The sequence below is a fragment of the Callospermophilus lateralis genome, unplaced genomic scaffold, assembly GCF_048772815.1.
Source record: "Callospermophilus lateralis isolate mCalLat2 unplaced genomic scaffold, mCalLat2.hap1 Scaffold_45, whole genome shotgun sequence".
Classification (NCBI taxonomy): Eukaryota; Metazoa; Chordata; class Mammalia; order Rodentia; family Sciuridae; genus Callospermophilus; species Callospermophilus lateralis.
Window position 1 is genome coordinate 6,680,412 of NW_027514398.1, and position 71,397 is coordinate 6,751,808.

A 71,397-nucleotide genomic window follows, 5' to 3' on the forward strand; every position below is an offset into this window, starting at 1 on the left:
GATGGCTGTCATCGTGAGTGACCCAACATGGAATAACCCAGCGTAAGGCAGAGCAGAGGCTGCACTGTAAATGGGGAAGTCAGGCAGCCTGAGTGACAGGTGGACAGGGTGCAGGCAGGCCCCAGGGAGCACTGCAGCCTGGCACAGCAGGGCCTCCAGGGAGCTAGGTTGGGGATTAGTGGGGAGCATGGGAGGAGCTGGGCAGCTGGACAGTGCTGATTGCACTGGAGGCCACAGCAAGCAAGGAGAGCAAAGACATGTGCCTGGTGCTCTCCAAGGTCACTGGTACTGTGCTGCCAGGGAGCTCCAGGTGAAGCAGAAGCAAGGGACCAGTAGGCCACGCAGGCTCAGTCCAGGACAAGCAACCGGAGGGCAGAAGCCCACCTTAGTATACTGTGACCCTCACCTGCAGAGTCTATGGGATAGCAGGTCCTATTCACACTCACCTTCCAGAGATTCACTGTCACCATCTGACGCCTCATCCTCCCCGTCCTGCGCATCCATTTCATGCATCAGGTCCTCAATGGCAAATGGGGCCTGCTCCACGATGGTCTCAAAGATGCCCCGAGCAATGTTATGCAAAACCAGGGAGCTGAGAGGGTGAAATGGAAGCCAGAAAGCCTGCTGGACTCGGCTCTCCACAAGCAGGGCCAAGCATCCTCCTACCTCACCCCATGGCCAAAAGCTTCCAGAGCCCAAACATAGTCAAAAGGGGCAGCAAACCCCAAGGCAGTCTCACCCAGAAGCAAGTGAGGAAGGATCAGGTCCCAGCCACCTGCCACTTACTCCTTAGTGCAGGCAGTGGTCTTGCAGAAGGGGTCAATGAACTGCAGGTTCTGATCTGCGGTGAGCTGCGGGAAAGCAAGGGGAGCTGGTCAGTCCCCGGCACGCGCCACACTGAGCTCCATCACCCAACCGACACTGGCCTCACCTCTTTAGCTCCCACTTTGGTCAGCTCCTCCAGGAAGATCTCGATGAAGTGGCTCTTCACTCCGTTGGGGGCCTGGCTGCTGGGGTGCAGGATCTCAGTGATCAGCAGCTCCAGAAGCTGCTCAACCTGCCTGAATAAGAGGGCAAATACAGCAGCAGCCATAAGGGCCACACGCCACTGGTGCCCCGTCCCCTCTAAAAGCTCCAGCAAGAATGCACACAGGTGGGCACCTCCACCGGAAACACATCACTCTCTGCACCCACAGGTGGTCTGTGCAGCAAGGAGGGTGGCAATCAAGGGTGTCGTGGCCATGGCCAGCACCGGAACAGTGTGCATGTGGGCCCCAGCAACCTCTGAAACAATCAAGATGCAAGTGGGAAAGGCCAGGCTGAGGCAGGACACTATGCCACCTTGGCCAGATGGTCCTCTCTGTTGTCCCTGCAGGGTACAGCTCAGGAATATGCATCAAGACAGAGCAGAGGTGGAGAGAAAGGCAGAGGCCAGGAAGGGCTGTGGGCTGCAAGCCACCTGCTGGCCTCCCAGCCTTGCCACATGGAGTGCAGGCTGAGAACACATGCAAGTAGTAGCTCTTCCTGAAATGTGAGCCCGATGATCTCAGGGAGGCCCTGGACCCTCAGATCAGAGATCCCCAGGGAGCAAACAGTGTTTAGCAGTCTAGACACACCCAAAACCCCAGGGGCGCTAACAGTGCAGAGCCCCAAGCCCAGAGCCCCTAGGCAATTCCAACACAGAACAACTGGCTAAGGAAGGAAAAGTGACACTCTACCAGGCTCACAGGAAAGGAGGTGAGACCCGTGTTAACCAAGAGAAAGACACCATGGCAGGAGGCCATTGCTGAGCTCCTGCTGACACCTCATGCACTAGAAACAAAGACCTGTCTGCCTGTGGGGACTGGGACGGGATGTGGTGAGGCCCAAGCCATCACTCTGCCTGCCCAGGGAAGAGGTTACCAGTGCTCCCCAGGATACCCTCTGCAACCAGTGGCTGTTACCACAAGGATGGAGCTACTTTTCTAACTTGTGAACCCAAAAAAGGTGATCACAACAAAGTCACCCCGAGGCCCTGGGCCCCTTCAGGATGATCCACACTACTGAGTCCTAAAATGAGCTGGAGTCACCAGCTCTCAGAGTCCTCACTGGGAATTCAAGGATGAAAATCACCCTCAGAAATTCACACCTCGAGGCACTCAGTGAACTAGTCCAACTCCTGCTGAATCTCCTTCATGAAGAGAGAAAGTGGGCTGGGGCCAGGGCCTGTTCACTGTGTGACTCTAAAGACAAGGAGCTAGGGCAGCCTGGGCCTCCAGCTGCATCTGTCCCAACAGCCCTCTGACAGCTGGGAAATGGCAGGTTCATGGATTCAGAGCAGCTCCTTTGGGCACACTTTCTAATTACAAGTCAACTCCAAATACACTTCCAATCCACTCTCCCCACTCACCCAAAAAAAATTTAAAAAGGAGAATAAAGACAAAACCTTGCAGCAGCAGAAGGCAGACAGAGGCCAACACTCAGTAAGACATGGAGTGCTCCGCAGAGAGATGCCTGCAGCACTGTGTTTTGTTGGATACTGAAGACAGAGCTCAGGGATGCTCTACCACTGGGCTCCCTCCCCAGGCCTTTTTGAGACAGGGTCTTGCTAAATTGCTGAGGGTAGCCTCAGCTTCCCAAGTCACAGACCACAGGCAGACACCATCACTCCAGTTGCATTTATAAGCAACCATAACAAGTGAAAGTGACTTTTCAGGGATGGGAAGTAGTTCAGCAGTAGAGCATATACTTTGCATGTATAAGGCCCTAGGTCTAATCCCAAGTACCTAAAAAAACCTAAAAAATATTTTTAATATTTCATAGTAGTTCTCTGAGTTCTTTAAATTGTGCATGTGTCATTTATACTTACAAAAAAATTGTAGGTAATTTTTTTTTAAAGAGAGAGTGAGAGAGGGGGGGGAGAGAGAATTTTTAATATTTACTTTTTAGTTATCAGCGGACATGACATCTTTTTTTTTTTTTTAATCTTTTAATATTTATTTTTTAGTTATCGGCAGACACAACATCTTTGTTTGAATGTGGTGCTGAGGATCAAACCCGGGCCGCACGCATGCCAGGCAAGTGCGCTACCACTTGAGCCACATCCCTAGCCTGACATCTTTTTTTTGTATGTGGTGCTGAGGATCGAACCTGGGCCGCACGCATGCCAGGCGAGCGCGCTACCACTTGAGCCACATCCCCGGCCCAGGTAATTTTTATTAATTTATAAAACTTGGGCTGGGGTTGTGGCTCAGTGGTAGAGCGCTTGCTTAGCATGTGTGAAACCCAGGATTCGATCCTCAGCACCACATAAAAGTAAGTAAATAAGTAAAATGAAGATATTATGTCCAACTATAACTAAAAAATAAATATTAAAAAACAAAACAAAACAAAAAAACTTTAAACTGTTAAATATTCAGAAACTCACTTTACACCGGCTGCCAATGAAGGCTTGAAAACCCAACTCCCCAGCTTGGAGGCAGAGCCCTGGGTAGCCCCAAATGGCACCTGGCATCAGATCTTTAAGCCTGGGGTCTCTCAAACAGCAGGTGGAGCTGAACCCAGGCAGAGCACAGGACTCCTGGGCGGAAGCCCAATGCTACCCAAGGAAGCCAGAGACTAGAGAAGACAGCTCACAGTGGGGAAGGAAAGGCTAACTGACCCCAGGTACTGCTGCTGAAGGTAAGACGCAGGGAGGGGTAGGACACATTTAGAACAGGGAGCAGTGACCACTAACAGAGCTGAACATGTCTCTTTTTTATCAAAAAGGGCGTCTTTAGCTGCTGGTCCAGTGTGCCCAGTAGACTCCATTCTAACTCTCAGGACTGACCGCCCTGGCTCAGAGCAATGGCACTTCCATGGGCACTAGGACTACTTGTAACTTCCAGCTCTGGGGGCCTCCTTCAACACAAACTCCAGAACCTCTTTATGACAAAGAATTACACGAGGAACTCGGGACTCCCTCCCCCAGCCTTAGTGGCCCCAGGACTCAGGTTCGGCGTGAGGACTCACTTTTCTTCCCATCCTTGTGTTCTCACGGCCTTCAAGGACTCATTTAGAACCATCGGCATGAGCTTTGGTACAAAAGGAAACTCGTGTTAGGGGAACACAAGCCAGACTTCACTGCAGGCCTCCCCTCCATGCACCAGGCGCTCCCAAGTGGAGGGCTGCAGCAAGTGGCCAGCTGGAGAGCAGCTGATGGGATGAGTGCTGGGGACATCTCATCTTTTTTTTTTTTTTTGGGTACCGGGGACTGAATTCAGGGGCACCCAATCACTAAGCCACATCCCCAGCCTTATTTTGTATTTTATTTAGACAGGGTCTCACTGAGTTGCTTAGCACCTCACTGTCACTGAGGCTGGCTTTGAACTGGTGATCCTCCTGCCTCAGCCTCCCCAGCTGCTGGGGTTACAGGCGTGCACCACCACACCCTGAGAGAACGCAGCTCTGCATACAGCTGAGATGTCACGCTAAGACAGAGCTAAGTCGGGTCCCCAGACCAGGGCTGACCTAACGGCTACTTCAGAAGCGAGAATGGAGTGAGAAGTGGAGCTCCTTTGCTAGGGAGGCAAAGCCAGGTCTGAAGCAAGCACTCTTCCCCAAGCCCTCCAAGGCTCCAAACCCCACAGAGAGCAGGGATACAGGTACATCCTGTCTGCTCTGAGAGAAGCCCAGGCTCAGCATCTGCCTCCCACAGCTCAATATTTTTGTCATTCTCCCACCTTAGAATGCCCATAAGGTGCCAGGGCATGTTAAAAAGTAACTAAGGACGCTAAGACTGCCTTTGTGCACAGCACACCCCAGCAGCTGGGATGCTATTCCTGGGACACTATGGCAGGTGCCTCCCTACAGTGCCTCCGAGTCAGCCCTGAGCTGCTAACTTGGTCACATGAGGACCCAGGAAATGGGTCTTGAAAACAACAGCATTCATCATGTGAAAGAACTGCATTTCAGTGTGGAAGCTTCACACAGGGTGAAGGACACAGCTGTGTCCTGCAGAGGCAGTGCTGGCCCAGGCCCACCTGCGCCACAGAGCTCACCCTCCTGCCCTCCTGAGCTCTGCATGTGTCTCACTGTGAGGAACCAATGCGTGTGCTGTCGATAGAAGGCCAGCCCAGGCTGCAGCTGGCCACTGAGCTACCTTTGGCGAGCCCCAGACACTGCCCTGCTGGGCATCCCCATTAGGTTCACTGGCTTCAACACAATGACAAGGTCCCTTCATCTGGGGACTACTCCCACGTCACAGTGCAAAGCTGTGGTTCCATGGGGGAGGGAGGCCAGAGCAACACGTGTGTCAACAACACCCAGCTCCTTGGTGACCCCGATGGGAGCGTAACATGAAGGGAAAGGGGGAGGGGACTGTGCCATCGGTGTCACCCTGCCAGAAACCACCGCATGGCCTCTCCTTCTCGGAACCCAGAGTCTGTGCAGGGTTTTTAGAATCCAGTTCTTCACCCACTTAATAACCTCCCAAATGGGGACAAACACTGCAAAATTCTAAGCCAGTATACTCCCAGCCCATGGGGCTCAGGGCCACCCTGCCTAAGGTCCTTAGCACACAGCCAGGGACAGGAAGGTTGACTGCCCCCTCCTCACCATGTAGAACTTGTCCAGGCGCAGTCTGTCGATGCCGGCCCACTCGCGGTTCATGGTCTGCCAGAACGTCTGCAGGAACAGGTGCTCTGGGGGAAGAGCCATGTCAACACTGAGTCACAGAGGGACACAGACACTCTGGGAGGGCAGGGGAGAACAGAAAGCCCCCACTCAGAAAGCCACCCATGGGCAGCCTCTGGGGTTTCTCAGTCCCAGCCGGTTGAGTGGAAAAGTAACACTAGATAAGTTGGCTGAACAGACAGGGAACTCGGGCACAGAGACCAGAGGTCAGCCCAAACCACAGCCACATCCTCCAAGAAAGGCATATGGAGGGAGCAAGGCGGCTGGCATGAGAAGCAACCCTCGGGCCTTGTCCTCCCAGCTCCTCTGCTGCCACATTGGCTCAGGCTGCACACCTCCTGACACCCAAAGACAGTGTCACCAAGGCAGTGTCAACTGCACACAGGTTTCTCAGTATTCAATCCATGAACCCAAAAAAATGCATGACCCTACATTATACATGATAACAGTGTGTCGGACACAGGACACTATGGGTTGAACTACGTTCTCTTAAACTAACATGCAGAAGTCCTAACCCCCAGTACTTCAGAATGTGATTGTGAAGGCAAAGACACAGAGTCTTCTTCACAGACTAAAATTAAGGTGAAATAGGGTCACTAGTGTGGATCCTATTCTAATCTGACTGGTGCCTATATGTGCGCACGCACAGACAACACCATGAAGACACAGGGAGAAGACACTGTATGTAAGCCAAGGAGAGGGTCCCCAGGGACCATTCCTGCCCATGCAGTCCAAAGACTTAACACACAAGGAGGGCAACTATCTCCCACCACAAAATCCCTGCAAGAGCAAAGGGCTGGTGATACCACCCAGGCACAGGCAGGCCTAGGTTTACTAAATCATGGGAGGTAGGCCAGGCGGACAACTTGGGCTATGCTGAACACAGCAACTGTTCTGCAAGAGCTTAGGAAGAAACAATCAGGGAGCATGATCTACTCCACCAGTTACTCAACGCAATGAAAGTGTCTCCCAAACCTAGATGCCAGGTGGGCACCCTTAGTGTAGGTGGCTTCAACTCAAGGGAACTAAAACCCACTGTGCATGCAACTAGCACCAGGAGTACCACTCCAGCTGCCATCAGGGACACTCTCAAAGCTGGCTGCCCTCAGTGCAGTGTGGGGAGGCCTAAGATGCTAATGCCCAGGCTGTGCCCCAGGAGCTGGGGTGAACAAGGACTGGAGGTCAGGATTTTCACAGGCTGCCCAAATGGTTCTGATGGGCAGGCAAGATGAAAACTACTCATCATGGACAGAATGAAGAGCTAGAGAAATACACTGCAGGAATATCAAAACAACAGGTAGAACTCAGTCAATTCATTTTAATTTTAAAATGCAGGACCTCAAGCCTCATTTGCTCTTGAGTCTATTTGGGTAAGTGGATGGTGCAGCCTTAGTACTCAGAGCCATGTTTCACACATGACAAGCACCCAGATGCTGGCTTATTCTCACTCTAGACTTCAGACCACACACTTCAATGTCTGATGGCTTAAATCTCAGTGACTCTGGCATCTACATGTGGGCTTAACTACAGCAGTGTACTCACGTGTCTCTGTGGTCTAAAAAGCATGGACGAGCTGGGAGATTGTCCTTCCTAGTTCTTCCTGTGCAAAAAATAAGAAACACACCCTCAGTCCCTGAAGCACTGTGTTCTTACAATAACAAGTAAACACAAAGATCCACTGACTCATTATAGACAGCCAGGAGCAGTGGGTCTCAGCGTAGCAGACTTGAGTTGTGTAATTTCCCCCAGCTAAAAAAGAACCCCCACCACAGACAGTGGCAGTCACTACCCTCCTGCCCAAGGCTAAGCACAAGAAGGGGATGGTTAAAAGGAAAAAGAGAGAGCAGGGAACCTCTTATCAGCAGGAGATGAGGTCAAGACCTAGAAGTCACTATCTGCCTGCCTCTGTGTCAGGCATCACCCAGTGTCCATGCTAAGACAGCAGAGCCCACAGCCTGAGAGAAGGCTGCTTACTAAGTACAGAATATGAGCTAAGACTCAGCATTTAAATAAGCTCCTTCACACCCAAGTTACTTTAAAGAGCAAAGAACACTTTGAAAACCACTGTTCTAAAAGGTCAGTAAGAGAAATCCTTATCTCAGAAGACCTAGTTCTATTCCCTGAACTTCATTATTTCAGCACTCAGTTTTTAACCCAATGGGACATTTCACCCATGTCCTGGCCATCACTGCCACTGTCAGTGGCACAGTGGGACTTGACTCAGCAAACCATGCCTGTCCTTAGTACAAGCCAGAGCCACTCTAATCAAAGACCCTGCCCTCCTGCCAGATAGAACACAGCACTGAGGGCACACAACTTCACCCAGCATCCCTGGCCATGCTCAATGGCCGCCTGCCCTCCCACACTCTGTGGCTTCCTGCCCATGCACTCACCTGCAGGAGTGGTTTGTCTTGCATCCACATGCAGTAAAACAGCCCTTTCCATACCTTCAGCAGCTCGTCATGTGTGAAACTACCCTGTGCCAGAATGGTGACATTCAGACTAAACGAACCTCCACCCCAACCTCTTAGTGCCAGTCACCCAGTGTTTGGATTAGTCCAAAGTCCTATCTGCTATAAAGGTAACTGGAGTAGTCTGTCCCCTCCCCAAGCAATCCTTCCAGTTCAGTCCCTGTGGGACCCTCCTCAGGTAACTTCCTGTACTCACTAAACATTGAGGCACAACAGGCAGAAACCAGGTACCCTGGAATTCCTGAGATTCAAAATTCAGAATTTAACCCCTTCCTGAATGGATGGTGGCCCTAAAGTGAGTTTACTGGTGGTCATTCACCCAGTGTTACATGGAGTTTTGTGCTTCTCTGTGTGATGCCTCAAACGTTCAAAGAGAATTCACTCGGTCACTAGGGAGGGCAAACGAGGTTGACAAAGGCTGCAGTGTGTGGACCAGGGTCCCCTGTGGAGCTTCCTAAAGCCAGGTCGCTGAATCTGCGCTGAGACCCTAGAATCTGCATTTCTAAGGATGCAGAGGCGTGGTGCTGAAGTTGTGACAGGGGTGGGGCAGGCCTGGAGAACCGCGGTACGATGAAGGGTTCAGCAAGAAGCGTGTGCTGGCCCTCGTGGAGGCTAACAAGGGAAAGGTGGACACGCCACCAGCTACACAAACCGACAAGGATGAGCCGCGTGGCACACGGCAGGAGGGAGCAGCAGGAGCGCACGTTCTGCTGGGGGTTACCCACAGGAGAAGGCCCGACGGGGCCTGGAGAGTGGGCCGTGGAGCCTCGTGTCACCGTCCCACTACACCCGGCGGCCGGGGGGGGGCGGGAGCCCGACGCGGTGGGGACGCGCCGCCGGCCCCGTGAAGGCCCCACGCGGTCCCAGCTCTAGTCTCCGCCGCCCCTCGGTGTCCCGCCGGCACCCCCGCCCACCTGTGGCCCGCTGGGTCCTGGCGACGATGTACTTCCGGAGTTTCCGCACCGCCCGGTCTCGGGTCACCTGCTCGTTCCCCGCCAGGCGCTGAGCCAGCTGGATCTCAGGCGGGAGCTGCGTCTGCGAGACCATGGCGACTGCGGCGGACACGCAGGAGGGACCAAGCCCAGATCCGAATCCACACCGTAGTTGCGGCGCTCCCGTGACGTATGCCACGTCACCCTCCCGCGACGGCGCGCGTCCTGCGTCATCCTCCCGCGACATCTCTCGTCATCCTCTCGCCACGCTACGCGCCTGCGTCAGCCCCCTAGGATGCACTCCGTCGCCCCAAAGGGCTGGGTAAGTGGGCGACCGGAGCGGTCAGGGAGCAGGTGGCGCGCCGCCCTCCCCGCGGCCCAGGAGGGCGCCCTCGGAGGAGCCCTCGGAGGCTATCGCGTGCTCTGCCAGGCCCGGCGCCTCAGCGCTGAGCGGAGAGCGGGAAGGGCCGTCGCCGCTCCAGGCCACGGGTCGGGCTCTTCAGCTCCTCAACCTGGCGCCTGAGTGGCGGGCCCTGAGCTGGGCCGGACGCGCCTACGAAGCTTGAGCGGAGCCGGGCCACGGAACGGGCTGTGAGCGCCGTCTGGGGAGGTTGGGAAGACGTGCGTGCAGACGCGATGCTGGTGGACGCAGAAAGGCTCTTGGGTGTGACACTGTGTTTGTAAAAGGGGACCCAGCTGACCTCGAAAGGGCCCTGTGTCAGGGGACCCCGAGTGTCCAGAGCCAAGGACCATGCCGGGCTCCACGATTTGCTAGGAGGACTCACAAGACCAGCAGACACTTGGACTCAGGTTAGGGACCTAAATCTGGCCGCTCAGCACATCACAGGTCAGTCAACAGACAGGAAGGTGGGTCTGTTTGAGAAGCTGACTGCCCGAAGTCCCTCTTGCCAGGAGGCCGGTTTAGGGGTGGTTTATGTGGGAGGTGAGTAACGGAGCTTTGAGGCTCAGGGCCTGTCATATCCTAATCACCTAGTCACAAGATGCTCTTCACTTCTGCAGATCTCAAGATCAAAGATCAGCATTTCCTGGGGCCATCTTGTTACTCGCTCATTGAGTAGTTTTCAGTTCCTGACATTACACTATGGACAGGCTGGGGAGCTGATCACTAAATTCACCAGAATGCAAGAAAACTGCCAGGCATGGTGGTTCTCACCTGTAGTCCCAGCGACGTGGGAGGGCTAAGGCAGGAGAATCACAAGTTTGAGACCAGCCTCAGCAATTTAGCAAGGTCCTCATAACTTAGGGAGACCCTCTCTCAAAATAAAAAAAATAAGGGCTGGGGATGTGGCTCAGTGATAGAGTGCCTTTGGGTTTAATCCCTTGTATGCCCCCCACCACCAAAATAAAGAAGTCAAACAGCTTGCCTGACTATTGTAGAAGAGGAGGGCCAAGCCAGGTCAGGTAGGGAAGTGGACAAGTGCTCAAGTTCATGTGATTTATCACAGAAGGATGAAAAGCAAAATCTGCAAAGGGAAAAAAAGGTGCTTGGGGTGGGGGGCGGCCAGGTGGGAGCCCACTTGAGACCTCTGGGTGGAATCACATGAGATGCTCCTGATCTCCCAGAAGTGAGTTGTGACAACTTGTGTGAAATGTTGCCAACTAGGGAATCTTGTTCGAGATCAGTGCCTAGGGTTTTATTAAGATTTAGTCACGGGCTGGGGGTGTGGCTCAAGCGGTAACGCGCTCACCTGGCAAGCGTGCGGCCCGGGTTCAATCCTCAGCACCATATACAAACAAAGATGTTGTGTCCGCCGAGAACTAAAAAATAAATATTAAAAAATTTCTCTCTTTCTCCCTCCCCCACTCTCTCTCTTAAAAAAAAAATTTAGTCACGTAGCAACTTCTTGGCACATACCAAAATGTCAGACTCCCAACAGGAAAGTAGGTGTTCATCATAAGCCATATTGTTTGTATGGATTAGGCAATGATACCCTCTTCTCAGAATGTGAGAACTCTCCTGAATTCCAGGCTCCCCAAAAGCAGGCCTTTCAAAGAGCAGCAGTCAGATAAAATATTTTCAGTTTTGTATGCTGAATAATTTTGTATTATAGCAAAAAAAAGCCATTAATTCTGTGCAAATGAATATAGCTTGTGTTCAATTACAGTTTTACTTATTTAATTTTTAGTACTGGGGATTGAACCCAGGAGCACTTAACTATGGAACCATATTCCCAGCCCTTTTTGAGACAGGATGCCAAGGCTGGCCTCCAACTTGTGATCCTTCTGCTTCAGCCTCCTGAGGCACATGCCTATAATCCCAGCAACTCAGGAGGCTGAAGCAGGAGTATTGCAAGTTCCAGGTCAGCCTTGGCAACTTAGTGAAACCCTATCTCACAGCAGAATATAAAAAGGGCTTGGGCCAATGCTGTGGCACACACCTGTAATCCCAGTGGCTCAGGAAGCTGAGGCAGGAGGATTGCAAGTTCAAAGCCAAACTCGGCAAAAGTGAGGTACTAAGCAACTCAGTGAGACCTTGTCTCTAAATGAAATACAAAATAGGGCTGGGGATGTGACTCAGTGGCTGAGCGCCCCTGGCTTCAATCCCTGGTACCAATTTTAAAAAAAAAAAGGTATAATGAATGCACAATGATTCCTCTTCAGGAAACTGTTGGGTAGTATTAATGAGCAGTGAAATGCAAATTAATAACATAAGTAGGGTCACCAGTGTTCTTCAAATTGCTTTTAAGACTAATGAATAATTGAGTTACTTACAGAAAAACAACAGGTGTTCTAAAACTGAGAGTAAACAGGTGGACACAAAGGAGCCAACTGAGAAATGTGGAAAGGAAAGAAGGAAAGATCAGTGGGGCTGACTCCTGCTGGGCTAACTGGGATCACTGCATAGTTAGGATTGATGGCTTTAGGTTCCTCGGTGTACATCAGAGGAGACGGTTCTTCAGTAACACCAGTGAGCTAAGATAAAGTCGGTCTGGTCACTGACCACAGCAACTACATTAACAGGATTGACTTGTAGATGAATCCCCACCATAATCACCATGGCAGTTCCTGAAAGAGCCAACTAGGCAATAACCCACCCCCACCGTGTGGAGGGGGAGGTAAGCATATGCTGGGTAAAGACTAGAAGGTGATGTCAGTTCCTAGGGCAAACATAGAACTGTAATAAATTGTTCTCTGCTCGGAGATGACCCACTTTCTCTCTCTTGAGGGTGTTCTTTGTTTGAGCCCTATTTTACTTTCACTTCTTGCTCAGCCTTTCATGTGTGCCGTTAAATTTCCTTTTGTGGGAACACAAGAACTGAGGCTTGGGGCATCAGCTTGCCACTTGACTGTGACAGAACCATCCAGTATGGGTATTGAAATTAGTGGGGTGGAGTGCTTGCCTAGCATGCATGCAGCCCTGGGTTCCATCCTCAGCACCGCAAAAAATAAATACATGAAATTAGTGGGTAAAAGTATGAAAACGTGTGCCAGGTTTCCAAGGACTTACAACAAAGGGAAAGAAATATCTTTCCAATAAAGAGATCAGAAGACATCCCCCTCATGAAGTGACCAAGGCATGGCCAGAGCTAAGACATCAATGTTCTTAGGATGCCCTAAGAAATATTCCTCAAAATGACTGAAACTTTCCCAGTTCCTCTCAAACAGAATGCTGTGTGGGAGAAGCCTTGACCAGAAAAAGGGCCTCTGGTGGGGTGCTGGGAGAAGGCGAGGGGTCACAGACCACTCACTGGCACAGTACCACTGTGCTGGTTTCCTGCTTTGGGTTACTGTACCATTGTGTAAGATGTAAGCCTTTGGGGACACAGGAAGAGCTGGCAGGAGCTCTGTGTTTTTTCCCAGTACTTAGGATGAAACCCAAGACCTCTACTACCAAACTACATCCCTGATCCTTTTTATTTTATTTTGAGTCAGGTTCTTGTTGAGTCTAAGCCCTTGTCCTGAAGTGGTGGGAAAACAGAATTGGGGCCAGATCTGAAAGAAGGTTATCAGGAAGCTCAGAATCAAGGGTTAACCAATAGCATTGGTACTTTTCCAAGCACTGATGGGCATAATTTAGACCACCAGCATTGACCCAAGAGCTATATAAGTCCCTAGACTAGCACACTCGGAAGACAATTTGTAATAGGGTCCCTTCTCACCCTCTTTTATTTTCATGTGAATAAATCCTAGTTCTTTTACTCCTGCCTTCCATTACTGTCTGTGGATTTCATTCTTTGAATTTGCAAGACCCGTAAAGAAACTGTCAGTGAGCTGCTGGGGTCTACTGTGACACCAAGGCATATCACTAAGAGCTGCCACACACTACTGGATAGTGGTGGGAGGAATCCAGCTGCACCCTCTGAGCTGACTGTGATTCACTGCTAACACTAAAACGGGCTTTCTCCGTTGCAGAGGCCTGCAGGTGATGCACACCCCACCCAGAAGGGTGCAGAAGCAGAGAATCTAGTTTCACCTCAAACTCCAGTTTCATCTCTGTGTTGCCCAGACTGGCCTGGAACTTGGAATCCTCCTGCCCCAGCTTCCTGAGTCACTCGGATTCCATGTTGAACCACTGCACCTGGCTTCTGCACATATTTTTAAAAATTGTTTCAGAATAAAAGATTTGAAGATTGTAAAAAGGAGATAATCTGACAAGAATTTGATTAAGGCAATAATTTTACAAATTCATAGACACTACAGGCTGTTGGGAGAACTTCCCCAGCACAGGACCTCAGGGTGGTGAGCTCTGACCCCACCTACCCAATTCTGCCACCAGGGGGCGCCCCTTGGCCAGCTGTTCCAAACTGACTTCTAGGATGGCGGTGGCTCCTGGCCAGGGTGAGCACCCCATGGCCTCATGAAGGCATCTCCTTGCCCCAAAAGGTGTCATTTGCAGAAGGATCAGAGTCTTCCCTGCAGTGGTCTGGGGGAAGGGAAGAGGAGAGACTCGGGTCAGGAGCACTGTTCACCATCAGGGGTCATCCTCAGGCAGCAGATCAGAGATGGTGACCACAGCTTCCTGCTACCTGGCTCCCAAGTGCAGACACTTTTTATTCTTAAATAAAGGGCCCAGGAGTGCTTAACCACTGAGCCACACCCCAGTCCTTTTTATCTTTTGAGACGGGATCTTGCTAAGTTCCTAAGGCTGGCCTTGAACTTGGGATCCTCCTGCCTCAGTCTCCTGAGTAGCCGGGATCACAAGTGTGCACTACCATGCCTAACTAGGGATGCTTTTTAAACCCATGTTTATTCTGCCACCATGAAAGCAAGAAAACCTCCAGGAATAACTTTCTATTAATATGAAGTCTTAAAATGCAGTCAGCTCTGAAATCGCTGATTCATCTCTTCCAAGCAAATAAGCACACTGGGTTGAGTTGCCAGGCGGAATGTTTTTAATCAGTCTGCACCCAGAACACACTGCAGAACAGGAGACACACACCCTACGAAGGCCCGCGTTTAGCCGCCCCAGCCCTCCTGCTGTGCGGCAGGGCTGCAGCCTGGCTCCCATCTCCAACAAGGAAGATTTACATGGGAAGGAAACAAATTCCCCAGAAAAGCGGCTGATGTCTGATCTACCAGGGGCTGGGCCAGGTACCCACCTCCACCTCTGCCTCTGCCCACCCAGCCCTTCTGTGCCCCCTGCTGGCTGAGGCTGGAAGTGCATGGTGGGCAGGCAGGAGCCCACACCCTTCCACCTGCAGGTGGCCAGCTGTTCCTCCACTGCTGCAGCTGCAGCCAAGGGGCCTGCCTGCCTGTGACATATGAGCGCCTGGCCCAGCTCTGCTGAAACCCAGGCCCTCCATTGTGCTGGGGCCCTGTGGGTAGCATTCACTCAGACCCCAGGACCCAGCTCAAGGCTGCCCTGGCTCAGGACTCATGAAGGACCTTTGGGCAGTGAATCTGGCCCCCTAGAACCATGCTCTCCAGGCCAGGGGTTCTTCTGAGTGCCCACTTAGTCGGCTATGGGGTCACTTTCTGTGTGGCATGCTCCTCTGAAGGACCCAGCTTCCTGGAGATCCGGTGCAAGAGGCCATGTGGGAAGCCCCCTTGGGCCCGCAGGGAGGGGCGAGGGGTAGAAACACCCAGGAGCCACACTTTGAGGGCAGAGTGGTCTGGGCCACGTGAGGGCCACCACCAGAGTTGTCCCCCTCTGTCCACACAAACCCCAGTGCCCTCTCCCTGGGCAAAACCAGGAGCTTGGGAAGGATCCTGAGGGACCCTGCCCCATAAGGAGGAGGTGCATGAAGGAGGTGCTTGGGAGCTGCTGGGCAGCAGGAGAGACGAGGGGCTCTCTGGGCAGCATGAACATGGACCCAGGGCCTCCAAGAAGTGGGCCCCTAAAGGGCTGCAAGGACCAAGAGTTCAGAGCCCAGAACACTCTCACCTGCTTTTTTCTGTAGTTTTCAACTTAAGAGAGATATGAGGCTTGAAGCAACAGGACATGGACACTGTGGTCAGGAGTTTTCTGGAAGCCAGTGACCAAGGACACCGCCTGCTGGCCCTGAGTGACCTGCCTCCTCCCAGGGCCTGACGGCCCGAGGCCCACTCAGGGGGCGTCTCCTTACTGTGGGTGATGGTGGAGGTGACCCACCACTGGGGGTGGGGGCAGCCCCTCCCTGGCAGGCAGTGTTCCTGCTTTGAGGTGACCCCGGGAGCAGCTCAGCCAAGCCCGGCTCAGCCCGTTGTAAAGGTAGACGTCCCAAAATAGTCTCTGACAAGTTTAAGGACAGGACGTGAAACAAAGCATCGTTTTTACAATTACTGGTATATATTGCAAAATCAACACAGAGGCACACAATTACCTTGGCAGGACTAGGCGATGATTGAAAATTGATTAAAAAAGGATCACATTTTGTAATTCCTTCTTGCAGTCTCCAGAAGGCTTGAAAAGCTGGATTAAGAAAGTTTTAAAATCCTACCCGCTAGGATCAAGCGAGCAACACTGGGCTAACACAGCGTTCACCTCGGATTGTTACGATTATGATTCTGATGTCATTAAAACTATGGAAAGTAAAAATAAGCCTGGATTCTAACTTGGACCCGAGCTGTATCAACAATCACTACCAAAGCCCACGGTCACTTTGGACAACAGGCTGTGGATCTGGACCCGAGGCAGCACCTGTGGTGTGGAAACGAGGCCAGGAGCACCGGGACGGTGGCAGCGCCACTTTGAAGACCTGCACTCACAGGTGGGCTGGCCAGACCCTTCCTTGCGAGGAAGCTAACGTTTTCTCTTCTTTTACCAGGGGTGGTGTGTGGCTGGGGATCCCACCTAGGGCCTCGCACAGGCTAGACAAGGTCTGCCACGGAGCCACACCCGGCCTTCTTAACGTTTTTTCAGCATGGGTCCCACACCTAGAGCCCCACTTGGAACATGGCTCCAGCCAGGGCCCCTCCTGTCCCCAGGGCCAGGTTCATGATGCTACAGGCAGCTCCACAGGGCACTGGGGGAAGGAGAGGGGCTCACCCTCACCTGGACTAAGCCCCAAGGTGTCGCTCAGGAGCAGAGCGTCCACGTGCCTGCAGAGTGCGGCCCCTCGGGTCCTCAGCACACACAGCTGGGTCTATGCCCCAGGCTCCCAGCAGCCTGAGTCTCCCCACGGTGTGGACGGGACACACAGGTAGGTCCCTCCTCCAGCTGGACACTTGCTCTCATGTTAAGAAAGGAAATAAAGGGAAAAAAAAGATGGGGACAGGAGAAAGAAAGGGATACTAATCAGCTGTCCTCATTGCCGGCACTGGGTCCCTGGTTCCACCTGGCAGTGACAGCTTTCCTGAGAGGCCATGCAAAGGCCCCTGGTCACTTTGGCTGGTCTTCCCTGCCTGGCTCTGGCCACAGCCTTCCTTCTCCTGCGGGTCCAGTGGGTCTTGTGCTGGGAGAAGTCTGCCATTGGGACCAGGAATCATGGCACCAAACACATCCGGATTGGTGGCCTGGCAGAGAGCCAGTCAACAGTGGCCAGGGAGTGGTGACCTCAGAATGGGAGCTGCATGGGGTCAGAGAGGTGTGAGGGGGCTGAAGTCCCATGGGGCCCGGCGCCCTTGGTTCTGGGGCATTTTCCAACAAGGTGAAGAATGCAGACCTGGAGGAGGGTCTTCCCGGAAGACACTGGACTGCACTGAGCGGGGGTGGGCTCTGGGAAAGGGGCCACCATGGGCATGGAGCCGGGTGCCCTGGAGGAGGTACCCCACTCCCCAGGGTGCAAGTGCCAGGAAAGGCAAACCTTGGCACCCCCAAGAACTGGGGTGCAGGAAGGAAGGGTGGGAGGACAAGGTGGAACCAGGGAGGTCGCCTTGAGCAGCAGACAGCTGGCCTGGTGCTGGGCCGCTGGCCTCCACCACTGCAGCCCGCCGGGTCTGAGCCGATCTCCCGCATCGTGCTCCAGCGCCTGTCTCCAGCAAGCAGCCGGCATAGACAGAGAAGGGGAATGAAACGGCAAGAGGGGACAGCGGACACCACCTTGTCCTGCACCCCACACACGTGGCCCCATGCAGCGTCACCACGGTGGGCAGCAGACCCACGGCCTAAGTGGCACACGACAGACGGAGGATGCTCCCAAGGAACCCACAGGGCACCTTTCTCCAACTCCACCAGCTGCCTTGGCCGGGGGCGGCCCTGCCGCACCAGCACGTCCCTCCCGACACATGGCAGATCCCCAGAAGTTGTTCCCGAGTCACAGGAGGTCCCACTGATACCCGTGAGGACTGCAGACTGACTGGAATTCACTGGGCCCTGGAGAGGTCCCTGTGCGGTGACCACACGCCAGTGTGTCTGAGTGTGCGGACATGAGCAGCTGTACAGCTGCGTGAGGCCAGACCCCAGGGACCCGGCACGCAGCAGACTAGGACAGTTCCAGCGCAGGAACCGAGAGGGGAAAACCAGGACAATACAGGAATTTGGCGTGATTCTCCCAGATGCTCACGGTTGAGACCCAACGCACTCCAAGACACGGACAGGGGCCTTCATGGGCCCAGCCCACGCGGGACAGGGGTTCCGTGGGGCAGTGGCAGCCAGCGGCCCACCGAGGGCAGTCAGGAGTCCCGAAGCCTTGGGGGAGGGCCGGGTTTCCAGATCACAAATTCCCGTGATCTTGTTACTTTTGAAAAGCACACTGGCAGGTTTCTCCATCAGGACCCACGAGGCCCGACACTCACAGATGGAAGGCAAGTCAGTCATGGCACTAAGGCAGACGTCACACTGTCACAAGGATGAAAACAGGGACATGCTGTGCGCTGGGGCGAGTGGGTGACCTCAGAGCACCGTGGCCTGGACGACGATCTCTGGGTCCTCGATATCCTTCTTGCTCTGCACCATCCTCAACTCCAGCTGTGCTGGGCTGGGCTTCTGTCCCTCCCCAGCCTGGGCTGCAGACCAACAAGGGCCAGTGAGGGTGGCCCGGGAGCTGCTTGCCCTGGTTCCCGCGCCCGCCCATGTCTAAGCCAGTGGAATTGAGAAAGGTGCCCTGTGGGTTTCTTGGGATCTTCCCCCATCTCTGTCTAAGCCCCAAGCCTCCGAGCTCCAAGTTCAGGACAGGGCTACCCACCAGGGCCCCCGCCCCCGGCTGCTACGTGCAGCTGCTGGGGGACTGTGCCCTCCCAACAGGGCCTCCCTCTGTGGGCAGCTACCTTGTGCACATTGGATGGTCCTCTGCAGAACGTGGTGCATGGCCGACACGGTCTTCTCGCAAGCCACCTGCAGGGAGGGAGAGACACTGTGGCCCAGCCCCTGGCTGCGTCCCGGAGCTGACCACTGCCGCCTGGAGGGGTGTTCACATGCACTCCTGCTGCAGCACCACCACACAGGCCCCAGACATGGGAGCCCCCAGGGCTGACCACAGGACTGTCCCAGGAGGCCATGTGTTAGGGCTCAGGCCCATCCTGGGGGGCAACTCGGGATGGTGGAAGCCTGAGAGGCGGGCCCAGCAGGGGCCTGAGATCACGGCGTGTGTCCTTCAAAGGCGGGTGGAATGCCCACCTCTTCCTCTCCTGTGCTTCCTGCCAGTGGGTGGCTTCTTCCCCCACACTCCCACCGTGATCGGCCACCAAGACCCGAGAGCACGGGGCCAACCCACCATGGACTGAAACTGACCCCAAATAAACCTTTTCTCTTTGTCCTCTCAGACATCTTGTCACAGTGACAGAAGGTAGCACCCGGGAGGTGGCAAGTGAATCTTGCATATTAAATGACCAGACAGCAGTGAGAAGGGGCTGTCTCAGGAACTCAGTCAGTGCTGCCTGGTGTGCAGCAGGTGCTTAGCTAGAATCCCTGAAGCTGAATCATTCCTGGAGTTAACCATCAAGGCCATCGGGGAGGACGCTTGTCCCTAAGGCAGCCAAAGTCATCATCACTGCTGCCTGGGGGTCAAAGGCTAGGGGGATCCAGCGGGTGTGGGGGCGTGAGACTCATTCCCTGAGTGTATCTGGGTGGGTGAACCCAGGGCCTGGCCCCCAGAGCCCCGAGCCCTGGAAATGAGGCCTCCTCCAGGTGCCAGCTGGGTGTCTCTGCTACCCTGCACCATAGGATGCAGGTGCCACAGCCAGGTACTGGTGGCAGGTCCTGCTTACACTCTACCCTTGAAGGAGGCAGGAGGGGGCCAAACAGTGAGGGCACCGCACGTTCCAGCCTGAGCTCAGGGTTCGCAGTGGTTTGCAACTCGAAGGCCACAGTGGACTTCATTTTATAAACACGGAGCCAGACACCTGGCGGTACTGACCTACTGGAGAAGTGCGCCCAGCCCCAGGGGACCTGCAGCCCTTGGGTGCCCAGCAGAGGGCATCAGGGAGCCACAACCAGAGCTGACTCCAGGAGCCTTTCCCAGAGAACACCACCACGGTGGCAGGGCTGTCCCTTCTGGCCCTCACGGTGTTCTACAGGATGGCGGGCCCCACCCCAAAGGGATCTGGGCGGGTCTGCAGGGAGTTTTCCAACTCTGCTATCCTTCCCCTGCCCTCTCCTCCCCACAGTCCCTCCAACTCTGCTCCCAACAGCACGAAGGACACTGGCGTCAGGGGACAGGGTGTCAGACAGGAGTGACCCAATAAGCACCCATGATGCAATTTCTTGCACACAGCGCAGGAGGAGCCCCCATTGAGCTCTGCGCTCAATCGAGTTTTCCATGAAAAAGGCCCTGACATGTCACCCTGTGCACTAGGTCAGTGGCAACTGACCCACTGTACCCAGCAGTGCCTGAGCAAGGCCGCCCATCTCAACTGCACAGAGCAGGTGGGACAGACCTCCATGCCAAGGCCTGCAGCAACCTACTGCCGGGGCCTCTGTCCTCAGCTCTGGCTCGGTCCCTGGGGTGGGGGGCTGGCTGCAGCCTCTCAGACCTTCAAGTCACAGCAGGGCCCCACACAGTGGCCCCAGGGTGCACCTAGCAGGCTGCTTGGACTCAAGGCTTCCCCTGGCGGACCTGGCTGACCCAGGAGGGACCCAGCCTTCTTGTTTTTGCCATGCTGGGGACGGAGCCCAGAGCCTGGCACATGCCCTGCAAGGGACATACCACGGAGCCCCACACCAGCCCAGCCGGGGTCCTGAGTGCTCTCCTCCTGACCCACAGCACTGTGACCCCTACTTCCCAAGCGGGGGAGAGGGCAGATTCACTGTGGGAGGGGGGTCCTGAGCCCACAGCCCAGCAGCCCCTCCCCCTACTCGGGCTGCTGCTCAGGCCAGGCCCCTCCCACCCCTGGGCCTGCTGAAAGGCCCTGCGCAGGGCACACGGCTGACCTTGAAGTTGTTAGGATGCTTGTGTGTCCACGCCAGGAGCATGGCAGCAAAGAGGTCCCCGGTGCCAACGAAGACAGCATCCACCCTGCGCATCTCCATCCGGATGCGCTCGGTCACTGTGGTGCCATCAGGCCTCTCTGCAGGAGAAGACAAGCCAAATAGCTGACCCAAGACTCCCTGGCCAGAGGAGGATCAACCCTGCAACAGGGGGCAGCCAGCGCTGCCCGTCCTTGGGGTGTTCACACAGAGCGCAGGTGGCCTCCTGGTGCCCTGGGGCTCTAAGAGCATGTTGTGCTGCCTCCCGTCCCCAGTGCCACCCCCGTCCCTAAAGAGAAAGTGGAAGACAGAAGCCACAGTGAGGATGGCCTCAGGGACAAGGTGCAGCTGACCAAGCACAGGAACTGCCGGATGTCCTCAGCTGTGGGCCCACACACCGTACCCAGAGGCAGAGGTGCCAAGGAGGCGGCCACCTGGGAACGCTCCCTGGGGCTGTGGGTGTGACCCCTCCCCTCACTGTCCCAGTAGGGGACCCGGCCTTCTGTCACCCTAATGTTGTTCAGAGAAAATTGGCACAGGTGGTATTCACATCGCCACTCGACACAGCCCAGCAGAAGGCGCTCCCGCAGAGATCGAGGCCCGGCCCAGCTCCAGGTAGCCACTTGATAAAAGCTGTGCTGTCCAGGTCTGCTCACCTGCCCTGAGCCTCCTGCAGCTGACCCTCCTCAGCAATGAGAAGTGCTCAGGAAATCTACCACCAGCTGAGGACAGTGTTCCTTCTACTGAGCACATGACACTCCCTGATGGCCAAATGTCCCCTGAGCTGTGAAGACAGAAGACGCACTCAGGTCAGATCACTTACTCATCCTCTGGCTGCCCAGTGTGATCAGGTAGTCACTGCCCCGCGAGGAAGGCAGGTCGGAGCTGGTGATGACCACTGTGTTGGGGCCCATGGCATGCAGCACGTCCATCACCTGCGGTGGCACAGGGAGCATGTCAGCCCAGTGGACACGCCACATGCCCACTCCAACCAGCACGTCCCAGTCACAGAGAAGGCTCCTGGGTGTGCACACCCACCCCCTTGGCCCAGCCAGGGCAGAGCCAGGAGCCTGCCCAGGTCAGCAGCTGAGGCCCAGGTCAGCAGCTGAGGCCCTGGGAAGTGCTGGCTTGGAGCCAGGCCTGAGTGGGAGGGGTCTGCCCTGGGTCAGACCCTGACTGTAGTGGCCCTGCGTGACAGGGACAGATGGCAGCTGTGAGGGTCAGGGGGACCTGCATCTGGACCCCGCCCATGTTTACTGGACTGTAACAGAGCTCAGAGCTGAGGCCTGGGTTTGAATGTGTCCCCTGGGGCCGTGAGGTGGGGCCTTTGGGAGTGAGGGCCTAGTGACAGGGCAACCGGGGCCAGCTCAGGTCCCCTGCTCTGCCACTCTGCCGGGAGGACACCGCCCCTGCACAGAGCCCTCCCCAGGCGCCTTGACCTGGGACTTGTGGCTCCAGAGCTTGAGCTGCCTGCTGTTTACCCGCCACCTAGGGTCTGTCTTTTGCTTTGAAAGCAAAGGATGGAGGTGACTACAGTGGCAGCTCGAGGGTGGAGACCATCCCCCAGGGCTGTGCTGGCCTGAGGGCAAGTGGCAAGTCCCAGAGGGGTGCCCACGGGAACAGCAGTCTGCCCTGGGCCGCACCCGCTCCTGCCTGAGCCCCGCTGCACCAGGCAGCCTGCCAGTGGGCTGACCTGGGAACAGCCTGTCCTGGAAGCCCCTGTCCACACATGCACCCTGCTGGTCTCTGGAGCCCAGGGCAGGTGGCCTTGTGAAAGGACCCCAGGGGGCACAGCTCACAGCCCAGGCGCCACTGCCACCGGCTTCCTGACCACTCCTCTCGGTGTGGAGGAAGGTGTGGGCCTGAGGTCACTGTTGGGGGCCTGCAGGCCTCGGGGGTGACTGCCGAGCTCATAGGACCCTAGCCTGCAGCACCACTGGGGGCAGGCGGCCATCTGGGCTGTGCTCTGAATGTGTATGCTGTGGTCCTGACCCCAATGCCTCAGAAAAAGGTCACAGCAGGGTGGGACATCTCAAGGACAGGCTGCGGCCCTCTAAGGAGTGCACACAGGCTGCACAGGCCGTGGTGAGGCCTGCTGCCTCCCAGCCCAGCAGGCCCTCCGGCACCCTCAGAGGGAGCCCTTCAGCACCTGAGCCCCAGGGTGCTGGGGGTGTGCTGCTTTCCGCCCACTGTGCGTTGGCACTTTGTCCCAGCAGCCGCAGGGCTCGCAGGACTGCTGTGACGGGCAGGGCAGATCAGCCTGGGCCCTGCCACCTGCGGCCCTGCCAGCGCCGGCTGAGGAGGAGGGGACAAGGGCCAGCTGGCTGATCAGAGGGCTGGGTGCAGCCACATCTGAGGCCAGAGCCAGCCCAGCTGGGTGCCCATCTCCCGTCCCCAGATGTGTGCTGCACCCTCCGGCCGTGAACAGTGTGACTGGCCACACGCACGGCCCCCCAGGTCTCCTCACCGCTAGCGCTTCTTCCTGGCTGTGGATCTTCCTGCCGCTCAGCAACCTGGAAGACAGGTGGGCTGGGGTCAGGGGTGGTGTCTGGTCCTAAGGGGACTCTTGTCCACTGCACTGCTGTGAGGTTCCAGCTGTGCTGAGTGTCGACGGTTCACAGTGGAGAGGAACAGCCCCACAGGGCCCCAGTGACCCACGCCACAGTACACAGCCCCTGTGAAGGGCCCAGTGTCCAGACCCTCCATGGACTCACACGGTCATCGCTGTACCAACAGCTCAGGGTCAAGGTGAGATATCACCTCCCAGATTAGACAGGGCTAGGTCAGGGATCCCTGGCCACCAAGAGTCCAGGGGCCACACCTGTGGATGACAGGCCTCAGGGACGGAGGGACCAGCTCATGGCCAAGAAGGAGCAGCCTCAGCTCCGCAGCCTGGTGACTGGCTTTCCCAGGTGTCTGCTCCTTCAATTAGTCGGGCAGGAGGCCCACCGCCCCTCTGAACTCCACAGAGAGACCCCGCGGCCTGCCTGCCTGTGGCACCACCGTGGCTCCCCACCTGGAGGCATGTCCAGCCTCCAGCGCCCTCCGCTGGACAGAGCGTCCCCCTCCTATACCTGGCTATTCGGGTAGACACAGGCCAGCAGGTGGGGCCTGAGCGAGTCTGCCACTGTGACTCAGGTGCAAGTGGCAACCTCGGGGTGACCTGACCCCTGTGGGGAACTTCTGGGGACACTTCAGGGGCAGGCACAGGATCCTGAGGCCCGCCCTGTGGGTTACTTACTCGGCCTCAAACTGGTTGGGGGTTATGATGTCCGCCACGGGCACCACCTTCTCTCTGTACACCGGGAGGAGGTCCTCGGGAACGTACTGAGCAGCACAGGAGACAAGGGGGACTCACTCACGCTGCAGAGGCTCGCGCCACTGGGCAGCGGGCAAGGCCGACACAAGGGCAAGGGGTCCTGCAGGAGGCTGGGGTGGGCAGAGGAAGGGCAATTCCAGGGACAGGGGTCTGGGATGGGAGGTGGGCGAAGGTCTCAGCCAGGGGACAGTGGGCCAGAGCACAGAGGAGGAGAGAGGCCGCGGAGAAACAGGAGAACCCAGAGGATGGGGAGAGGGGTCCTGAGGCCAGGGTTGGCCAGAGTGGCCCAGGGTGCATCTGGGTCTGGGAGCTGACCCGCACATCTTCTGGTATCTACGGAAGCCACGGCCGTGAGCCACACCCACGATCAACTCATTTTTGTCTTAAATTGTCCAACAAAAAGTTTGACCTAACAGCATTCTTTAGCTTCCACATTTCTTTAAGAAGGACCCCAAAGCCAAAGTCCAACATGAGGGTGTGAAATGACTCTGCTTGCTTTATGGGTACTTCCCAGCTGCCGCGGAACAGCTGGTTTCTAATCCTTCCCCTTCATGTAGCTTGGGGACCTCCCTGGAGAGCCAAGGCCCCTACAGATATACCTGTGCCTTGGTGATCAGAGAGCCCCCAGATGCCACTGCTCCAGCCACAAGCTGGGAGGTGCTGAGAATGGGTGGGGCGCAGCCAGCCCACCCAGGCCCTAGCTCTTGCCTCAAGTTGGACCATGATACCAACGGAAGGTTCTTCAAAACCTGGTTTTCAGCTGGTGCCACAGTGCACACCTATGAGCTCCCACGACGTGGGAGGCTGAGGCAGGAGGATGGCAAGTTTGAGGCCAGCCTCAGCAACTCATCAAGGCCCTTAGCAACTTAGCAGGACCCTCTCCCAAAATAAAATAAAAAGGACTGCAAAATGCAGTTAATGGTTCAATCCTTAGTACCAACACACACACAAACAAAAAACCTGATTTATTCAGCCAGGCACAATGACACACGCTTGTAATCCCAGCTACTCAGAAGCAGAGGCAGGAGGATCTCAAAGTAGGCCAAGGCCAGCCTGGGAAACTTAGCAAGATCTTATCTCAAAAAGTAAAAAGGGTTGGGAGGTCACTCAGAGGTAGTGTGTTTGCCTAGCATGAGTGGGGAACTGGGTCTGACCCCGTCGGATTCCTCCTTTAAATCCATGTAGGAACCTGAGATTGTGGGTTCTCTCCACCTCTGAACCTAACACGTCACCTCACGCTTAGGCTGCACTCAGATCACAAGGAAAAATCAACCTGATCAAAACAAGGACAGGTCCTAGTCAACGAACTGGACGGGCCTTGGGTCTTTAGGGCCCAAACTCCAGCATCCTGAGCCCAGCACAGGGAGCAGCACCAGGAACAGGCAAGGCCTGGAGCCGGGTTCCAGAAAACAGGCCCCGGGGAAGGTGCCCGAGAGAACACTGAGCAAACCAGAAGCCCACGAGCCACCGACCAAGTGGGGCAGGGAGGGCAGCTGCCAGGCGTCCCCTGTGCCAGTGGACACCATGCTCAGCTTCTGCGCCCGGTGATCTCCCAGCACACAAGAGAGACCAGGCCCACAGGCGGGCAGAAGGCAAGACGGTGCAGGTGCTAAACTGCCGACCTTGAAACCCACGGGCAGGATGGCCTGAGTTCCTCTGTGTCCCCACCTCTGTGAGGGCCACAGGATGGACTTAACCTGGTCCAGTTTGTCCTGTGGAGGGGCATTGCACCATGCATGTCTCGCCGCCTACTTTTGAACAGCTCGTGAGCTAAGAATGATTTTAATTTTTAAATGTTTAGGGGCAAAGGTAAGCAAAACCCACTTTTCAACACAGGAAATCAACTTCAGTGTCTGTGTGTGACCTCCTCCGGGAGGTGGTGCCCTGCTTGCTTGCTGACTCTGCGGCTGCCCTGGGGCTACAGGAACAGGGTGCCGCAGAGCCCAAGGGCTTATCCACAGCCTGACTGGCCCCCGAGCCTCCCCCACAGGCCCTGAGGTGTGGGCCTGTCTCTGGGTGTCACGGGGCCAGGCCAGGACCTCACGGCAGCACCGAGACTTACCATGAAGCCTTCGCTGTTCCACTTGTCACCCATCACGGGATCGCACACTGCGGAGACACAGGCTGCCGGTCAGCCTGGTGGTGCCGGCACCCCCGACCCCTTCATGCCACCCCCCTGCCAGATGTCTGTAAGGGCCGGTGGGCTCAGCAGCAGAGTGCTGGCCGTGTGAGTGAGGTCCAGCTTCAGCCCCCAGCCCCACGATTCGTGGTGGTAAAACGTCAGTAAGGCGGTGAGTGGGCGGACGGAGGAGGGCCGTAAGGGCATCCACGAGGGGAACCGCCACCTTCCCCTTCTTCCCGACTCACACTGCCTCCATCACACACGGACTCCCCACTCCCAGGCCACCCTCAGGCTCTGACTTTCCCAATCCCCACAGCTCATCTATGTGGAATCCAATCTGCCCTCTGGAGACTGGCTGCTTACTGGGTCATAGAGTTTCCTTTCTTCTTTCTTTCTCTCTCTTTTTGGTACCAGGGATTGAACCCAGGGGTGCTTCATCACTGAGCCACATCCCCAGCCCTAGTTCTTGAGGCAGGGTCCCAGTAAGTTGCTGAGGCTGGCCTTGAACTTGTGATCCTCGTGTCTCAGCTCCCAAGCTGCGGGGATCACGGGCATGACCACCCCAACAGCCATTTCCTTCCTTTTAAGGCTGACTCGGGCTCTGCCTTCCACACCACCCTGTGCCTGTCCACTTTACCATCAGTGGACCCTGGTGGTTTCCACCTTTGTTAACACGGTGCACAATTGGTGGAGGGTCTGCCTCCATTATTCTGGACCCACGGCAGGGAGGGAGCTGGGTGGTGAGGTGACTCCACGTGACTTTATGAGCGACTGGCAGACTGTTCTCCGTGGTGGCTGTGCCATTGCATATTCCACCAGCAGCGGCCAGTGCTTGCTGTTACGACCACGCGTGGGTGTGAAGCGGGGTGGGCCAGTCCAGGCACCCCCACCAGCTCCCTGCTGTCCCCGGCTACCTGGCTCCTGTGTTTCCTTGTCTAAGACGACTGGTTAACTCTGACCTAACTGAGGAGCATCTGCACCATTTCTCAAGTGACATGGAAGAGCATCGAGGGGCTCCTGAGCCAGTACAGCAGTCCCTCCCCTCCCTGGCCATGGACAGGCCAACCCAGGTCTCCCGGCACTGGCCTGTACAGCAGCATGGACAAAGCAACAAGCTGAGGCAGACCCGCCACTGACCGGGGGGACAGGGTCACCATGCCCCTGAAAAAGGTCCTCAGTCTGCAAGTCTGACGACACTGGCCCTATTCCAGGTGGCAGGATGGGCCCAGGGCTGCCTGGCCACGAAGGAGGGCTGCTCTATGCAGACACACCCAGACGTGGCCAGTCCCTTCACCCCCTTGCAGCCTGGCCCTGCCTGCGTGATACCCCACGCCCATGCCCTTAGGGTCACGTGCCGGCACATCTTGGGGACCCCAACTTTTAGCACATTAACTCTTCTCTCTCACACGCCCGAAAGACCCAGGAAACGTTTCCCACTCCTTTGCACAGCCACAAGGTTCTCCTGGACACCAGTGGTCAAAGCTGACTGGCCAGGAGCAGAGCGGGAGGGGTGGCCAGGAGGAGGCAGCTGGGCCTCCCTTCCTGTGCTCCAGGCCAACCCCACTCAGCGTGACAGGTGCACCCTGGCCACTCAGGCCAAGAGCAGGCTGGTCCAGCACCCACCGTACACGAGCCTGGAGTTCTGCTGCTTCAGCTCCCGCACGATGTCCACCACCATGGCCAGGAAGGACTTGTCCCGGGTGTAACCTTCAGGGGGAAGAAGCCAGATTACCTTCTTAGTACAGCTGCTTGGCAACCACGGGGGCCTGGGCAGCACAGCAAGGCTTGTACCCAGGCAGCGTGGGACCAGTCCAGGGTCATGGAGGGAGACCAGGCCTTTTTCTTTTTCCCCAAAGAAATGCAACATTTGAAATGAATGGACCCCTGGGTGACCAGCAGACGACTGTTCTTCCTTTCTTTTATTTTCTACCTTCGATAGTGAGCACGTATCACTTTTAACCAGGTATTTTTTAAAAGTCCCTTCTGGCCCCCTTCCAGCCCAGCAGCACCCCCAACACCCACCTGTGCTGCCCGCCATGGCCCCAGGACACCCAGGACCCAAGCCAGGCCCAGAGTGGCAGGCCCAAGGCCACCAAGGATGTGACATGCCTAGGGCACTGAGAATCTCCCTGAAGAAAGCAGGGACTAGGTGCAAGCCTGGGGAGGGGGCTCTGGCCCTCGGCGGCCACTCACCCTGGGCACGCACCCGTGAGCACATAGTCGTACTTGTTCATGCTGTTCAGCTTCAGGCCTTCATATAGCTCCTGCAGTTCATGGGCATTCAGAACCTGACCCTTCCAGTGGGCGTAGCCTGCAGGGGCGGCAGATCACACGGGCCTGAGGCACGGGGGCCAAGGGCGTAGTGGCACAGGCCTCTCTGGTGGCCATCTTAGCCCAGGGACAACAGCCCACCCTCCCTGGGGATGCCCAGTGGGCAGCCCTCCCCTGGAGCTGCACAAGGCCTAGTGAGGCAGCCCAGGCACAGTGCCCCAGCAGGCCCCCAACATGTGTCCAGCGCCCCTGAGAGCCCCAGGTCCTGCACCCTTGTCTGCACACTCTGCTGGCCAGTTCCTACTGCAATTGTGTCCGGTAGAACTGGGGTCCTGAGTGGGAAGGGCAGCCAGGCTGCCTGACCTCTCCCCAGGTTCTGCAGGAGTGGCTCAGTGCCCTCCCCCCATCTCCAGATCCGGTACCCACTGTGTTCCTGGGCATCAAGCGGGGCTGCTTCACCCAGCACTGGGCACCCTGTCCCAACACCTCCACCACAAGGTTACTGAGTGACAAGGAAAGCCTTAGACCAAGCCGGACAAGAAACAGACCCAAGTGCCCAGCCTGCCCTTGACCAACAGGAGTCCAAGCAAGGTGTCCACTCCAGGACTGCCCGCAACCTGGGGTACACCTGAGGTGCAGGACGCTGCAGCACTGCTGGGGGGCACCTGTGCATGCCAGGGGAAGCCAAGTGTGGAAACCCCACCTCTCACCACTCCCCCCACCCAGGGGCCTGGCGTCCCCGACTCACTCCCCCGAACACCCGATCACACAGCCTTTCGGTTCTGATTCTTGGAACAGCAGAGTCCAGGGGTGGGAGGCGTCAGACCATCCGACTCCCTGCATGAGGGCCCTGTGACACACCTCCCCGAGTGTCTGGCCTGTGTGGTGACAGCTGTTCCCATGGCAAAGGACCCTGGCTTTCCCAGGCACCATCCTAAGGTGTCTGGAACAAATGCCATTCTCCAGAACAGCCCCAGGGACACGCGAGGGTTCGGCTGCCCCACCTGGCAGAGGCACCCTCAGGTTCTGACTGAAGAAGGAAGTGCAGGACCCCAGGTACGCAGTGGACCGGCCAGAAAGAAACAGACTGACCCCCGGCTACCAGCTCAGCTGGTCAGGAGCCTGCCCCTCCAGGCTCCAGCTGCCCACTATCTGGGATGCCCCTGGGCCCTGGGATAGCTTTCCTAAGGAGACCTGAGGCTGCCACCAAAATTTCACAGGCCTAGTGGTGCGGGGTGCAAGACAAAAAGGTCCTTCCTGACCCTTGGTCTCAAACATCCTTCCAACTGCACACCTGTGTCCTGGTGTGCTCAGGCACCTGTGACAAGGTACACAGACCCCGCTGAGACCTCAGGTGCTCATTCTCTCACATTCTGGAAGTGGAAGTCTGGGATCAAGGTGTCTCAGAGCTGGTCTCTCCCAAGCCCCCTCCTTAGTTCAGATGCCATCTTCCCCTGTGCGTCTGGGTCCTACGGCTTCTTCTTCTTCTTTTGTTTTTGGCAGTAGAAATTTAACCCAGGGATACGTTTTGGTATCAGGGACTGAGTCAAGGGTTGCTTAACCACTGAGCCACACCCCAGCCCTTTTTAGTTGTTGAGAGTCTTGCTGAGTTGCTTAAGGCCTTGCTAAGTTACTGCTGAGGCTGGCCTTGAACTGGCAGCCCTCCTGTCTCAGCCTCCTGAGCCACTGGGGTTTCAGGTGCGTACCACCAGGCCCAACTCTGATGTGTTCTTCTTATGAGGACAGTTGTGTCAGGGCCACCCCATGACCTCATGAACTTTAATTAGTGCCTCTAAAGGCCTCATCCACATAAAGTCACATTCTAAGGTCCCGGGGATTAGGGCTGCAACCCAGGAATCTAGAGTGCGGACACAGTTCATCCCCTGGCTCACTAGGAGGAAGGTGAGCCGCCAGCACCCAGCCAGGTCCCAAGCACAGGCCCCACAGCAGAGCACAGGATTCCTAGAGAGGTGGCTTCTGGGCTGATGGATTTTGGATCTGCAATGTCCTCAAAGGTCCATGTGCAGCATGGTGCTGTCGGGGGGCAGGGGGGCTAGTAAGGTTTTTAGGTCGCTGGTGCATGCCCTCAGAAGAACGGTGGGCCCCCAGTCTCCACCTTTTATGCTTCCTGGACAGAAGGTGAATGGTTTCACTCCCCCCGGGCTCCCCTGTGATGTGCCACCCCACCACAGGCCCCAAAGCGCCAGAGCCAACCAGCCTGGGGTCTGAGCTGAGCCAAAGCAAACCTTCCTCTAGCCAATGAGTCTGAGAGAGAGACCAGACAAACACAAAAGGCTGGTCCCGGGGGCCTCCTGCACCTCTCTTGTGACTCAGATGGGTCCAGAGCCTGCGAGAACCTTCTAGAAGGGACACTCGGATCCTTTAGTCAACCCACAGCAGCAGAGAAGTGGGGGGCAGGTTTCCCACTGCAGTCCCACCCCCGGGTAGTCCCAAGACTCCTGCCGCCAGCCCTCTCCAGTCCTCAGGCTCCCTGAGTCCACTCTGGCAGCCCCTGGCCAGCTGCCTCACTCTCCAAACTCGAGGTGACAAGACAGTGTCCCAGTCCCAACCACCAAGCCTCAGCCCCGCCAGCTCCATGCTGTCCGCTGGAGATGGGGACCTTGGGAACAGGAAGCTCTGGCAAGGCCTGTTAAGGAGCAGCAGGAATGCGGGGTACAGGGCTCTTCCAGCTCAGCCACTCTGCAGCTGGGGACAGCAGGACACAGGGAGGCTGAGGCCACCAGGCCCAGAGAGGTCCTTTCACAGGGCTGTCCCTGTGGCATCAGGCCCCGACTCCCCAGGGCTCCCCTCGGCCAAGCAGAGGAGTGATCAACCCCAAGCGCTCAGTCTCCACTGAGCTCCCAGCAGATAACACATCACATGTTGTCACGGCTCCTTGCTGGGGGTCAGGTGCAGCCTGAGCCCCATCACCTTTCACCCCTGGGTGATGTGTACACTGCAGAGCATGGAAGTGTCCCACGGCCTGATTCAAAACAGCCCAAAGCTGGACGCAACCAGAAGGTGCGACTGATGGCTGGACAACAAAATGTGGCCACCCCGGGGGACCCCGCTCACCCGGGAAGGACAGGGAGCACCCCAGGCTGGGACGCGGACAGCTGCTTCAGTGAGAAACGCCACATGTGGAGACCTTGTGTCCCTGACCCCATTCACAGCAACGTCCAGCAGCCATTCAGATGGAAAGTAGGCCTGTGGAGGCTGGGAGAAGCAGCTGACAATCTTCCTTCATTCCTGTATTTACTTTTAAGCTACCAGAGTTGAACCTAGGGGTGCTTAACCACTGAGCAACACCCCAGTCCTGTTTATTTTTATTTCAAGACAGGGTCTTGCAAACTTGCTGAGGCCGGCTTTGAACTTGGGATCCTCCTGCCTCAGTCTCCTGAGCTGCTGAGACCACAGCTGTGCGCCACTGTGTGCTGCTCTGATGATAGCAACATTCTAGAACACTGACTGTGAAGATGGCTGCACAATTCTGTGGATACACCAAACCCATAGACTGCTGGGCACAGTGGCACACACCTGTAATCCCAGCAGCTCAGGAGGCTAGGCAGGAGGATGGCGAGTTCAAAGCCAGCCTCAGCAAAAGTGAGGCACTAAGCAACTCAGTGAGACCCTGTCTCTAAATAAAATACAAAATAGGGCTGGAAATGGGGCTCAGTAGTTGAGTGCCTGAGTTTAATCCCTGGTACCCCCACCCTCCAAAAACCCCAATGACTGTACACTTTGATGGGTGAATTAATCACATGATACATGAATATCATAATAGAATTGTTTTAAAAAGGGGAGGGCAATAAATATGTTTAAGTCAAGAAGTTTCTTCTGGGGGCTGGGGACATAGCTCAGCTGGTAGAGTGCTCGCCTCGCATGCACAAGGCCCTGGGTTCAATCCCCAGCACCACCATCACCCCCCGCCCAAAAAAAAAAAGTTTCTTCTCGTCCAATTAAAGGAAGATTATACAAAAAATAATAATTAGCATTTAGAAGTGTGTTTTTGATTACATTGATTTAATGTAACAATTGATTTTCAAAAATAAATGAATAAAAATAACAAGGGGGAGGGGGCTTCTAGCCTGGAGGAGAGGGCAGACCCTGGAGTAGGGTTCAGAGCTGCTCGGGCACTGCCCACCCAGGAAGTGCACAGCAGGCAGCAGAGCAGGGGAGCCTCAGTGGACCCTGGCTGGCTCAAGTATCCTGGCTCAGGGCCATGGGGCTTTGTGGCCCAGGGCAGAGACAGCACGTGGCTGAGCCTGCGTGGCCAGTCCCACGTGGGACCACACGACAGATCCTCGCTGGGCTGAGGCAGCACAGTGCTGGCCACGATGCTGGCCGTCACTGACATGGCGGTACGCCTCTCCTGCACGAGGGGCCTTGGCGGCTGCTTCTGGGAGGTAGGGAGCAGGTGAGAAGCCCCACACTCCAGGAATGAAGGTAATTCAGTCAAGGACCTGCAGGTCCGCCACCCAGGACACAGCCTACGCAGCCTGTGACGCGAGGACAGAGATGGCAGCATGAGGTGCTCCACCGGCCCCAGGGCTGCAAGGTAGGGGCTGTCACTCATCCACCAGCTCCATGGCTGCCCAGGGGCTGTACACCTTGGGGGCAGGTGAGAGGCGCCAGCCTTGCTTCTGAGCAACGGTGTGGTGGGGCGAAGGGTGGGAACAGGTAAGGAGCCCATGAGGCAGGGGTGAAGTGAGGCCTCCCCTACAGGCTCACCCCTCAGTCGGTGGCCCTGAGACAGAGGCACCATGAAGCCCCAGTGAGGCTGCACAGCCAGCCAAGCCCAAAGACCACATGTAGGGTGCTGGCAGCCAGCCCCAAGTGGGCCACCTGGGGCCCCCGGGGCCAGCCCAGCCCCCGTGGTGTCTGGAGGTGGGAGCTGGGGCACAGGCACTTGTCCACTCAGGGTATCCCCCAAGCCATGGGGTGGGCCCCAGTGAAAAGAAGCCCCAGCGCCCTTGCCCTCACCCTGCACCCGGAGGGTTGCCCAGCACCCAGGGGTCTGGTCTTCATCTTACCTCCTCTGGGTCAAGCCCAAGGCCTTTCTGTCTCAGATTCCCAGGGTGCCACCCAACCAAAAACGGAGGAAGCTGCAGGACCTGGAGGGCAGCTGGCCACATCTGCAGCCTGAGGCCCTGCCCTGCTGGAATCGGCAGGGGGCAGCAGGGGCTCATGGGCAGACGTGCCCATCTCCAATGGTGCTGAGGGGCTCCTTGCAGTCCTCAAGCGCAAATGCAGCCGCTCAGTGTGCAAGCCGGTTTTGCTCTCTTACTTAAACCATGGGAATGGTAAAAACAGCAGTCAGAGCCCATCAGTTTCTGGACATCTCTGGACTTAGAGCCCTTACTGACAAGTAGAGGCTCCATCTGACGCTGGCACCCACCCCAGGTTATAAGGTTAATACCCCATCCAGGTATTAACCTCCCCGGAGCCCTCCGGCACCCCTTCCTGGAGCACCCTGGAGCCTTCCCACACCCCTCCTGGGAGCACACCGGAGCCCTCCTGCACACAGGGCTGCAGCCCACCCTGCGCGTCCTGCTGGGCTCATAACAATGTCAGGGGCATGTCACCCTGGCGAGTGGGGCGGACTCCACACACAGCCCCTGAGGCCACACAGGACAGGTCGGGCTGTGGGGTGCACACCCTCCCTCCAGACAACCCCTCAGTGCTCAGAGCAACCAAGTCCTCGGAGTCCCCATGAGCACACACGCCCCGCTCTGTGGCACTGGTGTTAAAAATCCAGACTGCCTAGAGGCTCACCTTGGAACATAGGGGACCTCCTCACACCCACAGCGCCCCCTGGTGGATAGGATGTGAACAGGCCTCCCGCAGGGCTGACCTCGCGGGAGGACAGTGCTCCTAGCCAGGTACCAGCCCTGGGGCTCACCCATGGAACTCTCTCCCCAAGCTGGGCCTTGGATCACCACCCTGATTTTCAGAGGAGGACACTGAGGCACAGAGAGGCCCTGTCACCTCTTCTAGGTCACACAGCTCCAGAGCAGCAGAGCTGAGATCCAAACCCAATAGACATCAAGGATGAGGAAACCCTAGCTCCTGCCCCCAGACTCAGTATAGGGTGACATTTTGAGGCCCTCGTCCATAGGAGGATGGCACTCTGGCTCCCAGGGGCCCATGCCACCTACCTGTGCTCAGCTCTACCTCAACTGCTGCACGAGGCCTTACCTGTGTGATTTGAAAACTGGACAGAGTTCACCGCGTCGATCTCAAATCCCAACACCTGCAAGACAGACAGCAGGACGGGTGTGAGAGCCCAGGGTCGGGGGGCCCTGATGACAGCCCGAGCACCTGCCTGGAGGAGGAGGAGGGGAGTAACGGGGACGGTGCGTGCGCCTCTCCCTGACCTGATGACCCCTGGCACTCTCGGGCCCCAGGAGCCCAGCCAGGGGCTTCCCGTCCTTTGTTTAGGAAACTCATGGGGCTCAGCAGCCCAGAGGCTGAGGCAGAGCCCCTGTCCAGCTGAACTCACTGAAGGGGTCATGGATGATTCTGAAAATTCTACCAAATGAAATCATTCAAGGAAACCAATATAGTACGGGGACCAGCTGTGAGGCCATCTTTGGTGCCAGATTTTCAGTTCCCAGCCTCCACCCTTTTGAGGAAGTGAGGCCCAGGCCGGCCAAGCCACCTGGTTGGCCATCCCTGGTCCTCATGCGCCAGCTGGCCCGAGGTTCCTCGAACCACCACGGCCACCTAACCCTCACTGCTCCCTGGCAGGGAGTCCCCTACTGGCCCTGATGGGGTCACTCAGCCAGGGCAGCTGGGCCCTTGAGACACCCTGGTCTGCGGGGTCATGTGGGGGGTCTCTGTGGTCAGGGGAAGCAGATTCACTCTCAGGGCAGGAAGCAGTTTATTAAAGAAAATTAAAACCTGTCAGTTTAAAAACTTACGTTTTTCTAAAAGTAAGAGCACTTTTCTGATGGAGGGAGGAAGGGGAGCCACGTCTGCAGGGCCGGCGGCAGGCCATGCCGTGGGAGTCCTCCCTGGCTCCTCCCACTTCCCTGGCCTCTCACATTCAGTAGGTAGGACTCCCTCGGTGCCCCTCGGCTGCTGGAGGAGGTAGACACCAGACACAGGACAGAGGACACTCTTCAGCCCATTACCTGGATCACTGCCAGGCCTACCCACCTTGCCCACCTGCCTCTGCCAGGCTGGTCCTGCAGGCACCATCACAGTGAACCCACAACAGTGGCCCTGCCAGAGAGTCCCCTCCCTGGTCGCACACTGCCCATTGCGCCCCTGAACAGAGCCGGCCATTCCAACTGCCTAGGGAACTACTCAGCCCGGAGCCTGTCTCCTGTCCGTGGCCCTGTGCCCAGTGTTGGGGCAGCAGGCCCTCCCCACCCCCCCAGGCAGGGCCATTCGCTGCAGGAGCGCAGGGCGCAGCATACACAGCAGGGCAGTGTGCAAGGGTCAGTTATCCGTGGGCCCTGGTTCTCCTGCTGGCCCTGCGAGCGCACAGGGATAGCCTGGGGCCTCCCGCACCCCACCTGCCTGCCCACACCAGGCTCGGGCCATCCTGTCCCCGTGTCAAGGCCAGACATGCCATCAGCCCTGACTTGGGGGACACGAACTCAGTCATGCCAAAGGCAGGTGTTCAACTGGACTGGGAGGCTCAGGGCTGTCCCCGGGCTCTGTACTTGGGGAGGGCTGTCCACCTGCAATCAGGACAACTGGCCATGCCCAAGGAGCTTGAGGCTCATGCTGGCCAATCCTCCCACCTCCCGTGCCTCCTCTGCTGGAAGACACCCCACCACCATCTCCAGGTCATCCCTCCTCCTGCGTGCACCCCTCCATTTCTACCACCTTCCTGAGAGCTCACCTGCTGGCTGCCTCGACCTGCTCTCGGCTCCCTGTGGCTGGCTGTCCACCCCGAGGGGCCTCCGACTCCAACACACAGCCACATCACACCCCCTTTACCAGGGAGTACCCCTGCCAGCCTCTCCAGAGGGCGCTGAGTCTCCCTCTGCCCCCGTCCCCACTCCCAGCCAGGTCTACGGTGGCTCCTTCCATGCTTAAGTCACCAAAGGCTTAAGTCACCACTGAAGAATCCACTAACCAAATATGTTCCACACTGGCAGGTGCCACCAACCCAGGGAGAGGGCCTGGTGGGCATGGGAGCCGGGGCCTAGGCCTCAGGGAGAGCTGAGTCGAAGGCCCCCCACTCCATCCACTGGTGACTGAGAGGTAGCCCGCCAGGGAGGAGGGAGGGGACAGAGCTGGGAGCATGAAAGCCCCGCCAACCAAGTGTGAGGACTTCCAGGTAAACATGGCTCAGAATCAGACCCTCCCCTGGGCCAAAGTCCCAGGAAATGAGAACAAGGAGCTCTGGGAAACAATTGGCAGGTCAAGGGGACGAGGCAGCAGGAGACAGCAGGTCACCAAGCTGCTTTTCTGGTGCCTATTTCCATAGAACGTTCCAGAAAAACCTTAGGACCTACGGCGGGCAGAGAGAAACGGGTCACCTCCCTGGCCGAAGGTGCTGGAGAGAGGGCAAGAGCACATGTGGCAGACACAGACAGAGGCGGGCAGCGTGTGGGAGACAGAGAGACACAGAGCAAGTGAAAGACAGAGAGACACAGAGCATGTGGGGACAGACAAGAGACAGAGCGTGTGAGAGACAGAGACAGAGGCAGAGCACGTGGGAGAGGCAGAGGCAGACAGGGTTTGTGAGAGACAGAGTGTGGGAGAGACAGAGAGCATGTGGGAGAGACAGACAGACAGACAGAGGAAGGCAGCGTGTGTGAGAGACAGAGAGACAGAGACAGAACATGTGGGAGAGACAGAGATATGCAGAGACAAAGCATGCGAGAGGGCCAGAGACACTCAGAGACAGAGGGACCCGCGGAGCATGTGAGAAACTGAGAGCCAGGCAGAGACGTGGGGCAGGAGGCAGGCAGCAGAGATGGCAGCTGTGTCCCAGCCACGTGAGAGCAGCCGGCCGGGTGCCCTGGCATTCTGCACATTCTGTCTGCTCCGTGGGTGGCGTTCACTTGGAGCTGAGCCACTGGACTGTACACTGACGATCTGTGTTCACCAAGGTCATTCCAAGGACTAAGCTGATCCATCACTAGAACAATCAACAAAAATCAGCAGTCCCATCACCGAGTTCGCCTGCCTGGCCGGGCCCCCTCTACGCCACGCGGCCTGCAGCATCTCAGTCCCTGAAGACTGAGGAAGCAGATTAAAGCCACGTGACACAGTCCTGGAGATCCTGCCAATTCTGGGTGTGGACACTCAACCCTCGTGTAGAGAAGGAAGCTGCTGTCCTCTGCTTTCAATGACAGCTAAGGGGCTGAGATGCGCTTGGCCTCTCCGTTCCAAACGCCGCCCCATCAGCTTCTTCAGCGCCACGTGCCTGTGGCAGAACCCCAAGTCACCTGTCAGTGCTGCACTTCAGCCACACTCGGGAGGAGGCAAAGCCAGGCGGGCTCCTGGGCTCCTGAGCTCCTGGGCTCAGACCCATGTGGGCACTGGGCTCCGCGAGGCCGGGGCCCTGACCAGGCCCTTCCCGAAGGCCCCTGCCTCAAGCTGGGAGGGCACTGATGCCCTGCCCTCACTCACTGAAGCCCTCGCCACGGAGGCCCCACGGCCCCCAGCACAGATTCCCAGCACGGCCCCTCCCTGCTTTCAAGTTCTAATGGCCCCAGCCTCTTCCTTCACCCCAGGCCAGCTGCTGGCCCCTGGGTCACCACTGGGTTCCCTTTTTGCCTTTTCTGGCCTAGCAGCTGCCTCATTAGGCCATCTGCTCCCCACCTCCCCTCCAGGGAGCCGCAGGCTGCTCCTTCAGCTGAGGGTCAGGAGACGGTGGGCAGCAGGCAGACACAGGCCCCTGCCAGGGTGCCCCAGACCCCTGACTCACACAGCCACCTCAGGCCATTTTTGGGACAGCACTGCTGGTCTGTGCCTCCTAAGGGAGAAATCACCTTGTGTCACAGAAAGCCTGGTGCCCCAAATGGCCTTGGGGCCCCCTGGTTCAAAAGTGACCCCAGTGGCCTTCACCTGCCCTGTGTGGCTTCTGCATATGGGTGAAACCTGAGGTGGCCTCTTTCCCAGGACTGATACTAGCCAGGCGGGTCCCACCCAACTCCAGTGGCTGCTGGGCGGAAGGGGAGGACCGAGATGTGAAAACTGCGGACTCTGGATGGCTGCGTGGAACCGGCCTGCACGACTGTACCGCTCCCGTGGCCCGGAGCACCCCAAGGCCAGCAGACCTTGCCTCTTCCCAGCTAGCTCACCGCACCTCACCATCACTTACGCCCTGCAGCATGGAAGCCTCTGCTCTGCACAGTGGCCCTGCGCCCTGTGCCGCCTGCATCTCCCCCCATCTCCCGCCACAGCTCCACTGGGCCGGCAGGAAGGGTCCACACCTGGGAAACCAGCACGTGCCTGTGAGCCAGCCCCTGCCAGGCACCCGCTTCAGATTTCACCTGCACACAGCTGGCACACAGCCAGGAGGTGGACAACCTGCTTCAAGACAAGGAAGTACTGGCTGGTGCCACCTAGGGAGAGAGGACCGGGAACCGCTCCAGCTCAGCCGCCCCTCGGCCCACCTACCCATGGGTCCACGTCTGCTGGCACGGCCCACCGCAGCCTGTTCACACTGCCTCATGCACTCCCTGCAATGGTCCTCACTGGCCTCTGGACTTGATGTTGCCCCAGCTCCCTCAAGTCGTACCCCTTGCATCCCTCCAAACCTACCACTGAGGGTCCACTGCTGCCCAGGTATGAAGCTCAGACCAGTGTCCACCACCACAGCCTCACACCCCAAGCAGCAGCCAGGGTCCCCGCCATTCCATGAGCCCCTGCTGCAGAGCTACTGGCCACTTTCTGGACCCCAAGGCCCTAGAGCCACTGTGCCATCAGTTCCACTCCCTCGCCGAGGGCAGCACCCTCCACCTACAGTTCTGCTTCCAGGGTCAGCAGTACAGTCCTGACGGAGGGCAGTCCCCCACCTCTCCCACAGCCAGGGCATGTGAGACAGAAACAGGGACACAGCGAGTGGGGGGCAGACAGACCCCAGCTGTTCTCTTGTATTCCTCACTGCTGCCCGTCTCTCACTGGTCTGACCGTCCCCGTCACAGGTGTGTGTGCAGGAAAAACCAGCACGAACAGTCCTGGGCCTACCTCCACCCAGGCCAGTAAGGGGAACAGTGTGCTCCTTCCAGCCCTCAGGGCCCCATCAATGTCTTGCCTCCTGGGCTCTCTGCAGCACCCCGGACCTGCCAGGATGCTCAGGGACTCAGGTTCGTTCCTCCCCCGGCCTCTGAGATGGGGTGTCTCAGCCAAGAAGCTTAACAGATGAAGCTCCAGTGCCCAGAGTCAGCCGCAGCACGGGTCCAGCTGAGGAAGGCCTGGCCGAGCACTGGGAGGCTCAGCGCCCCAGGAGGCAGAGATTCACTGCCACCATAGTGGGCGCTCCCTGGGAGACCTGCAGTGGGCAGCCTCTGCCCCTCAACACGGATGGTGCCTGAACAGCAGCAGGGGGTCCCTGCCTGTGGCCTGGGCGAGATCTGTAGCTGTGCGCATGTCGTGTGCATGTCGGACACAGGCTGTCTTGCAGGGAGAGGAAGCTGCTCGGACTTCCTGCCCCAGTGCCCAAAGCAGCCCAGGCAGGGCCCAGGCAGGACCTGGAAAGGCTCTCAACCCTCCACTGCCTGAACTCCATAGCAACACGGCTCAGGTGCACCCAGGAGGAGGGGCACTCCAGGCCCTCAAGCCCAAACAGGGAAGCCAGAGGCTCTCTGTTCCTCCCCCTCCTTCCACCCACAGCTGCAGGATACAAGCTCCTCCTCCTGCCACAGCAGCCCCAGTACCCCAGCCCCATGGCCACCAAGCATCCCCCACTTGGCAGTGACGCAGGCTAGCGGCTGCTGTGGACAGGTGGCCCCCACTCCCAGTGGCCTGTGACGCCTTCCCCCCTATGTCTTCAACCCTCCCCCAGCAGCCAGGCAGACACAGAGAGTCGCTGCCTTGGAGCAGCCGCTCGGATCCCTCCTCCCGGGAGAGGCAGAGTGACTCAGAATGCAGAGCGGGGAAAGCTCCGGAATATTCCAGCACAGTTCCTCCAGGGGCCAGCCCGCCCTCACTCAAAGCCTTCTAGGGGTGGAGAGGAGGTCAGTCACCTGAGAAACCTCAGGGCCCAGGGCCCAGGGCCCTCGAGGCTGCCTACAATCCAGCCAAGCCACATCCTCATCCTGATCTCCACGGGAACTTCAGGAGACAGCCTGTGTTCCCCAGGGGTCTCCTACCTCCCCAGCTCACCCCCAGCCCCCCAGTTGCCTCTGCCCACGTGTGTGCCCTGCCTCTGTAGTCACAGCTCTGCCCCCGCAAGCCCCCAGCACTCACTTCTGTGCCCACAGCCCTCACGGCTGGGACCATGATGCCAGGCAGGCCCCACCATGGGCAGTGGAGTCCAGGGTCTCCCGGGTACTGGGCTGCCCTGCAAAGCCCCAAGGCAAGGGTCTCACCCCAAGCTCCTGGCAACGCCTAGGGGCTGACCATGGTCAGCCCATGTTGCCATTGGGTCACTCAAGAGACTTGGTAGCCTAGCCACGGTTCTTCTACGCAACAGGGGGTCACAGAGAACCAGGCTGGTAGGAAGCCCCCCTCCTCCTGCCACTCACCAGCCTGTCTGCTGCTCCCCTGGCTTAGAAGAGATCAGATGGCCAGACACCTGGAGACTGCTGAGCTGTCCAGAGGCTGCCAAAAAGGTATTCCCGGCCCAGTATGGCCACTCAGTGCGGCCTCGGGCTGTCCACCTGAAGGCAGCAGAGCTCCAGTCCTGCTCTTCCTGACCTGCTCAGCAGGATCTCTGCCCAGTGCTGGCCCCCTCCTGCGCCTCACTCACACACAGACTGGTCCCTGGGAGGGCCAGGCCCTGTCTGCCACCAAGCTCCTCAAGCCACCCAAAGGGGAATGCTTTTGCCAGGTGCTTGGTGGCTCTCACAGGAGGCCACAAGTTCAGCTTCCTGGGGCTGCCGGAGGAGGGGCTTGCAGGCTTGTGCCAGCAGCGGAACCCCTGAGAACAGAGGCCCCAAGTGGAGCTGGGTGCTCGGCCGGGCAGGGAGGGAGGGCGGCGTTACCGGGCTGCATCCCTGAGCCCGTCCCCAGCACTCCCCCTCCTCTCTCCTTTCTTCCATTGTTCCCCATGTCACGGCTCCAGGTCACCAAGGAGGACCGGCCATGAGTACTTCAGGAGCTCTGTGTGGGTGTGCAGCCGCAGACGTCACAGCCAGTGAGTCAGCGGCCACTGACACTGAAGCGCCCGGCTCTGCAGACTTGTCCCTGCTTTCCACAGAGGGAAGCATCACCCCAAGCCTTACTGAAATGAGGTCAGTGTCCTGCAGAGGGCAGAGCAGCACCAAGAAACGCACCTGTAACGCACAGGCACCCACCTCACCCACCTCACCCACGCATGCAGACGTGGTCCAAGCAGGGAAAGAGCAATCAGAAAATGAAACCAGTTCGTTCTCACTTTTCTCTGTGACAGCAGAGAACAGCAGAACCCTCAGCCCCAAATTCAGAGTCACAAGAGCAAGAACAACGGATACTGTTCTTTCTTGCAGAAAAAATACTAAAAACTCCACCATGTTTCCAGGACTGGGACCCATCTGGCTCAGACCTGGGTTCAGCAGCGGCCAAAGGGAGAATGGAGAACTCAACCAGAGAAGAGCAAGCAGGCAGGTCAGCACGGCCTGGTGGGAACGAGGGATGGAAGACACGGGACTGTTTCCAACTCCGACCCATCTCCAAGGGGGCAAGCAAGAGTGACCTGCCCACATGTGCACGTATACCATGCATCTGCCACTGTCCTGTGGCTCCAGGGACCCCGGACCACAGCCATGGCTACTTTGCCAGTGTCACCTGTCAGAGAGGAGTAGAGCCATGTTGAAATCTAGGATTCCAACACAACCTGATGCCCACACCCTGCTTCTTCCTGCAGGATGTCCAGGCCCAGGCCATTGGTCAACAGGCATGGCTTTGCCCCTCAGGGTCTGCCCCTGCACAAGGGGCCAGGACAGTCAAAGAATAAGGCTGCTCTCTGCAGGCCCCAAACCAAGCTGTCCACCTTACCATGTCCTCAGGGGCAGGAGATTATGGCCTTGCCTTCCTGTTCCAGGGACAAAGTATTTAAGTGGGTTTTGAGCTAAGGCCCCAGGTTGGATTTTCAAAGCCAATGGATTCAGTAAGTTGGTGTCCAGTGCTCATGATTCCCTGACAATCCTTGAGGCTACCCCAGCACAGAGGCCAAACAGCCACAATGCTCAGGCCCACTCCTCCAGAGGTTGACACAAGGACATAAAGTTGCTCCGAGCCACCTGCAGGCCCAGTGGCCATGACAGGCTCCAGTGCCCCCCAGCAGGGCAAGTTTGGCAGTGCTTGCTGCCACCCTCAGGCCGTTCATGTTATATCCCAAAAAGGATGTCACCAACCTCTGAGCCTTTTAGAAAACCCTAACTGCACCTTTGGGTCTCTCTGCAGGCCCCTCCAACCCCAGGCAGACCACATGGTGGCCCCAAGGGTGTGTCCACTGAAACCTCTGAGCATGATCACTTTGGAAAAAGGTTCTTTGCAAATATAAATTCAAGATCTCAAGATAAGATTGTCCTGGATTAGCTGGTTGCCCTGAGCTCTGTGACAAGTGTCCTTGGAAGAGGAGAACAAGGGAGAAGATCAGACATGATGCATCTACAAGCCAAGAACACCTGGGCCCACCAGAACCTGGGAGAGGCAGGAAGAACCCTCTGGGAACATGCAGGGCCCCGCTGCCAGCAAGTGCACCCCTGCCCTCCAGAGGAGAGAATAAATTTGTTTTTAGCTCACCCCATCTGAGGGGCTTTGTAATGGTAAACTTGACCGTGACCCCACCTTGGGAGGCAAGAGGGCAGGAGCAGGGTTGGGAGGCTGCTCTGAGCATCCTGGGATGTCCACTTCCCAACCAGCATGCCAGGAAGGCTCTGCACCAACACCCACAGGCTCAGGCAACCCAGAGCTCTGGGCCTGAAAGACTTGGGGGTTTTCCCCCTGAAGAGGAATAGGCTGGGGCAGCGGCAGAGGGTTGGCAGGCACACGCAAGAAAGGCTCTGGGCTCAATCTCCAGCTCCATTTAAAAAAAAAAAAAAAGGCGGGGGAAGAGGAAATGATCCTGGCAGTGTGTGGACAGGCAGTGTGCAGCAGGACAACTTTCCTTCCCCTGACCCACAGCCCAGGGCCAGAGCAGCAGGGCTCCCCGGCCCAGACGCTTCGCCGGCCTGTGTGCAGGACTCCACAAGCCCCTTGCCTCTCCTCACTGCAGAGGTGGTTAAGGCTGGTGGGGGCATGAGAACCAGGAGACTGCCTCATCCTCCTTGTACTCTGTAAACCCCAGATCACCCTGCCTGGCTCGCAGCCCTGCTGGCACTGGTCCCACAAACACGTTCCCCCTGGGCACAAAAATGCACCTTGGATTCAGGCCCAGAAATAAAACCCAAATCAGGGTCAAGGTTCTACTCCCTTCTCGTCAGCATGTTTTCCCTGGCCCAGGGCAGGGGCTGCTCTGCTGCCTGCATGAGACCCAGGAATGGGCCCAAGGACTCAGGAGTGTGCAGGAGGCAGGACCCTGATGGTCCTAAGGTGAGAGTCTGCACCAAGCTACAGCCGTCAGCCATCAGCAGGAATACGAAGGCCAAGGGCATGTGTCACACCTGGCATGAAGGGCTTCAGGAGCCCTGGCACCAGACCCCAACAGAGATGGTGCCCTGTACAGGGAGGATCAGAAACCAGGCCCAGGTCCCCCAGTGCATATTACAGAAAGATGGGACACCTGCTTTGTGGCACAGAGCCCTGGACACTAGGGTCAGTCTCCACAGTGGCCTCTCCAGCCCCATGCCAGGCCCCTGGGGCATTCTGTGGTCTCTCTGATGCAGTATTAGGGCATTAGGCCTGGCCCCAGCCTAGACCTTCTCCTTTTCTAGCTTTTCTTTCCCCACTTTTGGCCATGTAGACAATAATCTGGCATTCTAACTTGTGTAGTGTTGACCAAAACCCCCACTACGGTGACTCTGGACCTCAGGGAATGCTCCCCATGGACCTGCCTCTGAAGGCCCCTCCTGTGCTTCCTGAGGCTGTGCAAGCTGGATGGGCAGGTCAGCCAGCCATCCCAGCCCGCCCCACCCAGCCCACTGCCTCTCCCTGGCCAGTGGTGCTCAAACACGGGGTGGAAGAGCACAATGCCAGCATGGGCACCTGTGGAGCCACAGATAAGTATGCTGGGCACTGGGACCCCAGGTAAGAAGCACAGCTCTTCCCCGAATGGGTTGTTCGGAAGAGCCGCTCCCTTGGCAATAGGCACACTATGTCCTCCTCCTTGGTGCAGAAGCCGAGGCACATGCCTGGGAATTCAGGAGCCAGGAACCCTGGTGAAGGACCAGGACAAGAGGAAGAAGAGCAGTTTACCCAGTGAAGGGAAGAAGAGAAGCAGCAGGCAGGTGGGGAGGAGGGGAGGAGGGACGGGACAGAGAGCCACAGCGGCATGCACAACTGCCCGGGTGGGTAGGGCTGTGCAGAGCCCAGCCTGGCTCCACCCTGCCTGGATACCCCTGCACCCCTGCTCCAAGCACATCCCATTCAGTGACCCTGTCTTTTGCAGTCCTAGGATCTAAAGTTTGAGGTCAGCCTGGGCAATTTAGCTAGATCCTGTATCAAAAAAGGGTCTTGGGATGTAGCTCAGTGGTAGAGCACTTGCCTAGCATTCTTGAGGCTATGTCCTCCTCCCCCACGAGCCAGGGGCTGCACACTGACTGCCCCAATCAAGGTCTGCCCACTGGAATGAGGGGCAAGCCTGAGACTGAGGTGGGGAGGCACCGTGCACCTCCCAACAGAGGCTCAAGACTCAGTGGCCACCCAATCCCTTTGGTCTTGAACTCCTGCTCCACAGCTGAGCATGCTACCCCCAGGTTGGCCCTTCCTGTCTTCCTTCCACACTAGCCCAACCTGCAGGCCTGCTGCAAACAGGTGGCCTTTTCTTTTTCTTATTTCTTGCATAATTGAACCCAGAGCCTCAAGAATGCTAGGCAAGTGCTCCACCACTGAGCTACATCCCAAGATTCTTTTTAAATTTTTATTTTGATACAGGATCTAGCCAAATTGCCCAGGCTGACCTCAAACTTTAGATCCTCCTGCCTCAGCCTCCCAAGTAGCTGGGATTACAGATGTGAACCAGAACACCCAGCAGGTGGCCCTTCTTCATGTCCTGCAATGCTCAGCACAGGGACTGGGTGTGCACAGCAGGAGCCCAAGGACCTGCCATATCTGCCCTTGTCACAGACCATGCCAAAGGTGGGCAGGCAAGGGGGCTATCACCTGGCCAGGCCCACCCAGCACAATACCCTAGTTCTGCCTCAGGCCCAGCCTAATACCCACTGTATCCAGGTCCCCTCCTGACCATCCAACCATAACCAGGAAGCAGTAGGTGCCTGGCCTATAGTAACACGTGAAGACACAGTGGGCTCCAGGAATGGACAGCCCAAGAGCTGGCCCAGCCTCCTGACCACCGGCCTGTCTGCAACCTTACTATCCTCTCCTTCATGAGGCCCACAAGGGACAAGGGGCAAAACCTGGAGGCCAGTGCAAACACCTGCCTATCTCACCATCCTGCCTGGACATTGCCCGCGAGGCCCGGGTCCTACCAGCTGTGACTCCTCCAACCCTGCTGCATTTTTGTCGCCTCCAGGGAGCCCCCGCAAACGGCTGGCCTGGCCAGAGGCACTCGCCGGATGCCACAGCTGGTGCACCGGGGCTTGATCCCACCTGAGCACCCCTCACTCCAAGCCCCGGCCAACCCGCCAGCAGGGCTCCCCGCCCCCGCCCACTAGCCCACGGAGCAGGCTCATGGGCGCGCCAGGCTCTGGCTGCAGCGCCCCGAAATTCAGACCCCAAGCGGGGGCTCACTGCGGGACCCCGCCAAGGTTACGGCTGGGGGCGACCGGCCACCCCGCCGCGGATCCACACGCAGTTTTTCAAAATATTCCTTAGGATTTCCAGCAAGATGACAAGATGATAATAGGAACTTCACTTGCATGGGAAATGTGAATTGGAAGAACCAGAAGCCAGGAAATAGGAGACTCTTAAAGAAGTTACCAGAGATAGTGTTAGATTGGATATGATTGATGATGCTAGAAATAGAAAAAAAAGATTGGAAAATATATGGTGATGTTTGGGTTTGATGATTGATGAGTGAAAACTGTGTGGGAGATAAGATAGAGATGGCAAGAATGATGTCCAGGGTAATGGGTGGCGCCACCTATTAAATAACAGTTATTTTACTTTTTTTCTTGGTAGAATTTCTTTTCCTTCAAATAAAATACAAGTATCTTAGGCCCATATAGCATAATATAAACTTATTTACATATTTCCTAATTCTCTATTTATAATAGACATTCAGTAGATGTTTGATGAATGGATAAATTATCAAAAAGAAAGAAAAAACATGAAGGCAAGTGGAGTCCTTCCAGTAACAGGTATTCTCTGGCTTTCTGTGATGGTAGATCACTGGGTGCATGGCCTCAGATTGTATGCATCCCTGGCCTCTAACTGTTCTTTTTTGTCTTTATGTTTCCTGGCTTCCATTTGCTTTTTTCTACCATATCTTGCAGTCATGATATTTTACCTCACCTCAAGGCCAGAGCAATGGAGTTGACTGATCATGGACTCAGAACTCTGAAATTATGAACCCAAGGTAAAGTTTTCTTTGTCTAACTTTTTCTTATCAAGTATTTTGGTCAGAGCAATAAAAGGCTAACACAGTTCATTAAACCTGAGTTGAAACACTTATATTTATTTTTAATGTTCACTCTGAAGTGCTTGCAGGATTAGGAACCATCTCAGTAATCTAATTAATTAACCCATTCATATTATTGCATCTCCAAGGTACTTTAATTTGACTGAATTCTTTTAATAGGAATTCACAGTTCTCCAAATGTTTTATTAGTTCTTCAAAATGTTTTATTAGTTCTGGAAAATTATTTTGTATATAAATTTTCAGAGTATAAAATTTATCTGTGTTGAGCAGTATTATACTTGGTGTGAAACATAAAATGTGTTGATGGGAATAGGGGTGTATTTCAGCACTAGGACACTAGCCTAAGATGTGCAAAGCACTGGATTTGGTCCCAGCACCACAAATTAAAAAAAAAAAAAAAAGCAAAACCAGAAAACTCCTAAAATTAAAAAACCTATTAAAAGCCTTTAAATGGAAATGTGTTAATGATTTAGAAAAAGGGTAGAGCTTTGTTTATTTGATTATTCTGAAATCAAATAACAGAAATTCAGGAGTGTAAACTATGAATATTTATAAATATGTTTATATTTTTAAAAGAATTTTTTTACTTCTCAAAAATTATTTTATAAATTCAAATTTTATGTTCTTTATGTTCCTAATATATATAATCACAATCTCAGATCTCTGATTTAATTAACTTCAGATAAGTCTATCCTACTCTGGGTAGACAGGTTTTCCTTTGGAAAGTTATCAAGTAAAATACAGGAAAGAATCTGTATTAGAGTTCTCTGGAAGAACAGAACCAACAGGATATATGTATACACACACACACACACACACACAGACACACACACACACACACACACACACACACACACACACACGTATGCATGTATATATATCATTACATAAAGAGGATTGATTACATTGGCTTTACCACCAGAAGCTGAATGGTCCTACAATGACTGGGTGCAAACTGGAGAGCTAGAGGAACCAGTAGCTGCTCACTTCAAGAAGATGGAGCCTCAGAACAAGGGAACCAATGGTGCAGCCCCTATCTGGGATCAAATGCCTGGAAACTATATACAGAGTCACTGCTCAGAGTTTGCTTTAGAAGAGTGAAGAAGCTAAAGTCTGATTTCCTCAGTGGTTGCAGCAGCAATTGAAATATTTCAGAATTGAACTTTGTGTCTTCCTCTGCTTTCTTGTTCTTCCACTTTTTTATTCCATCCAGGGATCCCAACCAATTGACTTCTGTTGCTCATATTTAGGGTAGATCTCTGCCTCCATTTGCTGACCCATGTGCCAATCATTCTTAGAAATAACCTCCTTGAGGGCTGGGATTGTGGCTCAGCAGTAGTACACTTGTCTAGCATGTTTAAGGCTCTGGGTTTGATCCTCAGCATCACATTAAAATAAACAAAATAAAACTATTGTGTTCAACTAAAAAATAAATATAAAAAAGAAAGAAAGAACCTCATTGAAACACCCAGAAATGTCCTAACCATAGACATTTTTTGATCCAATCCTGTTGACAATTCAGATTAACACTCATAGTTTCCTGTAAGCAAACTAAAGAATCTAAAAAGGAAATTACACTTCTTTTTTTTTAAATCCACTTTTACTTAGCTTATACACAGAAATTTTTTAAGTTTTTTAGTATCCTAGAAATAGAATGAGATCTAAAAGTCCTTCGAGCAAGATTCCATTTCTCTATTGCATTTTATTATACTTTTCCCAAGTAACTATCCAATGCATATTTCTCAGAATCATCATCATCTCAGTTTTAATAACTGGAAACCTCAATCCTCATGGATATTGGCAAATGAAGGAAAGAGAAAGATATTGAATTTCAGCTCATACCTTTCTTGGGTTGCCATTTTGAATATGTGGCTCATGTGTTTCTAGAAATTTTATCCCATTTCAAAATTTAGAATATTTAGAATATTTCAAAATTTTTAATTCTTATAAACCAATTAACAAAGGTATTTCAAGAAAAATAAGTAACTAAATATGGTCAACAAACGATGTCCCAAGTCAGACATATTCAATGATTTCCCCACACTGAGGGAGGTATCTCTGTTTTAGGTTCATATGACTATGTGAATCCTCAATGTGTAGATACATATATATACCAAGGGGATTCTGTTTATGCTCTTGCCATACCATTTATCCTGTGCTGGGGAGAGAATATTTTTTTAAGCCAGAAGGGAATAATATTTTTTAAATTTCTATTTTCTAATATGAAGATAGAATAATTTTGGATGATCACCTCCATGACATTAATATTTCAAAGTCCTTATATCCATGAAACAATTCATTTCCCTCATCTGTTCACTTGTAAATTAGTTCCATTAACTGTCATAGCTTGTTCAGTTCCAGGGAACAAGTTTCATCAGCACCCTTAGAAGCAAAGGGACTTATTCCTTTGAGGTAGATAGAATTAATTAGATGTCTACATTTTTCCCCCTAGTTCCAGAAGGTAAGAAGAATAAAAAAGTACAAAGCTCTATGATATTAAAAAGAATTAAGCATAATACCTTAAAAAGAGAAAATGATCTACTGAATTGCATTTTGAAGTGTAAAGCCTATTTTTTTTTATAAAAGATCTTTCAAGCTTAATAATGTGTCACAGTAATCTTTCTTAGGGATAGATCAATAATGCAATTCTCAAAATAATGGGTATATTAGTGAAAAATATTGATGATAGTAATAGAAGATAATGAGCACTTAAAACCTGCGATTATTAATTAGGAAAATTTAATTTAATTTATGTGCTTAAAATTAACTATGTTTATTTAAAGTTTAAACATCAAGTGAGTCAAGAAACAGAACAGACTTATGAAGATAATAAAAGTGGATATTTATTAATCATTTCTGTCTTGGATAGATCTAGAAAATGTATACATACTTGCAAAAAAATGATAAACTGGGTAATTGAAAAATGGGAGAAGTATAATAGAAATAAAACCAACTAATACAGTAATATCAAAAATGCAAAAGATCTAAATATTTTACTTTTAGTTCAATCGTGGATCTTGACACATTAACTTCTTAAAGGATTGTTTCCTCCGTAATCCATTCAAAATTTATTGTGATGGCACTGTGACATCAGCGAAGTTCCTCTTTATTTGATTGTGTAGGGAAATTCCGATAGTATGTTTAATACACAATATTTCACACATATATTTTCAAACCATGGCTTCCTTGTCTCTAACGGTCTCTACCACCAGCAACCAACACCAAATACACTTTTAATATATTTTTTTCCTGTACCAATCTTGCCCTTTCACCTCATTCTTTCTTTCTTTCTCTCTCTCTCTCTCCTCATGTGTGTAGGGGAGTGAGAGAGAGAGAGAGAGGTGCGGGACAGATAGACTGACAGAGAAATTGCATCTGTACATAAGTATGTATAACATGGAAGTTCTGGAGAGGAGTTTTTAATATATTGGTGTATTTAAGTACAATATATTGATTAGAATTACATCATCAGGAAATGCTTCTACTTACCTACTGTATCCCTGATGCCTACATGGTTCTATATACAGAATAGAAAAATCTATTGCTAGTCAGAGTTCTAGTAAGCAAACATTTTCTAAAAAGCAAATGACCCACATGAGCTCTCAGAACATCAGACCTCTCCATGTCTTTCTGTTCTTGTGTGTCTGTTTTGGAACACTAAGTTCCTTGGTTTTAAACACACCATCCAGCTTCTTTCTAAAAGTGCACTGGGGAAGAAACTATGAATAATATCTTTTTATATTGACAATCTACAGATACTAGGTTTCTGAGGCAAATGTTAATTCCAATACTCAGATTTCTAGAACAAAGATTTTTATTTATCACAGTCTCTCTCTGTAAACCAATAATTGCAAGCCTACAGGCTTATTGCTTAATGATGAGTATGCATTAAATCAATATTTACAAGTCTACTGTTATTTTCAATTCAGACCTTGAAATGAGCAAGACACCATTCTTTGAATCATGTTCTCCTGTCGATGCTTATGGCTTTTTTAAAGACATATGAAAATTGAGTACAGGATTCCAGATGAAGAACCTTAATGTGTGTTTATGATGAGGTAATAAGCGTTTGGATCATGTAACCTCTTGTGTCTTTTAACTTTGTGTTCTGGTAAATGTGACCTGCTTTCTATGTTTTGTCTTAGTGATTTAACTTCATTTCCTCTTTTCCTTGAGTGTGGATTTTAAATGTACATTTTAAGTGTGTGTTATTGCATTTCCACATATATATTTTAAATGTGAATTATTATGTTTTCGCATGTATCTTTACTCCAAGGATGACATCCAGCAAGATTATTTTCACTTTTATATGTACATATTTCTTCAAAATTTTGTAACCACTCTTTATATAACGAGACATTTCTCTTTGCTTCTAACATGATAAAAAATTATGAGGTGTATTATAAGCCTGAACATATAATTACCACCTTTTGTGCATTATTATATCAGAATATAGAATATTAAGGTGTTAGAATTTTTTTTTTGCAGTGTAAGGTCTTTATACAAAGATCCTGGCATTATTTGAAGAATCAGTCCTAGGGACTCACAAAAACATAGAACATAAAATTCTGCTTTGCAAATTGATTAATCCATATTTACAACTATATAAATGCAATCATTGCCTTTTAATTAGCCACATCAATATTGGTAAAAGAGAAGGTACATTTGAAATTCTGGAATAAAAAATACAAAAGAAATGTAATAATGGAAAGAAACTATGTGTTATGCTATTTGAAAGAACTATGTACTGAGCTACAGTCTTCTAAACACAAACAAAGTAACTTGTTAAACTTCATTAGCAGAAAGTTTGTATTTTGTTAATAATACAAAACACAGAAGACTGGAGATACATTTTAAGAGCATATCTGTTTGAGGAAAAATGATATAAATGTATTAAAATTTAAATACTATTGTTCAAAGCAAAGACACAACATAACTTAATAGTTAACTGCATGAGAAATAAGAAACATTAATTTAGAAGGAGGAGACATCCCTATGGGAAACAAAAGCCTGCTTGCCATGGAAGCCCCACCCAATCTCCAAAGGACCATTAAGAAAAACTGTTTGTTTTCCAAAAGCTTCCCAATGGTCAAATTTTATTAGCATACGGTGAGCCAAGAGAATCCTCTGCCCTTAAAAATGAACATGTTTCCTTTTGTGAAATGCTCCCAATCCACTCACTTTCCCCCTTTCGACCTACTAAGTACATCTCATGAACCCAAATCCCAAGTAGAAAATTTATGTTTTAGTCAACTTTTTTGAAGCAATGACCAAAAGATCTGACAAGAACAATTTTAAGAGAAAATGTTTACTTGGGGGCTTACAGTTTCAGATATCTCAGTCCATAGATAGCTAGCCCATTGCTTGGGCCTCAGGTGAGGCAAAACATAATGGTGTAACAGTGTGGCAGAGAAAAACAGTTCAGGACCTGGGACATGGCCGGAGTAAAGGTGTGTGTGTGTGTGTGTGTGTGTGTGTGTGTGTGTGTGTGAGAGAGAGAGAGAGAGAGAGAGAGAGAGAGAGAGAGAGAGAAAGGAGAGACACTGTTCTACTCATTGGCTCAGCAGGGACAAAATATGCACCTCAAAGGCATGCTGCCAGAGACTTAGCTCCTCCAGCCAAACCCTGCCTACAGTTACCATTCAGTTCATCCAATCAAGTGGATTAATACATTTTATTAGTTTAAGGCTCTTATAATTCAATCTGTTCATCTCTGATATTTTTTTGCATTGTCTCACACATGAGCTTTTTGGGGAAGACCTCACACCAAATCATAATAGTATCCTAGTTCCAAACATCCCATATTAATAGAGGAGCTTTTCAACAAGAATGAGATTGCAATATCTCAGTCTTTCTCTTTTCTGCTGCACACAAAATTTTACTCTCCTTAATAATACCTTTGAAACTTCACCAAAACAAAACCAATGGCAAACTAAATCCCTTGGCATGATTTATGGTTTGTTTTCAAGTTTTATCTTCATTAGCAATATTGACCAACTAAACCAAGCATGTTTATGTTTTTTGTTTTTAAGTACAAAGTTGGATTGTATTAATTCAAGAATCTTATATTATCTAAAAGTTTAATTATCCTGAGACTAGAAATCTTATCTTTTTTGAAATTACCTTTTCACAATATAATTTTTAAGACTATCATGTCTAATATAAGCTAATTGTTTTTTTCTTTGTGAAATTATCAGAAAAAAAGGAAAAAGAAAAATCAAATAATTTCTCCAGTTAAATATGACAGTTGTTTAAAAAATACTGCTACAGAATAATTTATGCATATGCACACAAGCACCCACACAAACATCACTCATGCAGATACAAAATCATAAAGATTTTATTTCTTTAGTTAAATGAGATAATTGATAAACTGTTTAGAAAGAATTCAAAAGGAAATGTAATAATGAAAAGAAACTATGTGATATGCTATTAGAAAGAACTATGTACTGACATATTTATAGATCATTTAACAGACATATTTATAGATTCATTTATTGAAATGAATTTGCAAATGGATGAAAACCTTGGTTTCCTAGGGCAATTCAAACTTAAACTTAAAATAATATCAATTAAAATTAAATTAACAAATCAGACAAGAGTATATGCCTATATGTAAAAATCAATTTGCTTAACATTTAATTGAATATGTTATAGTTTTTAGAGAGTTGTGAAACAACTTAATAAAAGATAGAAATACACATGTATACTCCCATATTTTTGAAAAATCTCCAATAGCTCTTAGCATTTCAGAAAAAAAGGATGTTTGTTAATCTTTTGTTTATTCTACAGTGAATTTTTTAATGTAGTTTTCAAAAAAAATGAAAACAACTAAGAAAAAATAATATACATGAAAATGCAAATAATCCAATGCTGTTTAACCAGTCTCTGTATAGTGTTGTATTTATTTGTTAAGGTTGATGGAATAAAATGATGGAATTGGTAGACTCCATGAGAAGAGAAAAAAAATTGTGTGTTGGGGAGTATTTGCATTAGAAACAAGAAAAGCACACACACAAATGTCCTGTCATCTATTCCTCAGTGTTAATACAATTGGATTTCTGCCACATTCAAGCGTTTTAATAGAGACAAAGACATGAGTGCAACATATGTTGAAAATAAACCCTGGTGAAATCACAGTTTGTCATATGACATAGGTAGCACTTAGAGGATATTTATACTGTGAATGGTCCTATTCATTCATTCTAAGTTACTTACATATGTTCATTCATTTAATTTTCTCAACAGTCCTGCAAGATACTCTCATTATACAAAACAAAAAATGTATAAAGAAAAATTCATAAAGCCTATGATATTAGAAAATTAATATGCTACTTCAATTTCTGGAATTCTGAGATGGTCAGATTGTGATCTACTCCTCCTCTACATTGGTAATAATTTGTATGATTCATTTAAATATGAATCCAAGGAATACTTTTGGGGAAAGAGCTCAGCTCTAAGTTATCAGGTTACAATAAAATAAACAGAATATCTTATTTTTTCTGTTTCTTTACTGCCTGTGATCATCATTAATAAAGGTCTCATTATGGTAGTAATAACTATGATAATTGTACAACTATGTAATTCCTTAAAGCATATATTTCATAACATGATATTCTAGGCATTGTGATATGCATTACAAATGAATGCAAAAACAGCAAATATCTACATATAGATAGTTGTAAACATAAAGACTACATAAATCTGTTTGTTATCTCAAACCACATAGGTACATAATTCATAATTAGTTCCTAGGCAATAAGTTGGAATTAATGATTTTGTAACTATGAAAACAATTACTGTTCTCAAGGATTATCAAAGTTGGTTTCCCAGTATATTATCAACAAAACTGATTGAGAAGGCAAAGCTGAGTCTATTAGTGTAGTAACTGAGTAGCTTAACTCACAAAGCTTTGACAATCCTTCTCATGGGGAGGGGGGAAATTGCAAGACTAGATGTTAACCAAGAATTCGACTGTTTTGAAACTTGATTTGAAGTGGGTCTTTCAAGATGAAGTCTTGACTCAGATTGAGTTGGGATCATAATACAATGGCCCAGGATTGATGGAACACATAAGATAAGAGTTCTTAAGGAAATTAAAAGAAATGTGGGTAATAAAAATGTCTTTTGGTGTTTTCTCTCAAGATGAAAACAGACCTTAAGTAAGTTCCCACATAAAACACTCAAAACTATTTACTTTAGCTGGATGGAGCAAAGAAATATTAGGGAAGACAGTGAAATACCACAGTCATATTAATATAGATGGTATGGTGTGATTTTAGTTCTTAGAATCCAGACAGACTCTTGAAGAAAACAGGTTTTGGCTTTTGCAATCTTAAGATTGTGTAGAAGGGGCAGACACCTGGATTAAAAATTTCAAAAACACACTGATTAGTGCTATGTAGTACAGAAGAAAACTTTCTAAAATATGTTATATATGGTAAGGAGCTCTAAGAAGGTAGATTATGGATCTACCTGGTAAAATACAGTGTTATAATCTCCAGTTGAAAAACCAATTCTTTGTATAGTCTCCTCACTAAAATATTTTAAAATATTTCTTTTCCCGTGATTGGAATTTTCTACTTTTGAAGCTTCACTGAGAATTCTTTACTGAATTCCAGTGTAATTTTTTCTTTTAATTTACTAATGTGAATTCTGTGGGTCATATTATCCTTTCCTGTGCTGGAGAAATAAAAAAGTTTCCTCATGAACAAAAAGAACACCATGGGTACCAGTGCAGAAGAGAGAGAACACAAACTGTGGCCAAATAAGCATTAACAGATTTATATGCACATAAATTAGCATGAAAGTGATTATGAGTTTTGAACAAAATTTAAGATACACAGGAAATTCATAAAAGCAAATTTCTTTTCATCTTCTTAAGAGATAAAGGGCTATACTTTGTGATATTCTCCTCTATGTCTCATGAAGATCCCATGTTAAATATGTATCATTTAGGGATTATTTTACACAGACATTGAGGATTTCTCTACATTATAAAAATTGATGATGGGATCAATGTCTAAAAGAATTAATTTTATTTTAAATATTAAATTATTGGCTGAGATTCACTATGCTTCCAAAGGAACCCATGAGAAAATGGAAAAAGATGAGATGTTCTCTTTTCCTTCTATAAATGGAAAATGACATTTTTATTTATATCTATTATTAATTTATACTTTTCTTGGATTTGTCACTGCAGGCTCTTAAAATTCTTAACAAGTTTTTTTTTTAATGTGACTAGATAATTTTCATTTATATGTAAAAAAAAATGCACAGTAGAGAAATCAAGAAATCAAAGTACATTTAAATTGCTTTGAGACCCCTTTCACTGTGTCCTTGCTGGTTGCATTATTGGTTTCCCATATGTCTTATCTAAGAAGATACTATTTTTGATAAGGGATTAGGAGAAAGAGTCAATGATAGAATCCATCATGAGGCAGTTTAGTACAAATCTATGGTAGAAAGTGATTTCTTGATTGATGATTTGACAATTCTGAGCAATTCTTTGCAAAGCTAATTTAATTTTCAATTTATCACCAAGGTGTGGCTATACAATGTTTTGATTATGTTGTGTTTCTTTAAAATATAGCTCTGATTTTTCAACAATTGATAAGTAATTTTAGCTTTTTAAAAACATTTATGACACTTCTTATGCTTAGATGAAGACATGCATCATTAAAATGACCAATTCATGTTTTGTTTTGTTTTTTTAATATTGCTTAGTTGTAGGTGGGCACAATACCTTTTTTTATTTATATGTGGTGCTGAGGATGGAATCCAGTGACTCACATATGCTAGGCAAGCACTCCAGTGCTGAGCCACAACCCCAGCCTCTGATTCATGTTTTGAAGCTAGCAAATAACCACTAGGGTTTCCTTTTTTTTTTCTTTTGTTTGTTTGTTAAATTCTAGCTCAGAAAATTGGATAACAATTTCTAGGCATTTCAGAATTGCACCTATATATCAGCATCTGTATGGGACACCTGGGAAATATAAAAATACTGCTTGTCATGTGTATGATTTTTAAAACCCAAAGTAATAATAAAATCTTAATATAATGTCCTTAGATATGTTTAAAATTCAAGGCAATTTCTCCATTAATAGTAATTTTTAAATAGTCTGTTTATCCTTATAATTTATGGAATGGTAAGTAGAAATGCAAGTTGCATATGTTTAATAAGTCAAATAAAATATAAGACATTTTTCATTTTGCTTAGTTAAAGCAAAGGCAAAGGGACTACACATAGAATCAGCTTTTCTCAAAATCAATTGCCACATGTAATCAGTTATTCCACTTGAGAATAATATGGGATACGGATACACAGAAAAATATGAGGGTTTTTCAATTCTTAATTACAGAATGTGGTTAATAATATTAAGTAATATTAATAAGAAAAATATTGAGGGTAAAAATAAAGATGATACACTCATTAAAATTTATTTATGCTAAATATATAGAACTTAACAAATGAGAATACCTTAAGAAGCAAATGTTTCTAAAAGAGTAATCTTGGTGGCTGTTATAAAAGTTATGAATATTTAATTTCAGCTGAATATGTAATATGTAAAATTGTATAAAAGAATCAAATGCATCATGAAAAAGAAGTGAGGCTACCTTAAACTTTTAGAGGTAAATAACATTATCTGTTTATGAGATGATGAGTAAAACATCATCTTATTAGGAAAACAGTTCTCAAATATTAGTGGCTGCTTTCTTTGTTCCAGAAAATATTAAAGTACACTTGTGTGTTTGTGAGTGTGTGTGTGTGTGTGTGTGTGTGTGTGTGTGTGCATGCACACACATGTGTGTGTTGCTTTAAGATTTCATAATACTCAACGAAATGGCAATTGTGACAAATGGATGTTGTTACGTAAGATTTGAATCCTACTGCATGTACTGAGTTTTTTACATTTGGTTTATCAGATATGACTCAATTGTCTAGGCTTTGTAAAAGTTAACTTTTGTCATAGGAGTATGAGAATGGGTGGTCTGGATTATACCAATGACTTTGTCCATTCTACATTCTTTCCCTGCAAAGACTTTTTTTGTAGTTTTTTTTGTTTGTTTGTTTTTGGTTTTTTTGTTGTTGTTTTGTTTTCTTTGTTTTCTTGCTGTGCACTAGTTTATATTAAATTTGGAGAATTTAAAGACAAGGGATATATCTATTCTGTTATATAAACTGTATTGCAACAGAAACTACAGAAATAGACTGTCATATTAAGCATCAAAGTGTGTATTTTCTTCATTCTAAAACACATAATGGAATGAACCTAAGTGTCCTCCAGAGCAGAGGCTTTAAACCATCACAAAGAGAAATTTGCCAAATGAATTCATTGTCAGCCATATTTCAAGTACACTAAATGCATAGGCTTCTATTAAATGTAGAATTACTCATTCACATTATAATAAGCTATTATTATAAATAAAAGAGCAAGAAGAGTTGAAAGTAGTGCTTTTAATTTTGATGACTTGAATCTGTCACTTTCATCACCAAGCCAGTAAAATAAACTTCAGTGAGTCTTCCCTCTGGAAATGTTGCTTCCCTGCTTTTAAAGCTGCCATAAAGCTTCATTCAGTAATCAAATATTGACTTCCTGACTGTAGCCTACATGCCTCCCCACAGCATGTTGTCTTCCCATGTCTGTGCCCTACCCCTTCATTCATGGGCTCTCTCCCTCACTCCTTACATTATAACTACATTCACCTTCTCTCTCTTCCTTGAACAAACCAAGCTCCTTCTCACCTTTGGGCTTTTGCACTGTTTGCTTCTCTTCCTGCAATCCTTTGTCTTTGCTCTTCAAATGGCTAGTTCCTTCCCATTATTTAGCATTGGGAAAGAAACTGTCAGCTGGGGTTGACATTAGGTACAAAGATGACTTTTGACAAGAGTATAATTTCTTGTGTCATATTTGTGAAATAAAGATAATAGTAGCACCTTCCAAATTGACATCTTTATGAAGATTATGTGAAAAAACATTTATACAGTATTTAGAAGATAGCCTGGTGCATGAAGTGCCCTAAAGATTTATTGAAAGACAACTGAGATATTATTTGAAAATCTCCAAGTTATCTTCTCCCTTTTCTGATATTTCCTATTCCCTAACAAGACCTTTCTATTAAAAGCAACTTTCAAATTTGGTCAGATAATTTTATCAATGTGTCTTCTTTTGAATTATCTGCTTTTGGTGACATGTTTATTGCTGTTGTGGTTCAGGCTTGGGTTGGCTGGGTATGCTGATGGGGGATGGAAATATCAGTCATCCTGGATTCGTAGAGTAGAAATCAAACTCTGAGTTTAAAATTAACTCTGAGTATTAAATTGTGATAATAATTACCTTTATTCAATATTAAGAATGTGTATTATGTTAACTGGAAGACTAATAATTTTCAGAATTCCATTTCACCTTGAAATTCTAAGTTATATAATCTACTCTCTGAGCTTGACACTTTTCTAAAACATTTAACACTGTAATAATTTGTTTTGCATTGTCAAGAATATATCTTTCCAAAATATGTGTCATCATATTTTAAGACCATAAAAAAGTTTACTCAGAAACAGATCAGATATTTGACAAGATTTGGACATCATTGAGTAAGTAAAAATAATTTCTTGATTCTCCCTTAGTTATGTTGTCTCCACTGCCATTTCAAAGAGTAAGCTTGGGGCTGTCTCTGAGCAAAAAGGTCAAGTTTAAATCCTGAGCTTTTCATTCAAAATCAATACATCTTGTCCCTTTCTTTCTTTTCTGATCTGATCCTGCATGAAACCACCAAACACTTGTTTTTTTTCCTGCTTTTTATTTGTATTTGTGATTTCTGTTCTCTTATTGGATCTCAAGAATTGCTTCAATTTGACACTCTTGCTTTGTTCCTGGCCCACCACTCACGTGGATCATTCGGTCTGCCCCGCATAGGCATAAAGAAAAATCAAGGACTGAGAGCCACTTCAAATTGCACACTAAAATATTAATGTTTGCTTCTATCTCACCTCTCATGTCCTTCTATTCTTCCCTCTTTCTCTCTCACATACTTTAGGATTCAAGCACTGCCACCAAAGAGTAGGGAAATAAATATTTGTCAAGTAAAAAGAAAATATAGTGTAAAAATATAACATCTGTGCTACAATCCTTAAAGATGGTCAAAGACAATTCTTTTCATCCCCACATGTGATTGCTGGAACCCTCAGCATGTGGTTAAGTCTGTTTCGCTTGAATATGAACCAGCCTAGTGACATATTTTGTCTAACAGATAAGACAATGGGTAACTTTTGGTTCATGCTTATATTTTATTCAGAGTGACAACTTTTACATTTTTTCCCTTTGAAATGACCTGCCCCTTACTGAGTCTACCACCCTGAGGACACATGCTGTTAAGAAGCCAAGGCCTATATGGAGAGGATTCATAAACAGCTCTGTAGGTGCAAATTCCCAGGACTTTTCAGTCCTGCTACCAGCTGAATACATTGGAACTAGTAACCCCAGCTGATGTCACCTGGAGCAAAAAGCTACTCAGAAGCCACATTCACTCTATATAGCACCCCGAGAAATTGATAAAGCTATTTTATGACATTTGGTTTTGGAATGTCTATTACTTAATGCTAGTCAATTGAAGTAGTGTCTTCAAGTGCTTAGAATAAAAACTAAATATAAGAGATGAGATTAGAAACAAAACTCAAAACACTGGGGAATCATCATTGAATTTTATCTATGATATTGGTTCATCATTATTGATATTTTTTAAATAAATTATTTACTGGAAAGTAAAACACTGCCTTCTTCACTCACTAGCTCTAAGAATTTGAACAGGTTACTTGATTTCTATGGACCTTAATATTACTCTCATTTAAGTGAAAATAAAAAGAGATTTGTGATTCAGGGATTTATAGAGCTTGTAAAATGATGTCTGTAAAAGGAATGAGAAAAGTATCAGGCTTATAGTAAAGTACATAAGCAATGTAATTCTGATTAGCATTTATAATTCCCAAAGAATGTTAGTTTTAGAAGAGGGATGAGATTAAAAAATTTGCTCAAAAATTATTAATTTCTGTTAAGTCTCATTTTTTTTAGGCATGTGTGGTGATGCATATTATAATCCCAGTGACTCAAGAGGCTGAGGCAGGAGGATCACAAGTTGCTGACCAGTCTGAGCAATATAGTGGTACCCTGTGTCAAATAAAAAATAATAAAAAAATATAAAAAGAGATGAGGCTGTAGCTCAGTATTAAGCACCTCTGGGTTCAGTCCCTGGTATCAGAGAGAAAGAACGAAATTATTCTTTTTAGATCTAAGAATTGTGAAAGAAATTTCTTCTTTGCTAGTACAAAGAACTAGCATGTTTTTTCCATATTTCTGTTTTTGCTTTATTAAGAAATTTCAAAGTTCAATTTAGTGCATGAAAATGTGTAGAATGTTGAAAGGAATCATCTTTCTTTAATTTCTTCTAAATATTTTCAAATATTAATTTAATTTCTTATAGTTATAATATTTTAATTCTCATTTATAATTTTTCATTTTTATTTTCAAAATTCATTATAAATTTATGAAGTGAATTTATCAAGTCCTTTTAAATCCCATGTTTTGTTCTAATTGTTAGAGATGTTAAGAGTTGAAATATGAAACTAAAAATCTGCAAAAAGGATATCTTTGCATTAATGGAGAGTATGTTATAACCCAGGAGTCTCATACTTTCTCTATATATTTACTTTCAGTGAAGACTTCTTTTGAGAGCTTATTCAATGACAATAAACAATTTTCCTTCTCTGCTTTACCTAGACTAATTGTGTACTTCTGCTTTGCTTATACATAAGCAAAATTGAATGAATGTTGCTAGTACATTGCCCTCTCTTCCCTAATTCTAGATCTCAGATCAGAGACCTTAGTTTTAATCACTCCACTTGACTTTGCACTTGGTGCCCCATTGTTTCTGGGGATAGACTGAACTCTTTCTTTACTATTCTTTTAGTTTTCACACTAAAAGAGTCCTTATCTTCTGTTGTTAAGCACTGAGTACCTTATTTTTTAGTTTCATGTGGTTCTTCACATCCTCCTTAGCACCTGAGGGTGCTAAATCTCATTTTTTTTCTTTGCCCATATTGAAATAAAGTCCTAGATAGAATATCTGTTTGCCAAAATTATTTCCTACAATTCTTGCCAAACGTTTATATACCAAAATTTGAGGAGAAATTTGAGTGTTACTCATTCTAGAGAATTTTCGAGTGAGGGTTTTTTTGTTTTGTTTTGTTTTTTGTACTTTCTATGGTACATTGGGTGAGGATTCTTGTTCTATTGTTCTTATCATTAGTAGATTTTATGAATTAAGTAAATCTCCTTTCTTTGAATATACTCTCACCCCACAAATTTATTTCTGTGGACACTATGAATTTTCAATGTGTTCTTTCAATATGCAGGCTATTAAAATGTAATAAAGAAAAGTTGGGTTTTCTTTGCTGAGTACAAAGCAAAAATATCACATGTTTCTTCTCAAGCTGGTAAAGTGCTTTAAAAGCAGTTTTTTTCTAATAGCATTTATGCAGTTTTCTGAACTATCCCTCACCCTCTTTGAGCTATTCAATATTTTAGTAATGTAAACTTCTGCAGAAACTTTTATATCCAAAGAGTTAACTCTAGCCTACGTATTTAAGTTCCCATCCTGAGATATCTAAAGGGGAAAGTGAATAAATAAATCCTGTTTATTTATAGCTAATAATATTTTATAATATAATCCATAAATCAGTAGCAACTGTAGTTTGGATTTTGAATGCCACAAAAAGCCAATGAATCAGAAGCCTGGTCTCTAGAGAGGTGTTATTGGAGGCAGGGATAGTAAGAAGTCCCTAGGTCATTAGGGGGTGACCCTGAAGGGAATCATGGGACTTTGTTCTCTTCTCCTTCTTTTCTGCATTCTGGGTCATAAAGTAAGCAGTTGTTTTCCACCATTCCTAAATGTGATTATGTGTGAAGCAAGGACCAAAATCAACGATGGACTAGAATCTCTCAAACTGTGATACAAAATAAGCCTTTTCTCTTTGGAATTTAATTATTTCAGGATTTTTTTATGTTAATGGAAAACTGCATAATAATACAGTAACATAGTCAACTTGTTAGACATGCAGTTTCTAAGATCCACTTCTCATTTAATGAATCAGAAACTCTTTAGAGTAGAGCTCCGAAAATTGTGTTTTGACAAGCTGTATTGACCATGTCAATGTGCTGCTCAGATCTTTTGCTGAAGGGAGCAATATTAATCATTGACCCTAACTTGTGCCCTTTTGAATCTGTCCCCATTTTGTTTGAAGACTGCTCCGAGCCAATGACTAATTAGCCCAAGTATATGAAATGAGGTATTCTGCAAGTCATTCTGCAAGATGCAGGACTCTTTTCACAGTCCACTTTGACCCATTGTACTAGACTTGTCAAAACATTCTTAAAACTGTACTACAGTCTGAGACCTCTTATATTAAATATACTTTTTTTTTTCTTCTTTCACACTTACCCCTCTCCCATTCCCAAGTTCTGGGGCTCAAACTCAGCTCTATGGATTGTAGGCAAGCAAACTACTGAGTTACACCCATGTCCCACATGCACATCTTCATGTGAATGATTTTACCATCCTTTTTATCCTCTTCCCCTCCATCTTTACCAAGTATTTACTCCAAAATTGCATATCTTCCTAATATCTTCATCAGTATAAGAGAGGATCCTTCTTAACCCCCAACTGATGCCAGGAATGGTTCAAGGAAATGGAATATTGAATATGTTTTTGAAGACCTAAACTAACAATGTATTCAGGTGTTCTGATGCCCATTAAAATTTGACAAAATGCTATAGATTTTTTCATCTTTTTATTATAGTTATCAATACTTGTGGAACAGAGTTGTTATGTTAAGGGAATTACCAAGTGTTTTGTATTTTAATATATTGGTACTAAGTCTCTTCCTGAATTATAAGGAAAATTGGCAAAAGCACAATTTAACCATGTCTATTAAATTTTGAGTCCTACTGCAGATAAAAACAGACTGAAAGGATTATCTAGCAAGAAGACATGCTGTTACAGAAATCTTACAGAAGTGAAGTAGAGTAAATCAGGATTGAAAAAAGTTCTTTGAGAAGAGTAAAGTATATGAAATGATAAAAATATAAGTTAATTTTTGTCTGTTTTTTAGCTTAACAGCATTAAACTACCCTTCGACATGACCCTCTGAAACAGATTTTTCTGAATTCTTATTATGTCACTTAGGTCATTTCATTCACAAGGATCAAGGTGATAGCCAATATTATGCAACATTCTCAATGGGAACACATCCTCTTGAGTTGAAAAAAGAGTGAGACCATGCACAGATTTAGACTTCCACCCTTTTCATGTTATCAATCTTCTGAGACATGATGGATAATTTTAGAGAAATGACTGCAAATATTCAGAGAAACTATTCCTGGTTTCCAAAATAAATATGCTGTGAAAAAGCAAAGGAAAATTATTACAATACTTTCTCATTTTTACACATACTGTTTCAGATATTACTTATTAAAGAAAGATATATTTTAAAAATAATGTTTTATTTTTTTTTTCAATTACACAAACTTTGTTCTATATTTTGTGGTAAAGGATGGTAAAAGATGGTATGATACACTGTTTTCTGGAAATTGTCTCATACTCTGTACTCAAGAGAAATTGAAAAATGCCTACTCTGAAATCCAGGCATTTTCTAAATTAGAATTTATTCCAGCTGGGCTGATGATAAAGCTCTGTGGTAGAGCACTTGCCTAGTGTGCAAAAAACCCTGGAATTGATCCCCACCACCACGAGGAGAGAACAAAACAAAACAAAACAAAAACCAAAATGCAAGCATTTATTCCATTATCCTGGAAAACAAAATGTTTTACTTGTTTATCTTAGTTTCATTTTTTAAAATATAAAATAAATTATTTAAATTAAAATATTTGAATAACTCATTTTAAAAGCAATGTTTTTTATAAAACTTAGTAAATTTTTATAAAATTTAGTCTGATCACCTTAAATATATATGAGGAAATGTTTAGTTTTACTCTTTCAATTACTTAAGAAAATTTGATAAATATATTCTATCCTATATCTTAATCCTGCCATTCCCAGATCATGTAAAATCAGATTTTATGTGAACCATTTGATTAATATATTACTTTTGAAAAGGAATAAAGCACAAAAATTAGAAAGTTAGGCTCTGACTCTGCATTTATGCCCTGATTATTACTTAATTACAATGCTCTTAGACTTTATTTAACACTAAAATTTCTCATCTATATAACAGGATATTGCTTGTATATACACTAAAATTACCCAATTTTAATGCTACTTCTGAATTAAGTTTCTGTTTAATAAAAATATCAGATAAGTAGGAAATAACTTTTAAAAAACACACATCTTAAATAAAATATATTAATTTGAAATGTATGTTCAAGTGCCAAAAATGAGGTTTTGTTGAATGATGTTCTGATATTATCTTTAAATAAACCATAGGCAAAATGGAATTGTCCATAGGAAATAAATTCCTTATGAGACAATATGATAAGATAATATCCCTAGATTATTAGGTCTTTCTTTCAAAATTTTACATTTGCCTTTTCTATCTTTGCTTGCTTGACAAGTCATATGTTATATTTCTTGAATCTGAAAAAAATACGTTTAGAAAAGATTTTACATGAGAAAATATAACTCTTTGGAAATTTATTTTTATTGTGACTTATTTTACAACCTAGTAAATTTCACATACTGTACATAGCTTAAATATATTGTTTGTTATATATTTACATATGTATATATACCTCTGCAAACATTACTGAAGCCAAAATGTAAATTTTGTTCTTCACTTTTAATGTTTCACTTATGTGTCTTATTCCTGCCATTTGATAACTTTCCCCCCAAATATCATATCTGCTCTTTGAATACTATCATCACAGATTAGTGTTTCCAGTTCTGATCTTTATATTAATGGACTTATGTAATATATATATATATATATATATATATATATATATATATATATACTGTTTTGTGATTAGATTTTTTAAAACATAAAACATTTTTTAACCCAAAAAGCTAAATTTTCATGCTTTTTATTAGTTTTTTAAATTTTTAAATTATATAATTACAATGGCAATCACTACTAGTAAAAAATGTCTCTCACTAAATGTAGATTAAATCTGATAAGCATACTTTATTTAGATTATTTACATAAAATATTGGGAACTTTTTTGTCAATTATATTTATAATATACTTTAGAATAAGGATTAATGCTGGAATTAGCCAAAATATTTGGCGATGCTGGGAAAGTGAGAGTGCATTTTACACAAATGATGAATGTGTATTGAAAAGAAAAGGTGAATTACAGTGGGTTGTAGATTACTCTCCTATGTAAAAACATTTTGTGTACCCAAAGTCTTAAATTTGTAATCAAGCTAAGAACAAGTCATATTGGATGAATTGAATGGGACCAGTGTTCTTCTAAGAAAAGACAAGGTGATAAAGACTTGTGACTATCCAGGCAAAGATTGGAGTCCTGTAGTCCCCACATATCTGCCATTTTTCTTTCTGTGGTTTCAACTGCCTGAGGTCAATCATGGTTCAAATTTTTAAATGGAATTGAATGGAAATAAATAATGTATAAGTGCGAAAGTGAACACCATGCTGTAGGATAATAAAATCTCACTGGAAAGTGAATTCTCAGTTCATGAGCTCCATGCTACATATGTTATCTTTCCATTAATCATATTGAAGCTGTCTCAGCTGTTAGACTCCCTGTCACTAAAGCTCGTGATTATGTTCAAAAAAACTTTATTTTGCTTAAAAATGACTTCATAGTGCAAGAATAGCTATACTAGCATTTTTATGAGAGAATTATATTGTATCTTTTCTGTTATTATTGTTGTTGCTATTTGTAGCACTGGGAATTGAATTGAGGACTGCTCTACCACTGAATGAAACCCTCAGACCTTTTATGTTTTAAATTTTGAGATACGGTCTCACTCAAAATTTGAGTTTGGCCTCCAACTTTGTATCCTCCTCCTCAGTGTCCCAAGTATGTAGGTGTGTGCCACTGCATGAGGTTTCTATTTTATTATCAGTTATTGTTAATTTCATGGTGTGCCTAATTTATATATTAAATTTTCCCATAGAGATGTATATACAAAGAAAATCATAGTATATATATAGGGTTCATATATTTCAGAGCTAAAATGCTGTGGATTAGTTATTTATTAGCCAATATAGTTTTTATCATCACAGTCTAGTAGACTTTGGTACCTACTGCAGTTAAAGAACACTGACCATCTTTGTGTTGTAATTCAAGACACATACTCATACTCTCTTATATGAAAAGCAGTACAGAGATTCTTTCAAAAACTGGAAATGGAACCACCATCTGATCTAACTATTCCACTCTCAGCCTATACCAAAAGGACTTAAAAAGAGCATACTAAAGGACACAGCCACATAAATGTTTATAGCAGCACAATTCACAATAGTTAAACTGTGCAACCAACCTAGATTCCCTTCAGTTGATTAATGGATAAAGAAAATGTGGTATATACACACAATGGAATATTACTCAGCAATAAAAAGGCATTTGTAGGTAAATGGATGGAGTTGGAGAATATAAGGCTAAGTGAATTTAGCCAATCCCAACTGCAAATGTTTTCTCTGATATAAGGAGGCTGATTCGTAGCGGGGTTGGGAGGGGGATCATGGGAAGGATTAGACAAACTCTAGATAGGGCAAAGGAGTGGGAGGGGAAGGAAGGGGGCATGGGGGTAGAAAAGATGGTGGAATCAGATGGACCTCATTACCCTAAGTACATGAAGACAAGAATGGTGTGAATATATATTGTACACAACCAGAGATATGAAAAATTGTGCTCTATATGTGTAATACATATTGTAATGCACTCTGTTGTCATATATAACAAATTAGAATAAAACATTAATTAATAAGTTTAAAAAAAATCATGATAAGCTTTATCTCGATGGCTCTACTAGTAAGAGGAAAGTTTCTTGGTGTTTTATATAGCTTCCCTCAGGCAGACTTATTGTGAAGTGCTTTTACGTTCTTCTTTTGAGCTCTGCATCAAAAAATTCTTCTTCCCTTTCTTATCCCTACCCAAGAAGAGAAAAAGACTATCAGTTTCACCTCCTCTGCCTTAGGGAATATGTGCATGGACAATATGGTCTCCCTAACCTCTCCCTCAGAACTTTAAACAAACACCTTCACAATCATCAGTTATTCTACCAGTCCAATTATTGATCTCATTTTAGTGACATTTATCCCAGTCTGCAGGCCTTTTCCCACCTCCATGGGTAGTAGTGATACTGACTGCAAAGCTGATGTCTCAGGATTTTTCTTACTACATTATCATGGAATTTTTCCTGAATTACACTTAAATTGGGGCTTTGTATTCCTTGGGCTTTTGAATTTGTGTCAGTGTATTTCCTCTTCTTGATTTAAATTCTTTGGCAATAGGCACATTCCTAGAGCTCATTAACTTCCAGAAAGTGCACTAAGAACTTTGGGTACATTTTTTTCTCATTTAATCCACAGAGTGGAATTCCATACTATGAATTGTTGTTATCACTGTTTTACAGATGAAGAAAGGCTTAGGGAACATTAATACTTCCCCCAAGGCCACAGAGTAAGTAAGCTTGGACTTAAACCCAGATCAATTTGACTGCAAGTCAGTGATCTGAATCAGTTGATTATAAAGGTGTCAAGAGCATCAAAAAGTCTCTAGGAATATTGGTTTTCTTAATTTTTAAGACTTACATCATAACTGAAACTTTATTTTTATTTGTTCTTTTTAGATATATGTGACAGTAGAGTGCATTTTGACAAATTATATATAAATGGAACATAACATTCTAATTAGGATCCCATTCTTGTAGTTACACATGATGTGAAATTTCATTAGTCATGTATTCATATATGAACATAAGAAGTTCTGTTCAATTTATTCTATTGTATTTCCCATTTCCATCTCTTCTCCCTTCCCTTCATTCCCCTTTGTTTAATCCAGTGGACTTCTATTCTTCCCACCACCCACCATTTGTGATCTATGTCAAAGGGTAGTTCAGGTAGAAAGAATCTGTGGACTAGATTTAAAAGGATCAATGAATTAGTTTCAGTTTTTTTTCTAAAACAACTATTACAGGATGCCTTTAAGAATATGAATGTAGCCAGGTGAGGTTACACATGCATGTAATCAGGTGGCTGGGGAGACTGAGGTAGGTGAGCACCAGTTCGAAGCAAAAGTGAGGCTGTAAGCAACTCAGTGAGACCTTTTCTTTAAATAAGATGCAAAAAGAATATGAATGAAGCCAGATGCATTGGTGCACATCTATAATTCTAGCAAAACCAGGGCGGATGCAAGAGCATCGTAAGTTCCATGCCAGTCTCACAACTTAGTAAGGCTCTAAGCAACTTAGTGAGACCCTATCTCTAAATAAAAAATAAAAAGTATGTGACTTAGTAGTTAAGAGCCTTATGAGTATGTATAAGTGAGTAGATTTTTAATAATTTATAGCCATGTTGACAGCAAAAAATTCAAAAAATATATTTCATATGATGTGCAAAAAATATTTTGTATTTTTATCTTCATGTGAAAAATATTAAAGTTAAGATCATCATTTTGAAAATTCTATTTCTTTAGAATTAAAGTCTTTGAAACCTTGAACAATGAATAAAACACATTTAAGAATTAATTCGATGTTAATTTTAACTGAAAAATGAAACATTTTGCTTACATGAACAATGTTAAATATTTTCATTGACCAAATAAACACTTCTGCTTTAAACTGGAGAACTGAAATTTGTTCAAATTAAGGTATTTGTAAAATATAATTTATATTAAATACATTTTTTCAATAAAGTGACACATTAACCAGAATAAAGGGGGAAAAATAAATATTAAATTATAAAACATTGTCCCTTCCCTAGTAGAAACATGTATTTCTTCTTGCTTTATCTTTCCATTCTTGATAGTGTTGAACATGTGACTTTATCCATTTCAAATTTCTGAGTACCACCTTCTGTGGGGAGATGAGTTTAGACTCAGGAAACACAGTCAAATTCACAGGGCTTAGGAAAATAGAAATTTATTTATCTCTTTTATAAGTATGTAGAGGTTTGCAGCCCAGAGATTATATGTGCTCTGATCTTTCATTTTTGATGTTTGGCTCCAATTCTCATAGTTCAAAATGTTGACTTTCATATTATAGACAGCAAGTAGGAAAAAAAGATGAAGTAAAGACTTACACATAAACTATGTAAGTAGAACTCAGTCAGCTATGTAAGTAGAAAGATATGAAGATTAAGGCTGGGGTTGTGGCTCACTGATAGAGTGCTCACCTAGTAAGTACAAGGTGCTGAATTTGATCCTCAGCGTCATATAAAAATAAATAAATAAAATAAAGATATTCTGTTCCTAAACAACTAAAAAAATCCAAAAAAACAAAGATATGAAGATTCTTAGAAATATAATTTTTCTTCTAGGTGGCTGTATTTTAATGGTTACAATGTTGGGCGATATGTTAGTTAAGAATACCTTTAAAATTAGATTACCTGAATTTGTAACCTGGGTCTTTCACTTACCTGCTGCTTGATCCTCTGCAAAATACAAAAATCTTGTGCTTTCATTTTATCAAATGTGAAAACAGATTATAGTAGCAGTGATCTATAAAGTACACATGAAGATTTCATGAGTTATAATATATAAAATGTGTATTACATCAAAATGAGTGCAACAAATGTTAGATCTTTATATTATATCCCAAGATTCCATTTTGTATTCATAAACTTCCACTGATTTACTAATTAATATAACAAGTTAAGCAGGAAACTTTTTTCTTCTATGAAACAACAAAATGTGAGCAACATTATATTCTTAAATTTTATTTTGCTAAAGATTGGGGAAAAATCTTGGATCCTTCATTGACCCATAAATTGTATCCAGGAGTCACCACAATAAACCAGTTGTCCTTGATGAGATCCAAAGATGAATTTTGGTTATATTTTACTTCACTATGAAAAGCATTTTAATTGTGTGTGGGTGTGTGTGTGCGCGCGCAC

General features: G+C 48.5%; 2 protein-coding genes across 2 annotated transcripts in view; both read right to left on the minus strand.

Annotated features, from left to right (window-relative positions):
* The window catches only part of LOC143388939 (ribosomal RNA processing protein 1 homolog A-like), an 11,919-nt gene extending 2,738 nt beyond the window's left edge, over positions 1 to 9,181 (minus strand). The window contains 8 exon segments of the mRNA XM_076842351.1: positions 407 to 592; positions 787 to 851; positions 932 to 1,061; positions 3,991 to 4,052; positions 5,575 to 5,660; positions 7,195 to 7,252; positions 8,046 to 8,124; positions 9,034 to 9,181. Coding sequence (XP_076698466.1) covers positions 407 to 592; positions 787 to 851; positions 932 to 1,061; positions 3,991 to 4,052; positions 5,575 to 5,660; positions 7,195 to 7,252; positions 8,046 to 8,124; positions 9,034 to 9,170 — 803 coding nt within the window. The 5' untranslated portion in view covers positions 9,171 to 9,181.
* A 9,088-nt stretch (positions 9,182 to 18,269) lies between these two features.
* LOC143388940 (pyridoxal kinase-like) lies at positions 18,270 to 35,782 on the minus strand. The gene is made up of 11 exons (XM_076842352.1): positions 35,416 to 35,782; positions 34,691 to 35,023; positions 28,428 to 28,532; positions 27,845 to 27,928; positions 26,162 to 26,208; positions 24,022 to 24,107; positions 23,248 to 23,293; positions 21,604 to 21,715; positions 20,745 to 20,881; positions 18,644 to 18,710; positions 18,270 to 18,382 (listed from the first exon to the last, which is right to left on the minus strand). Exons 1-11 carry the CDS (start codon positions 35,780 to 35,782, stop codon positions 18,270 to 18,272), a joined length of 1,497 nt encoding a protein of 498 aa, XP_076698467.1.
* Positions 35,783 to 71,397: the final 35,615 nt, after the last annotated feature.

Excerpts from the sequence above, each read along its gene's own strand:
- LOC143388940 (XM_076842352.1), bottom strand. The coding sequence starts at position 35,782 with ATGGCCGGCTCTGTTCAGGGGCGCAATGGGCAGTGTGCGACCAGGGAG. Across the intron at positions 27,929-28,427 it reads GTACGACTATGTGCTCACGG|GTTACACCCGGGACAAGTCC; the intron begins GTGCGTGCCCAG and ends TTCCCCCTGAAG. Across the intron at positions 18,383-18,643 it reads GACCATCCAATGTGCACAAG|CCCAGGCTGGGGAGGGACAG; the intron begins GTAGCTGCCCAC and ends GTTGGTCTGCAG.